We start from the raw sequence: 72,089 nt of genomic DNA, 5'->3' as shown, positions 1-72,089 counted from the left end.
TAGTAGTATTAAAGTTCATCTCACCTAGAAACTGTGCAGTAAAGTGAAGGAGTCTGGTCCAAGTCTAAAGTGCCCATGGCTCTTATTTTCAAAGGTTTCTGTTTGTTCATATGCGTAGTTTAGCTATGACTTGTCCTGACAGTCACCTGATCTTGTGTTGGATACAGGTGCAGAGAGCTCCATCACACGAGGAGGTCAGGGTTCTAGTCAAGCTAGGATTCTTTTCTCCTGTGGAGGAACCCTGTGCCCATACTTCATTTGTGCGTGCATAGAGCCTCTGCTCATACATGCCAGGCAGAGAGGCACATTGGTGGTGGGGGTGAGGTACTGCAAGCCCCCCTCGTGCACTGGATGCATGGAGGGGTAATCCAGGGGCGGATTTGGGTCTTTCAAATTTCAGCGGCACTCTGCACAAGCCCAAAATTTGGCGCCTCCTGCCTCTCTCCTTCTGTTATGCTCAGGTCTCTATGTCATAGTTGTGATGCCCTGCAGTGCCCCCTAGGCTTGGCGCCCAGTGCAGCAGGACCAGTTGTGCTGTCCTAAACCTGCTTCTGGGTAATCTGAAAATTACAATACTACCTGGAGATGCTGGGGATTGAACCTGGGAACTTCAACATACACTCTGCCTGCCTCTGGTTTACAACATCTATGTTACTGAAGCTGCGTACACACTACACCTTTAAAACACATCCCAAGCACATTTTCCTCTGCAAAGAATTCTGGGTAATGTAGTTTACCCTTCACAGAGTTACAGATCACAGCAATCCTTAACAAACTACAGTGCCCAGAATTCTTTGAGGGAAAGAATGTTCTTCGAATGTGCTTTTAAATTACAATGCTTACATTGTTTCTGATTGATCTCGGATCTTAGGATAAGTTGAATCAAAAGAAAAGAAACAGAAACCGGAGTATCTGCAGAAGCCAAAGGCTATGTATTCCCCATGACATTTCAGCATAATGCCAAAAGCCTCCCACTATAAGCAGGAGATTTAAATGCCAGAAGCAAAGAAGCCAAAATACTCTCCTTCCTATGTCCAGTAATACTTCTGCAGCATCCTTGTGCATCAGTGCCACTGTTATATCAAAATGTTAATTGGTCAAGATTTCATCTTTGCTCATCAGTGATTGGATTAATTAATCCTTATCCAAGTTCCTCTGCCAAGTTGCATGGGCAGCCAGCCAGACTGTGCAAAGCAGAAGCATCATTATCAAGCATGCAATGGGTCAGAGACCGCAGGAATTTTGTGTCTATGGCCTACTTTTCACTGACAGACTTTAACATACATTAGGCCATGGAAGTGGTCCCACAAGATGGAGAGACAGCCACCCACTAGGATGGCTATAAAAGGGTTAGACAAATTCATGGAGCTATCAATGGCTACGAACCTTGATGTTATGTTCTACCTCCGCTGTCGGAGGCAGTGCGCTGTATTATGGAAGAACTGAGATTCTTGTGGGCCTTCCTCTGAAAACATGACTAAAAAGATGTCTGAGTTGTGTGGAATTATGGCATGAACTCCCAGTTTTGCCCATTCTGTGGCTAAAACATCTAGAGATTTAAGGACCCCAGTAGAGGAAGCCCTGCACAAGAACTTCCACTTGTACAACAGGGATTCCCCACTGCTTTTTCCCACTGTGCCCCCCACAAAATTGACTCTGGTGGGCGGGGGGTCAGGAGAATAGAGGGAGGAGAGGGGGGAATCATTCCATCTGGCAAGCTGAGCTCCTTGCACAGACAAAACATTCATAATAGCTGATGCCGAGCTCCCCCTGTATACTGCAATTTTTTGCAGGGACGTTATCCATAGGGCATTTTTCGTGCGGAAATAAGAGGTGGCAGGAAAGGATGGGAGAAGTAAAATGTCACATTTTACAAAGCAATCTTTTATGAGGATTGCTCACATGTTAGACTGAACACAGTCACAATCTGTAGCTGTCCAGGTGCAACATGTAGTGTAGTGGTTGAGAGCGGTAGACTTGTAATCTGGTGAACCGTGTTCGCATCTCCGCTCCTCCACATGCAGCTGCTGGGTGACCTTGGGCTAGTCACACTTCTCTGAAGTCTCTCAGCCCCACTCACCTCACAGAGTGTTTGTTGTGGGTGAGGAAGGGAAAGGAGAGTGTTAGCTGCTTTGAGACTCCTTTGAGTAGTGATAAAGCAGGATATCAAATCCAAACTCTTCTTCTTCACTTGTTGATCTGCACAGTTCAAATGGATGCGTACAGAAGTATACGTTATGCACATTGCATGAGACCTGTGAATAACGGGATGAGTGCACAGCTTAACTATTTGTGTGGACAGGTATGTTGATCAGTTTAATGTGACCTGTGAACACACACACACACCGTTCTCTGCATAAAGAGGAGAAAATGTTTGCTTAAAATGACAATGCCTTCTAAAGCTACACTTGCAGAGAAAGCAAATGACTAGTACAGGGCTGTCTTGTTAGGCGCTAGTAATCTCTTGTTCTCTCTTATTAAGCATCTTTAGTAAATAAGAAGCTCTTTGCCAGACTTGAACATTTTGTTCTGTTCTGGGCACAGTAAATGTGACAGATATAAGATGTGGCTCCCATTTTGCAAATGTTCTCCAAGGGGTGGGAAAGAAGGCCTGTTGGGATGACCTTGGCATTCTTTTTAATAAATATTCTTTGCTAAGGGCCTTGAAATCAAGTTGAGAAAAAGCAACAAAAAACAAACAAATAACAACGGAGAAGGGCTTTAAAAAAATGTGCCAGGTGAATCCTCTCAAGGTGTCTATATCACTCAATTTCCAATCTGTATGTTGTTTTGGAATCACTACGCAGAATATGCTTGTGCATCGTTGTATAAAGGCACACATATTGAGGATTGCTACAAATAAAACCAGAATGTTTGGTTGCGAAAGAGTTTTCTCTTTTTCTTTTTAAAGGCCGATAGGTAGACTTAAAGGATGGGCTTTGCTCAAGTTGGAGATCCGATTGATTGCCAACTTAGGGTCCAGAGAAAGATTTATTTTAGCTCTGGGTGGCTTGTGATTGTGGGTTATGGCTTGGCTTTGTAGATCTTCTGAGATCTGGGGGGTTTCAAAGCAGGACTCCCAGGGACTAGGCTCTAGCACATGTGTAGGCAAACTGAGGCCCAGGGGCCGGATCCAGCCCAATCACCTTCTAAATCTGGCCTGTGAATGGTCCAGGAATCAGCGTGTTTTTACATGAATAGAATGTGTCCTTTTATTTAAAATGCCTCTCTGGGTTATTTGTGGGGCATAGGAATTCATTCATTTTTTATTAAAATATAGTCCAGCCCCCCACAAGTTCTGAGTGACAGTGGACTGGCCCCCTGCTGAAAAGGTTTGCACATGTCTCCTGCACCACCACGTCTGCTAAAGGGATCACAAGCTAACTTGGATTACCCAGAGGTATCACTTAGTCTGCATTTTTGTTTTTAAGTTGTAATCATTCAATTTGTTTTTATTATTGCATGTAAGCTGCTCTGAGCCCGGCCTTGGCTGGGGAGGGCGGGGTATAAATAAAAATTATTATTATTATTATTATTATTATTATTATTATTATTATTATTATTACAAGTATGGCTCACAAGCTGACTTAGTTATACTTCTAGCCTGTTGCTATTTTGGGGGTGGGGTTCAGCCACATGCTGGTACATCCCAATTGTGAAATTTCAGTTGATTGGGAGGTCAAACCAGCAATGGACCTGCTTCTCCCAAAAGATCAAACATTTTGTGATAAAGAGAGTGGTGAGAAAATGCACTCGACAGTGTTATAATACAAATCTGCTTGACAATTTCCCTTGTTCATTTAGGCTCTAAAACATGCCTGCCTGCCTTCCATAGCATCTTTTAGGTCAACTGCTTTGCCAACCTTGTGTCCTCTAGATACTTTCGATTTTGAAGTCCAAAACATCTGGATGGCATCACTTGTGCTGTTTTAGATATTTGAAAACTGCTGTCACCTCCTTGTCTGCATCATATTTTCTCTCTGCTGTGCACACTTCTTAATTCTAGGATTTCCTTTCATGTGTACACCCTAGGGGTTCAAAACCTGGCATTATCTTTGGGCCTTCCGTCTGAATTCTTTCAGTTTATCTATATTGTTCCTAAAACATGGTGATCAAAACTGGACACAGCATCCCCACAGACTGTTTTCTTCTGAAGCAGATACTCTGGTTTTGTGAAAGTTCTGAGGCCTCATAAAACGATGTTCCGAAGGCAGGCGGGAGTCGGGAAGGGAATCCATTTTGAAAGAACTGAGAATCGCTGGCCACTTTCATCCTTTAATGAATGAAAGCAGTGGAAAAACAGACAGGATTCAGTTTGGCCCTTATAATGGAAGCTGGATGTATGGCCTGTGATCAGATGCCTACCAGCACTGCAGGTGGAGGGCACAGAGATGAGTGATTAAAAATTATATCCATTTCAAAGGGTCGAAAACCCTGGTGATGATATTGAAAGAAGCAAAGCCAAAAGGAGAAAGAATCTTACATCAACCAGTTAAGGGGAAGGAGCTGAGGGACCTTTTCTGCTGAAGATCAGGGTAGAATCAGAGAATCATAGGACTGTAGGGGACCTTGAGGGTCATCAAGCCCAACCCCTGAAATGCAGGAATCTTTTGGCCAATGCAGGGTCTGAACCTGAGATTAAGGGCCTCATGCTCTAGCGACTGAGCTATAAATAATGCTTTAAATGAATAAATAAAAATGGTGCCACAGGAGAACAGGATATTGTAGCAAATGCAGGATCAGGTGCAGGAAGAACAATGGAAAAGGCATAATGGGGGGGGGGGGGAGAAGCTACTTTTCGTTCCCTAGCAATATGCTAAGCATTTAACTTTCTCTTGGGTCAGCTGCTAGATCACAGGTTATAGAGACATGCCTGCTGTGTATGAATGAATACCAGGGATGGCAAATGCCTGCTGGTTTTCTTAAGGAACCATTTACAGTGGTACTGTAGAATAGAGTCTGAGGATTAGCAGTCTCCACTTAGCAATTTTAAAGGATTAGTATGAGGCACCTGTAACTACAGAAGGAGGCAGTCATAAGTCCCCTATGATGACACAGTTAAACTCAGCAGTTCTCCATTTGCAAATAATAATAACCTTTTGCCATAGCTCCCTTTTCTGTGGAGGACACAATTTAGCTAAAATTGTAGGGAGTAAATTCTGAGTCCAGTTTCACCCCCTCCCCACAACTCAGCCACAAAAAGATGGCACAGATTTGCATAAAATTTGCATATGCTTTGTGTCACATGCAAATTTGTGTCCCCTTTTGCAAGTGGAAAGCCATACACATAGTAAAATGCCTGATAGACAGAGAGTGAACAGGAAAAACCTTTGCCATATGTATGTTAGAATTCCTGCTCCGTGATTGCAGTCATGGAATTGTTGTCTTTCACATGACATGGTATGTTTTGACTCCACAGAGTGGGAAGGGATGGAGACAGGATGTTTGTGTTACTGTGTTCCATGAAGTGGGACTCTTGTCCTTTGTTCTTTCTCTTTGCTGTCTGATGCTAGAGAGAGAGGGAGCCATGTTGTAGTGCTCCATGTGTGCTTTTCTTCTTGCGAAGCAAGCCCATAGGGAAATTCGTCTTGCGAAGCAACTCGCAAACGGAAAACCCTTTCGTCTTGCAGGTTTTCCGTCTTGCGAGGCATTCGTCTTGCGGGGCACCACTAGAAAAGGGGGATGTATGGTGTGTTAGGGGAGGGGAGTATCTCTGGTGAGGGACACATTGTGCTCCTTTTGAAGTAGTTTGCCCATCTTTCATCCTCACTTGAGCAGACAAATCCAGTAGTGGGTCCACCAGTCAAGAAGGTGTTTTCTGCACATGCTGTAGAGGGAAATGAGGGGTGGATGGGGCTCATCAACCTGGGAAGATAGCCCATCCAGGACAAGGAAAATCTGATACTAAACTTCTGCTGTCTTGTGGGATATCTTTGGGAAAAGAAAAGGTTAAGGAGTAAACCCTACACAAATCCAGAGTGGAGTCCCTAGGATGGATGTACACCAACAACTTTTGCAGCCAAGCTGGTGCCAGACATGCTGCTCTGCTTTCCTTCGGACTACATCATTGAGGCCAAGAATGGGGGTCTTATTCTTTGGGCAGCCCAGGACCTCCATGCACACTGCCCGGGATTACACCCCGGGGAAGTCACTTCGGTTTCACTTCTCCCCGGGCAGTGCACTCCATTGTCTCTTGAGAGAGACAGATGCCAATTAGAAAAGGCTTAACCTGTCTAATTTCTGCCTGCCACATAGCTGTATGAGAATGGTTGGTTTCTCCAATGGCTCCTAAAGGAATAATCAGTAAATTCCAGAAAAGGAAGTGCTGTATCCGTTTGGTAAAGGTAAAGGTAAAGGTACCCCTGCCCGTACGGGCCAGTCTTGACAGACTCTGGGGTTGTGCGCCCATCTCACTCAAGAGGCCAGGGGCCAGCGCTGTCCGCAGACACTTCCGGGTCACGTGGCCAGCGTGACAAAGCTGCATCTGGCGAGCCAGAGCCGCACACGGAAACGCCGTTTACCTTCCCGCTGGTAAGCGGTTCCTATTTATCTACTTGCACCCGGAGGTGCTTTCGAACTGCTAGGTTGGCAGGCGCTGGGACCGAGCAGCGGGAGTGCACCCCGCCGCAGGGATTCGAACCGCCGACCTTTCGATCGGCAAGTCCTAGGCGCTGAGGCTTTAACCCACAGCGCCACCTGCGTCCCATCCGTTTGGTACCTACACTTATTTTGCAGAAAATAACTTATAGGGAATACTTGATCTCAGATGAATGCCACCACAGGAAGGATGCATTGGGATCGTTAGGGGAAAAAGAAAAATGAGACAGAAACTGGGAAATGTGCACTAAGGGGAGGAGGAAACAGCAGCTCTTTATGACCCTAGACATTCCTATTGCCTTCTGTCCAAACAGCTCACGCATCAGTCAGAACTCTGACTTCATGCATTGGCAAAACACACCGAAAGAAAGGAGCAGCCAGGCTGGCTCACCACACAGAAATCACATAGAAGGTACCTGCACATTTTGCTTCCTAACTTTATTTCTAGGAGGGCTAGAGACTAACTTTTTAAAATATATATAAAAAGAAAACTCATAGGAAATCTATATCCACCTCTTGGGGTCCCTGATGTTTGACATGGCTGGAGGCTACTTGCAGTCTTCTGGCTTTCCATGTTGTTACAACAGACGTCACAAATAGCTGTAATTTTCTGCTCCTAGAACAAAAAATGATGTAACTGTATCCCAACAAGCAGCAGGACTGCATATAGAACAGGTTGTGTGTTTGTGGAATGGGTAACAATGTATAATCAAGACCTGCCTCTATAATGGTTATGAACCCGCTGATAATTATAAGGAGGCTTATATATGGAAAATCTTATTTTACATACCTCTAATCATTTAAAAGTATGCTTAGATTTTTATTTTTGTTTAAAAAAGAACGGATCTAATTTCAGTGTTTTCAGTCAGGTTACAATTGATATGTCACTACTTTTAACAATACAAGAGAACTGGTATGTGTGATGTGTTCTCTTGGAAATAAAACAGGTTTTATGTGTGACTGGAGAGGTTCTTTTTCTTTCTCATGTAAATGTGGTAGTGGAAAGGAGAAAGAGCTATATGAGCACCAAAGAAACAATATTTCCCTATTGAAAGCACTTTAATTTGTCAGCTAAGTTATGGTACGAATAGACTTCACAAAAGCTACAATAGCTTCTGTGCTATCATGATTCACAATTCTGTAATGGGTTAACATAATGCCTTCCCTGCTATATAAAGATCCAAGTGATGCATTTTCAGTGGGGGGTGAGGGGAATATTGTACCTGATACCAGTAGAAACATAAAAGATAAGACAAAACTTTGAAATCACAATTGCTGCCATGGGTAATAATCCACCTGCATTTTATGCATGCCTTCCCAGAGGTTATATTTTATCTCAGAAGGTCAGCTAGAGAGGGTCTAGCAAACAAGGATGAAGTACACTTGAGGTTTATGCTGAAACCTGTTGAGATGAGCAAGAGAATGTCACCGCCCAGCACTGCTGTGAGACTTCCTGATACAGTGGTACCTCGGCTTAAGAACTTAATTCGTTCCAGAGGTCTGTTCTTAACCTGAAACTGTTCTTAACCTGAAGCACCACAGCCTCCTGCTGCTGCTGTGCCACCAAAGCACAATTTCTGTTCTCATCCTGAAGCAGTTCTTAACCCGAGGTACTATTTCTGGGTTAGCGGAGTCTGTAACCTGAAGCGTTTGTAACCTGAAGGGTCTGTAACCCGAGGTACCACTGCATAGTTAATGCCCGATTTCCCCTCAAGTTCTTTTTTTTAAAAAAAATTATTTATCAAATTTTTCAAAAATAACAATAAAGGAAAAACATTCCATCCAAAATTTACATCCAGTTCTAGTCTTTATACTTTTAGACTTCCCTCAGCCTGTCTGGAAATTTTCCATATTATCACAATTATTCACATTTCTTCCATCTATATTGTTTTTTTAACCATATTAGTCTTAACAAATATTATAAAACAATATTTCTCTCCATTATTATCGCAGAGCTTCTTGAAAACCTACAAACATTAATTGTCCTTCACATATATTTTTAATATACTCTGTAAATTTATTCCAGTCCTCGGTATATCTTTGGTCTCGTCGGTTCCGAATTCTCCCCGTTAATTTATCTAATTCTGCGTATTCCATCAGCTTCATTCTCCATTCTTCTTTCGTCGGGATTTCTTCCTGTTTCCATTTTTGTGCCACCAAAATTCTTGCCGCTGTTACTGCATATAAAAACAACTTCTCATCCTTCTTTTTTATATCATTTCTTAATATTCCTAACAGAAAAGCTTCTGGCTTCTTAACAAAAGTATATTTCAACATTTTTTTCAACTCATTGTAAATCATTTCCCAGAAACCTTTCATTTTTTTACATTCCCACCACATGTGATAAAATGTTCCTTCTTTCTCCTGACATTTCCAACATTTATTACTAACTTTATACATCTTTCCAAGTTTTACTGGTGTTACATACCATCTATATAACATTTTCATAACATTTTCTTTTAATGTAGTACATGCAGTAAATTTCATTCCTTCTTTCCATAGCCTTATCCAATCATCAAATTGAATATTATAACCAAAATCTTTGGCCCACTGAATCATTGCAACTTTAACCTCTTCATCCTTTGTATGCCACTCAAGTAATAATTTATACATTTTAGATAAAATTATAACATCATTATTCAAAATTTCTTTTTGAAATCTAGATTTTTCTTCTTGAAAACCTCTTTCCAGCATCTCTTTTTTAAACATCGCATTCAATTGGAAGTAATGTAGCCAATTATTCACATATGCTTTAACTTCTTCATATGATTTCCCCTCAAGTTCTGATCTTATCAAAGCAACACTGTTGGGGCATTCTGCTCGCATGTAATAATAATAATAATAAATAAAATAAAATAATTTTTTTAAAAAATATTTATATCCTGCCCTCCCCAGCCAAAGCAGGGCTCAGAGTGGCTAACAACCATAAAAATAGCACAGTTTACATAAAATCACAGTCAATTAATTTAAATACATTCTAAAATCAACTCAGAATCAAATTAATGACAACCATTGGGCTAGCATTCTATGAGGATTACAGAAGGAGAGGGCCCTAGTCTCTTGTGACAGAGCATTCCACCAGATTGGGGCCACAGCTGAAAAAGCCCTGGCTCTGGTTGAGGCTAGCCTAACCACCCTGTGGTCCAGGATTTCCAAAATGTTTTTATTTGAAGACCGTAAGGTCCTCCGTGGGACATACCGGCACAAGCAGGGAGAGCAAGGGCCATGTTCTCTGGCCTCAAGCTCCTGTCTGGCTCAGAGGAAGACTTAGAATCATAGAATCATAGAATCATAGAGTTGGAAGAGACCACAAGGGCCATCGAGTCCAACCCCCTGCCAAGCAGGAAACACCATCAGAGCACTCCTGACATATGGTTGTCAAGCCTCTGCTTAAAGACCTCCAAAGAAGGAGACTCCACCACACTCCTTGGCAGCAAATTCCACTGTCGAACAGCTCTTGCTGTCAGGAAGTTCTTCCTAATGTTTAGGTGACTTGGAGGAGGAGGAGTAATCGTTCCCCCCTCCAGGATCTCCAGCCTAGAGGACATGGCTTTACCCAACTCCTTCGGTTCAGAACGCCCCCACCCCCACCCACTTTGGCTGCTGCCGCCCCCACAGTCTTCACCACTCCCCTGTGCTGAAGGAGGCAGTGGCTGCAGAATCAGACAGTGGCCCTTTAAGAAACACAGATAGCTCCTAAAAGGGAGTGGGATTAACAGCCAGTTCAAAAGGCCACAGCATGCTCCAGAGACAATGTTCAAGTTCCAGTTAGCTGCTGCCACAGTGATCTGTCCGTGGTCCTGAAAGGCGGTGCTGTGCCTGTAATCCCTCCTGCATAGTTTACCTTGACTTTGCTTTGCCATCGATTCTGCTTTGTTGGACTTTTCTTTGGGTGGCCTTCTGGATGTGTTCCTGCCTTTTCAGTATGTGGCTGTGCTTCAATTTAGCTTCCCCAGTTTGGTGGGAACCTTGAGCTGAGCTAGGACAGGATAGAAGGGGTGAATGTGCTAGGCTCCGCTCCTCCACATGCAGCTGCTGGGTGACCTTGGGCTAGTCACACTTCTCTGAAGTCTCTCAGCCCCACTCACCTCACAGAGCGTTTGTTGTGGGGGAGGAAGGGAAAGGAGATTGTTAGCCACTTTGAGACTCCTTCGGGTAGTGATAAAGTGGGATATCAAATCCAAACTCCTCTTCTTCTTCTTCTTCTTCTTCTTCTTCTTCTTCTTCTTCTTCTTCTTCTGTATACAGGTTTGTCACTGTATAAATTGCTTAACAAGGTCTTGATAGAGGACTAAAATGATGGAGTAGGATAATTTTGGAAGTTACCTGCATTTTAATGTGGAAAAAATCCTGGGAGTAATCAGTAACCATGTCCCAAAGCTGCTGTACTATTCCAGCCAAAGATGAACGTATGAACCAAACTATGCCTCTTCCAAACTATACTGACTATAGTTGGTCATTCTGGGTGTTCTTTCTGTTTCAAAGGCATTTTTCAAGCTTGTTAATGTTGTCAACTTTCTCCAACTCTAACAGAAGTCCTTTGCAGATTCTTCTGAGCATCTGTCCTGGAACAATATGCCAGATTAATATATATCTGAATTATAAAAAACCTCTTTATTCTTTACACATAAGAATGTTTTTAACATGTTTACTACTACTTGAAACAGCTCAACAGGCAGATTGTGGAGCTGCATGAGGCTAGAAGGTGATGCCAAGGAGCTACTGTACTTATGCAAATATTTAAAAATAACTTGTATTTTGTCCAACATTCAGGGATGGGGCACTTGTGGCCTTGCAGATGTTGTTGATACAATGTCCCTCATCCCTGACAATTGGGATGGGACTGATGTTGTTGAGTCCAACAACATCTGCCCCATCTTTGTTGCATGGCATAAGCAGTGTACCACTAGAGGTTCAATGACACATCCAAAAGCTATAGTACTAGACACACTAATCTGGAAGCAAGTCCCATTGAATGTAATGGAATGCACATCGAAGTAGAAATACGTGAGAGTGCATTGTATGTCTCAGGTGTGAAAATGCCTTGAGAAACAAATGCTTGCAGGTTGCATTTAAATCCAGGTCTTTCTTGCACAGTGTACACATTATCAACTACATTAGTGGTTTTTCTCCAGATGCAGGAACCACATTTAACAAATATATTTAAAATATTAGAAATTTAGATTTCTTGAGTGAATATGATCTGCAAAAATCCAAATCATATAAACAGGATGAGGTAGGGCTATATATAAATTGCTTAGGTTAAGAAGCTTGCTGAAGAATTAATGCTTTGTCATTTGAGCTACATAAACTATAACCAATTGCAGTTTATGCCCTCACCTATTCTGTGTTAGTGACCTAAAATGGTAGAGAATGTGGAATGCATGATTTCATAATGTCAGAATACACATTTTACCATGGTGGGGGAATCCTCAACATATAAGAATGCCATTTTTGCTTTCAGCCCCATGTTTCTTGCAATGTAGTATTTGCTCCTATAAACCAATAAAGTATATAACTATGCTACATCCCTGTAGCTTGATCCTATGGAGGTAAGGATTACAGACTCAGACTGGTGCTTGTTCTGGTGAAAAATTATTGAAATTAGGCCATAGGAGGGGGAAGCAGTTGGCAATTTCTAAACCTGTAAAAGAGTGAAGAAATACTCAGAGGAAATTAAAATCACCAGGAGGAAATCTGCAGATATTTCCAAGGCCTACATATATGACCTGCAAAACGAATGAGACAATTAATTGTGGAATAGATGCATCCCAAAGGATGCAAGGTAATTCTCAAGAGTAATAGAAATTTCATGAAAACTAATTTTCCTGGCTCTAAGGGTAGGAAGCAAAAATAAGTCAGGATGAAATGCCACTAGCAATTACAGAAGCTGTTCATCCTGAAGAAGAAAGTGGAAGAGTGTGTCAGTAAACATTTTGGGATACAAATTGGCAACAGGAGAACATAATTAATACTTCCACATAAAGAGGAACTCCTGACAGGGGAGGTGCTTGAGGACACTTGATAGAATTGGTTTTCCTGGCTTCCTTTTAAAACCTTTTTTAATCTACAGTATGGAAAAAATACTTTGTTTAAAATGAGTTGCATATAGCTTGAAGCCCCATTTGTCAGTTTTCATTTACAGTGAAAAGTAATGAAGGCATTTTACCTTTTGGTCATTGGTGAGACATTTAGTTGTGAAACTTGGAAGTTGGGAAGTGTGATTGCAGATGGGAGCAAAAACACAGAATGTGTTAGTAGCAGAGGAATTGTCTGCCTCCTTTTGAGATTAGATGTCCCTGAGTTCTGGGGTACGCAGCAGCTCATCAGCTCCCTCCACTGAATCCTCACTAATCAGTCAAGCAAGCAATCTCTTTTCTGAGGTTCACTGCTGCACCTTCGTTCCCTGGCTTTCCTAAGTAATTCACTCCAAGGAGAAAGATTCTACATAGAGCTGATGGGAGCAAAAGTGCTAGTGGGAAAGGGGGGGGGGAATGTTAAGTGGAAAAAATGCTTCCCGGTCCCAAAGAGCCAGGGCTTTTTCAGCCAGAACTCACAGGAACTGAGTTCCAGCACCCCTTAGGTAGACACCACTGCCATTATAAGAGAACAAGGAAGGCATTCATGGTGAGTTCTGGCACCTCTTTTTCTAGAAAAATAGCACTGGAAGCATCCAATTCCAAATCACAGCATATTTATTATAAGTCTATCTATTTCTAGACCTTCTCATGTAGAACATTATTAAAGCCTTTGCTCTCCTCTCCCCCCCGCTTTAAGGTGCAAAAATGCGAGGCCAAAAACAAACCAGTTATATATTTAGCTCCAAGAGGACTACACTAAAAGTCTACCACACTGACACAATGTTTCATTAAGAGAAAGCACCTGCAGCTTTTAGATTAGAGGTAAGGCCTTTACTGGGTTGTGAATGAGATCACCCACCATTTTGATCCAATCAAGCCACAGGGAGAAAATGGGTGGGGTCTTCTCCCTGACTTCCTGCCACAGAGCTTTCTGTTTCCTTTCTAAGCCCCAAGTCTATCCACCTTTGGAGAGGGAGGAAGTAAGGCTTATTTCCTGTTTTCCCTGCCCTCTCCTCTTTGAACTATGTAACTAACCTAGATGCATGAGGTTGGGGCTCCATGTCCATACTCCATGTTTGAAGATACTTTTTGTTTTTTGTACTCAATAATACCTTACCTGTTTCTGCTGCAGTACTGAACAATGCATGAGTGAGACCTCTGATTACTGTAAGTAAAGCATTTAAACTTACTTAAGGTCGTAGTCTATTCACTCTGAGAGGGGCAGAGACGGGGGAGCACATTGTGAGCACTTAATACTAGGCTATTTAAAGGTCTAACAACCTATATTTTCCATGCTTTGCAAATGCTGAATAGGTTTCTGTTGCTGGGGGCTCTTTTGGCTAGAGAGTGAGTCAAGCCACTCGTTTTTGAATTCAGGCAGCCAGCCATTTTTCTTTTGTGGGGCTTCATGGGACATCAGGATTAATTGGTATTCACCAGTTATTTCCCAACATATTTGGAGCCACAGCCTAACAGGCACCACCACCTTTGCAGAGGTGCAGTAATTTATAACTAAATACACCCCACCCTTCACAGTATGCTAAAAGCACATTTTAACCTCTCTCACATGCTGCTTGTGACATATATAAATGTTCATGTGGGATGAATTTTAAAATTAAATATCCATTTCTAGCCGATTTTAGCTTCTGCATTGCAGGCTGATTTAAGCTAATGTGTGAAAATGTTCTAATGCTCACTTCCCCTTCCTAGCTTCTCCAGATCTGGCTTGAAAGCAAAAACATCACTGACTTTTCTATTTCCTGTTCCAGTTTGATAGAGGACTCAAGTTTCCTCTTTGGTTTAACTACCAGGCAGCTGGCACCAGAACATCCGTACATAAATTACCTTCGTAATGGTTTTCAATTGACGTGAACTTGTACAAAAATGGAGTGAAGCACATGTTCTTCAGTTTCAAGGCTTTCTTAAGTGGGTGCCAAATAAAATGCAGCTTTTCATCTTGTCTGGATTGTCTTTGCTTTTACAATAGAAAAACGATAATTTATAACTATAGTTGTGTGCATTCTGCATTATAAAAAGGCCCCCAACGGGAGAACTCACAAGATCCATCTGACTTCTTGCAGTATGCATTTTTTGAGCCACCACGAATGAAGCCACCAACTCACTGTCTTCAAATTGGTTCAGTGCATTTTCCTTTGAGCTGGAGGTCAGTTGGACAACCTTTTATGTCCTCCAGGTTTTCAATGCCATAGGATGCCTTCTTCAAGGGGCAGTAAAGGATGTTGTAGAACATACCTACAGGAGGAATAAGATTTTCCCAGAAACTAAGTACAGTCAAACATTGGTTCCCGAGTGGTTTAGTTGATGAACAAATCGGCTCCTGATTGCTGCAAACCCGGAAGTGTTCTGGTTTGCAAACGTTTTCCGGAAGCTGAAGTCCAACACAGCTTCTGCTTGAGTGCAGGAATCTCCTGCGGCCAATCAGAAATCGCGCCTTGGTTTTCAAACAGTTTCGGGAGTCGAACAGACTCACGGGACAAATTAAGTTCGAGAACCAAGGTACCACTGTATTTACAGCGTATTTTGGTGTATTGGGAAAATGGTATAGCTCAGCAATGAAAATGGATACAGAAACCTGGATCCCCTATTAAAATCAAGAGCAAGGGTGCATTTCATGTGCTAAAAGCCAAACAACAAAACTTAAAACCCATTGCCTTTGGAAATCTGTTTTGTTTAAAAAATACCCAAAAGGAAAAGGGAAAATACTCAGGCCCAAACTAAATGCTGTGGCATCAGATCTGTCCCAATGAAATACAAAGTGGAGGTGCAGTGGATGTCTCCCAAGTTTCATAGCTCAATTTTACTGCCATGAAAGTGTGAAGGCATCTTTGGCCAATTTTAAGGACAGGCAGGCAAAGTGAATATCATTTTCAAGTGGGAGAACTTACCTTTCAATACAACATAGCACAGGCAACTTATTTCACTTTTTTTGTTTGTTTGTTTAAATTTTTGCCAATGTGACAAGCAGTGGCAGTGTTCCTAGATGGCTCTGGGGCCATTTCTCTCCACAATGTGTCATTGCAAACAGCAATCTGCCACCTTCCCCAACAATGCCAACTTGAAGGATATAACATTGTAGCATCCTTCTGTAAAGGTATTGTGGAAAGTGGGGGGGGGGGGGTTTGTCATGGATTGGGCTGGGAGTGCTACTGGGGCTTGTTACAGTATCAAAAGGAAAAGGAAAGAAATCAACTTTATCTTCTCTGAAAATAAAGTTGATTTTCACCAGCTAAATGAAGGCTGTTGCTATTTCATTCCCCCTGCTTTTCATTCCCCCATCCAGTTCAATGGAAATGGTTAAAAAGCCAATGGCAGTGGCAAGCCAAGGCACTTGGCTGCTAGAGACAAAGGACCAGTTCCTGGTTCTAACCTCTATACAGGCAAAAGGACAGTGCCCTCTGGCGCATTTGGAGAGCAGGCTATATGTCTGTCCACCTCTCCCTCCTCACAAATTCTGCTGCCTGAGGCAGCTGTATCATTCTGCCAAATGGTGGGGCCAACCCTGACAAAATGTTTGCTCCAGTGCCACAAGCAGATGGGAGCTGACCCTCCTGTAAATACAGTGGTACCTCAGGCTACAGACGCTTCAGGTTACAGACTCTGCTAACCCAGAAATAGTACCTTGGGTTAAGAACTTTGCTTCGGGATGAGAACAGAAATCGTGGGGCGGTGGCGGGAGGCCCCATTAGCTAAAGTGGTGTCTCAGGTTAAGAACAGTTTCAGGTTAAGTACGGACCTCTGGAACGAATTAAGTTCTTAACCAGAGGTACCACTGTAAACCTATAGAAGTGGTGAGACCTTGCCCAATGCAGCATAGCTCCCCTCCCCTTTCAAGAGTTCTTAAAGGAACAGAGGCCTTGTATCAGATGGAATATGACAATCTTAGTGGTCTCATTTTATTTATGGACAAGTTATTTGAACCTGTGCTGGCTTCTCCACAGTGATGAAATGCAGAGCCTTCTCCTCAACTAAGAACATCCATTTCTCGAAGGGCAAAACAGAAGTCCCTAATTTTAGTTTCTCTCCAGGGCAACTACATTTGTTACTCACAGCTGATGCTGTAATGGCTATGTTACTATATATATCTATAAGATTGCCTTGCTCCCATGTGAACAAAAATAATTAACTTACTGCAGTAAAAGCAATCTAAAGTTATGGAAATTAGATCACTCATGTAAACAAAGACTGAAAAATACTAGCAATGGGGTGACTCCGATATTCAAACGAAGGTGGGATATTATGGGATATGTAGCCCCCTAAGGGTTGCTCAGCAAATATGCCACTTACTGGTCCCACCCCCCCTTAATAGCATTCCTAATTTGTTATGTGCTGTATTTTGGTCTATTTTGGTCTTTCTCAACTATGTAAATCTGCCTTGGAAAGAATTAAAGATCTTTGTATGATATGTATGCCTTAAGAGGGCTTGCACTTTTTGCGCTCTACTTGCGCTATGCAGTTGTTGCTATTTTGATTTGTATCTAGCACTCCCTACATTCCTGAGCAATAAGAAATTCAGAAGGATTTCCAGTGATTAGTTTCCCTTAGAAAACAGAGAACTGAATACTTATGGGATGATGTTCAACTATGGCTTCCCATCAGTGCAAGGATTTCCACTTGCACAATGAGACTGTACCCCCTACTCACCCCTGCATGGACCCCCATGTCCTCCCCAAATCAATTTTAGAGGGCTGGGGAAACCTCTAGAACAGATTTTTTTCTTCTTGCACAAGAAGAAATCCTTGCACTGACAAAAGGAGACACTTAGCATTATGTTGGATTCCACCCATGGGGCCTTTAGCATGCCTATTTATTTACAACCAGAGGTTATTAGGAACAAATGAGCTCCTAAAAAGCAGGCAGATGAGATTTCAATTCTGCATCAAGTTCCCAAAAAGAGTCCTTGCATCCCATAGATGCCTGTTTTAGCCTGCTCCAACTAAAAATTATCTGCCTCTTATCCCTGCTCTCAACTGAAGATGTAAACTGCCATCTTTTCTAGAAGAAGTAATTTCATACTTAACCCTACAGGTAAGTTGTCCATTCCTAGAAAACAGCTTGACAAATTATCTCCTATTGGGGGAATGCTGACCAGTTTGCAAGCAACTGGCTTAACAGAGGATGGGTGCTTACCTTGTGCCTTTAACAAAAAGGAAGGCACTTCACTTCTTAGATTTGGATTAGCTGTTATTTGCATTTCCTTGCAGCTCTTATTTTGGGAAATGCTTTTACCTTAAGCTTTGCATTTAATGAATGTAATTTATTTGGTTTGCTTGCAGTTTAAAATCATATCTGTGCAGCAAGCAGTCTTGCTTTGGTTTGGTGCAGTGATAACTGTGCTGTCCCAAAGGACATTTAGTTGCAATGTTCAGTTTCTATCATCTTTGAAGGTTTCCTTCTTCCTGGAAATCACTAGGGGCCGTATACTTACCATTTCTCAGATTCTAGAGGTCAGCACCTTACCTCCTGTGCCATCAAGGCAGAATTTACAAGGTGAACCAAGTTACTGTGTGGGCAACATAACATTGCAAGCCGAAACAGCTTACTCAGTATGTGATCAGATCTTCTGGGGAACCAGTGCAGCTTCACTAGGCTCTGCCAAGTCTCATCTTATTGCTATCTCATCTTCCTTTGTGATGTTGCCACTCTCATACTTAGAGAAACCTAGAGTTTTCTTGAAGCCCAGAAAACTCTAACATCTCTTGAATTATAATGAAAATAAAGCCAGTTGCAAGACAAACCAAGGCCTTTACTATACTGACACACACTCCCGAGACCTAATATTTGTAAATGGCATAAGCCCCATTGAACACAGTTGAGTTTACTTTTGAATAAACATGCCCAGGATTGCACAGCACATGTGACAATTATACGAGCCTGGATCGGGCTAGTTTATTAAAAGGCAGGGAGCTCTATAGTAATACAATATGATTTATTAAAATAGCCAATAATATGGAATTCCAGCTGTCATTTACTTCTGGGGTGGACAAAATTTTATTTAATAAAAATAAAAAGGTAGCTCTCTAGATAATTTGCAGGAGACTGGCAAGGCTTTCTGACTCCCTTTTGTTTAAAAATGACAACAAAAGGCTTCATTCAACCCCTCCAAATTGGTCTGCTGAAATGAAAAAAAAAACAGGGATAGGATGGGACCAGGAGTAGATTTTGGAGCAAAATAATTGTAAATCCAGTTTATGATACTAAAAACTAATTCCTGAGCATGTGCTCAGAGACAATGTATATCTTTTGCACCAGGCTTCTATTAAAAAAAACCAAAGTAGATCCCAGAATCCTAAAGTCTGTCTAGGCCTGTTTTACTTTCTACATATTGAAAATGCAACCGATCATATTGAATGGACTTTTAAAAATAGCATGTCCTAATGAATTATCACATTATATAAATATCAATCTGCTGGAATATTAATAAACAGTTGTCAGAATCATTTAGATTGCCTTATGGGGTCCAGGAGCCTATACATTTTAATCACTGTTATTTGTTGTCGTGACTGAACCCTTGGCAATTGTGATAAAAACACTTTTCTTCTGTCATGACAGGTTCAGGAAGGGACAGAAGAAGTAAAATTAACGGTGCTTGTGGATTACATCACAGTTTCCACCCAGAATCCTCTAATTTCAAAACTAATTCCATATCATTCAACTGTTCAGACACATTTCTACTACAAATCAGAACTGCTTAGAGGGAAAGTCCATTTTTATAATTGCATGCTCTGATATAGAGAAAAATCTAGTTCCATATGTATTTTTATGTATTTATTTTACAAAATAAGTAATACTGCTTACTTGATAGAAGACCTCTAAGCAGCTGATAAAAAATCCTAAAAATAAATTAGTCACAAGACTTGGCTGAATTACACATTAATTATAAACTAGTTCTCTAAAAATTCAATTCTAATTCAAGCTAAGACATGATTAGCCATTTTTCAGTCTAATTTATTTCAGTGAGAGACTTAAGTATGCACTCTCCCTTCAATCAATGGGACCTAAAATGGGTTAATTTTGGATGGATCATGTACAAAGTCTGCTGTGGTTTGATAGAACATCTGCAATTCTGTCACCAAGTCTTTTAAAAAAAATTCACAATGTTGCTATTTACAGTTTTTAAGCCAATATTTTAACAGCTGTAAGAATATTATTATAAAATGTAATCAGAGCAGGAAAAGGGATATTTATGTGGGGGTGGCTAATATATCTAATTTGACCCTGAATATCAGGGCTTACCCTATGAATGCACATTAAGACAAAATGTGCACCACAGACACTGTTTAGAGTTGGTTCACACACTGTCTGGAATGAAGAAGCTAGACATGGTGAGGGACAGAAGCAAGACTCAGTCTTGTGCATGCCTCATGCAGTAATGACATTGTTGTGAGACTGGGCATAAAACCGAATGATATACAGTAGTTAATATAGCTTTAATTTATTTATAAGATTTATATACCATCTTTTGTTTGAATGACCCTCAAAGTGGCTCACAATAAATTGTAATAACACAGACACACAAACACACACAGAACCCCCCCCCCAACTCAGCAGTGAAGTGATGGACCCAGTGTGTACTTCCCTTCAACTCTACAGTCCCAGGGCAACCATCAGTTGAAGGTAAGTTCCGTTATGGTTAGGGCAGGAGAAGAAAGCTCCCATCTGCCCTGCCAGCAGGGCCAAAGGTCAAGGTTGATGAGAGTCCAACAACAACTGGAGGGTGCAATTTTGGCTATCCCCAGACCAGAGTATGTTTCACTTTTGCTCCGCATTTGTAGAGCAATAATCTATTATCTGTATACTCTTCCCATCCTAGAAGAAATGGATGGAAGGGTTGTCTGGACAGAATTTAGGTTGACATGGATATACTCAAACATATGCCTGCTGGCTAGAATAACACTCTGTAATGCCATGTGGTAGCAGGGCGGGCACAGTCTTTAGGCAGGGTGAGGCCGCTGACTCAAGCAGTGCCCCTATGGGCACCCCAGCACCACTGCTGTTGGTGGAGAAGCAATGCCAGCATCAACACCTATTTCTGGTGAGATCACACCAATTTCCAGCAAGATCTCACTGAAATTGATGTGATGTTGGGGAGGGCATGAGATATCACCAGAAATTGACATGATCTCACCCCAAATCAGCACTGATGCTGGTGCCACTTCTCCCGCGGTGGTGAAGGCAGGTGGCAAGGCAGGGCAAAGAAGGATGTGCAGCTACTGTGTGGTAGGAAAGACAGGCACAAGCCTAAGACTTGTTCCTGCACCGCATGGCGTGTAGATTGTGTACAGCGCTAACAAAATCCCTGTGACTTTAGCATATCAAAAATTAACTTGAGCACAAAGCCTCTAATTTCTGTAAAATTGTTCCCATCATCACACTCTTTTGTAAATTAATCTTTTAAATTGGTTAAATGGATTCACAGCAGATGATTTAAGTCAAAACTGCCTTGAGTTGAATGGAGGGCCTGAATTCATTTTGCACTGTTTGCTACCAGAGAGGTTCAAAATTTGTGTCATGTCTACACAATTATTCATGTTTGTGATTAATGCTTGTAATAATTCCTTTGATTTTTGTTTTAGAAGTTCAGCCACATCTTCTGCCACCAACATTGTTACCATTTCAAATAACATACACTTTTGTCTTCTATTAACATTCTAGAAAGCAGGCAGTGTAGTGAATTATAATTATCCATCAAGTGGGAGGATTCATTTTATATCTCATGACACCAATAGGTGTGCCTAGTGTCCATAGATGTTGGGGAAAGCAGCAAAAGCACATTTGGTAAGCTGAAGGGGAGTGCTTCATCAGGTTTAAGTCCATACATCAAAGCCTCTATTCCCAAAGAGGGGCTGCTTTCATGCATTGCAATCACTTTTCACGTACAAAAACAATGAAATCACATAAAATACCTTCCTATATTTTCCTGCTTCCTCTCCCCAAGTGTAAACTTTGCATAAAACATTATTCAGTGTCTTAAAAGTGTCACTATTATAATGTACTCACTTATTGCAATGGCAATAAACAATTTAATGAAAAATTCCGTACTCAATAATGTTCCTGTGGCCAGACACACAAGGAGTGGGGAGGAGAGAGGGATTGGGAGAAACAATTTAATTATTGTTTCTTTGTATACACAATACTCTTTAAAATTAACCAACAAATACATTAAAATAAAGGGAATTCATAGTCCTGCTCTATTCTGCCTTGGTGAGACCACACCTGGAGTACTGTGTCCAGTTCTGAGCACCACAAGGGTCTGGAAACCGAGCCTTATGATGAATCGTTGAGGGAGCTGGGTATGTTTTGCCTGGATGAGAGGAAACTGAGAGGAGATATGATAGCCATCTTCACATATCTAAAGGGTTGTCACATGGAAGATGGAACAGGCTTATTTTCTCCTGCTCTGGAGGGTAGGACTCGAAGCAATAGATTCAATTTACAGGAAAGGAGATTCAGACTAAACACCAGGAAGTACCATATTTTCTGCTCTATAGGACGCACCCGACCATAGGATGCACCTTGTTTTAGAGGAGGAGAACACGAAAAAGAATTCTCCTCCTCTCTGCTCAGCGACCCTTCAGAGAGAGAGCTGCGCAGTGCCCCTTCAGTCGGGTGTGTCCTATAGAGCGAAAAATATGGTACTTCCTGATGTTTAGTCTCAATCTCCTTTCCTGTAAATTGAATCTATTGATTTGAGTCCTACCCTCTTGCTCTCCCGGCTTCAGCAAAAGGAACCCAAAGCCTTCGGAGCGCAGCGTGAGTTTTCGCTGCACTCCAAAGGCTTCAGCTGGCTATCCCTGAAGCCTGGAGAGCGAAAGGGGTCGGTGCGCACCAACCCCTCTTGGTGGAGCCTCCGGAGGCTTCACATTGCTATCGCTGAAGCCAAGGAGCCTGCATTCGCTCCATAGGACGCACACACATTCCCCCTTAATTTTTGGAGGGGAAAAAGTGTGTCCTACAGAGCAAAAAATACGGTACTTTCTGACAGTAAAAGCTGTTTGACAGTGGAACAGACTCCCTAGGACTTCGTTGGAGGTTTTTAAGCAGAGGTTGGATGGCCAACAGACATGGATGCTTTTCTTAGGATTCTTGCATTTGCATAGGGTGGGACTAGATGACCCTCAGAGTCCTTTCCAAATCTACAATTCTATGATTCTAAACATCCTCTATTTGAAGAGCTGTTAGCTCCAAGTCCAGTTTAACCGTAAAAAAAATTAAGAAGGGAGAGCAGAGGCGTTAAAATTGCTCATCAGCTGTTGGAAACACAACAACAGACTGAGCAGGCACAAAGATCACCTGGTGACAGTCTTCCTTACTGTGATGAGAGCTATTGTTTTTCTATTTACATTACAGTAGTTATTTCTGAATCTGCACCTATAGATATACCTTTAGCACATACACATTTCATGCAAATCTGTGTCCAAAGAGGAAATAAAGAATTGCATTTCCTTTCTTTTTCTACAGTGCTTAAATGGCCACCTTACCACTCCGGGAAGCCACCAGTGCCTCTGCTAAACCTGACACAGACTCTTCTATGAAGCTAGAGTGAGGTGCAAAGGACTGCATAATTTGTGCCTACTCTTAAGGTTGGAAAAGATGAGTTTTCAACAATCTGTGCAGAGGACTCTCTTTTTGCAACAGGGAGCCAAAGGTTACAGTTGCATGGAAAGAGCTCTGTGTGTACAGTGGTACCTCGGGTTACATACGCTTCAGGTTACAGACGCTTCAGGTTACAGACTCCGCTAACCCAGAAATAGTACCTCAGGTTAAGAACTTTCCTCCAACATGAGAATAGAAATCATGCTCCGGCGGCATGGCAGCAGCAGGAGGCCCCATTAGCTAAAGTGATGCTTCAGGTTAAGAACAGTTTCAGGTTAAGAACAGACCTCCGGAACGAATTAAGTACTTAACCTGAGGTACCACTGAATGCAAGCTCTACTTCAGACCAACACCTTAAAATTGAGGTCTGAGGCTGTCAAGTTTAGACTCTTTATTGTTTTAAGATATAGTGGTACCCTGGGCTTCGGGCAGATATCCACAAGCCTCTGGAGCCCGCGGGAGTTCCCTGCTGGGCTCCCAAGGCTTGCGGATAGCAGCCTGTTCTGGGGGCTGGGGTTGGGGGAAGCCCAGGCTTCCCCCACCCCAGCCCTGCGTCTGGGGGGGGGGAATAATTTTTTTCTCCCCCCCAAAAAAACTAGGTGCGCCCTATGGGTCGGTGCGCCCTATAGGGCAAAAAATACGGTATATATATTAAAAAGATGAACATATGAAAGTTTGGCATATGTACAGTGCATGTGATCCCACTCCACCTTCATGCACATATACAATATCTGAAAATGGCTCAAAGGATTTAATAATACTGGTTAGCTAGCCCCTGCTCTGAGTATGGGCGCAAGGATGTGCTTGCCAAACAGCCCTTTCCCCCAAATGCATGTTCTGCTGAGCCTAAATAGAGGAATCAAATTTTGTTTACATCTTGCATTACATCATTGGTTCCTTCGGGACCAGTGGAAAGCCAGTTTTGCAGTGGGTTCCTGTAGGAAGCATGTGCTCACATTGAAGTAGACATATGTGCACTCATCACACATGGCTGCACACATATGAGGTAACAATAATTTTTATGCAAATATGAGATTTATATAGGAAACCCACCTTGTGTGAAACAGCCTTGAGAGAGCCCTTGTGGGTGTATATGTGCATTGAGATGAACGGCTGTGTGGGAGAAACCAAGAAAATTCATGTGCAAAAGTGTAGGTGGGCCACGCTTGTGTTCTAGTATGTGCCAGGGAAAAAAGCATGTGCGCGACTCCAGAGCAAATAGTATATTCTGGGACATCTTAGCTAACATATTAAATCCTTTGATGAACTTCAATTCCTTTTTACTCACGCCATGCAATGTGATGGCAACAGCCATTATCTTATGTTGCTATAAGGAACACAACATTGCTCTGTGACTAAAAAGCTGCCTACAACACCATAATGACAAAGACACCTCTAAGGTGCTTGCATAAAGGTAAAGGTAAAGGTACCCCTGCCCGTACGGGCCAGTCTTGACAGACTCTGGGGTTGTGCGCCCATCTCACTTAAGAGGCCAGGGGCCAGCGCTGTCCGGAGACACTTCCGGGTCACGTGGCCAGCGTGACATCGCTGCTCTGGCGAGCCAGAGCCGCACACGGAAACGCCGTTTACCTTCCCGCTAGTAAGCGGTCCCTATTTATCTACTTGCACCGGGATGTGCTTTCGAACTGCTAGGTTGGCAGGCGCTGGGACCGAGCAGCGGGAGCGCACCCCGCCGCAGGGATTCGAACCGCCGACCTTTCGATCGGCAAGTCCTAGGCGCTGAGGCTTTAACCCACAGCGCCACCTGCGTCCCTATAAGGTGCTTGCATATCCAGGCTCAAATTCTTTCTCTCCACCCTAGTTCAGAATACATGCACATGCTGACCCATTACCAGCTTACAAAGGACTGCTACTTTCAGTAATTTGCAGCACAATCAAAAGCTTGTTTACTCAGATGTCAATCCGATCCCTAGGATATCTGTTTTACTGTGGCAATTTTGATAGCTGTCCACATTTTGCTGCACCTTAAGGTGTGTTCCCATTTGTTGCTTCAGACTGCAGCTTTCATTTACCTTGTGGCATAGCCATACCCTACTTTTTATTTTGCACATTGCCATACTAGCAATGGGACGGTGTCTTCCAGCACACCCAAGGGAAGCAGTCTAGCTTAGGAGGTACAGAAAAGGCTGTGTGGCACACATGGCTCTGTCCTGCAACAGAGAGGGGCGGGTGGCAGTTCGAATCCACATGACAGGGTGAGCTCCCATTGCTCTGTCCCAGCTTCTGCCAACCTAGCAGTTTGAAAGCACACTAGTGCGAGTAGATAAATAGGTACCACTGTGGCAGGAAGGTAAATGACATTTCCATGTGCTCTTGCTTCTGTTATGATGCGCCAGAAGCAGTTTAGTCCTGCTGGCCACATGACCCGGAACGCCAGCTCCCTCAGCCTGAAGCGAGATGAGCGCCACATCCCATAGATGCCTTTGACTGGACTTAACCATCCAGTGGTCCTTTATCTCTGCTTGAGACAGTCACCTTACTCTGGTCAATGGTTGGGCCAGCCCTGTTACTACTGTCCTGCTTTGCTCCAACAAACCCATGCAAGGAAGTAGAAGCTGCTTAAAATACCTGCTGCCACATGGAGACTGCCCTGCAGCAAGCTCTATGTTTCCTATACGCCACTGCTGCAAAGTTCGTCACATTATCTATATGTACATTTAGCTATTAATACCTATACAAATTTTGTGTATATCTGAGCCGTCCTCCTGGTGATGGATTTATGAAATCCATAAACCCTCCCCTTCTTTTTTTAAACAACTCATGGCTCCCCTGTGGCTTTTTAAAAAACGGTAGCGGGTGGGTATCGCAAGATGTTTTCTATTATTTGAGCGCTGGATTGAAGGAAGGGGGGGGGGGAGAGCGCGCGCGCTAGTCAGTTTCTGTGCGGTGAGGCGCCTGAGGACTTGGCGGGAGGGAACCGGCGGGCGAGGCCGGCACCGCACGCTTTTCGCCGGGAAGGCCAAGCGCGTGCGCGGTGGCGCCGGCCAGACCCCTCGGCGTGCTCGAGGCGGCGTGTGTGAGAAGGGGGAGCGCAAAGTGCGTGAGCGAGGGAGACGGGGAGCGCGCTCGCGCAGTCTCTTTAAGCCGCTCACTCGGGAGCCTGGGCGCGTGTTGAGCGCGGCGCCTCGCCTGGCGCGCCGCTCCGCTCTCGCTTCACTAGCGTAGGGGCGCTTCCTCAGGCAGCTCCGGCTCCTTGCTCCGGCAGAGACCCTTCGCGGGGCGCGGCTCTCTAGCCTCTCCCTGCCCCCTCCCTCCCTCCCTCGCTTCAACAGGCGTCATGGACCACGGCCCCAAAGAAGGGGACTCGGCCGGGGCAGCTGCCGGCGACGCCGCTCGAGGGGCTGCCGCCGCCGCTGCCTCCTCCTCCGGCGGCGTGGTGGTGCAAGTGCGGGAGAAGAAAGGACCCCTTCGCGCCGCCATCCCTTACATGCCTTTCCCGGTGGCCGTCATCTGCTTGTTCCTCAACACCTTCGTGCCAGGGCTAGGTAAGCAGCCCCTGCGCGGGGCGCCTCAGCCTTAGCCTGGGGGGGCGGGTGTGCGCCCTGGGCGGGAAATGGGACGCGCCCAAGGCGTGGGAGGGTTCCTGTGGCTCGGGGGAGATCCCTGTCCGGGCGAGCGCCATGTGCCAAGGGCCTGCCCTTGAAGGGCGTCGGGGTGGCTGCTTGCCTCACAGCGCCTCGGGAGAGCGGAGCCTGGGAGTAGGCACCCGCCTTCGCGCCCTCGCGGCTACTTTTATTGACGAGCAGCGGCCAATTAATTCCCTGCAACCTGCTGCTCTCGGTTACTTGGGAGATGTGAAAGTGGGTCGCGGGTGTGAGATCGCAAACAAGTTGTTCGAGCGGCGGGCAGAGGGAGACGCAAGTAAGCTGGCGGGAAGAAAAGTACTTAATATGAGCAAATGAACCCACATAGGGATAGGTTAGCCTCCTTGGACAACGTTGCCTTTTCGCAGCTTGGGATCGGGGACAGGGTGGGCTTCTTTGCCCCTTCTTCAGCCTAAGATGAACCCTGCTGGATCGAACTCAAAGTCCAAGTCTAGCATCCTGTTTTCCCAAAGTGACCCAGCGGATGCCTTCTGGAAGCCCACGATCTCATTTTGTACAATCTCATTTTGTTGCTCTTTGCCACCTTTTACACGCACGCACACTCACTCGCGCGCGCATTACTCGGAGGTACATTGTCTCTGGACACGGAAGCTTTCCTATAGCCATCCTGACTACTAGCCATGGATAACGCTTGCCCTCCATATTAGGAATAGGTCTTAAAATTCTGTCAAAGGCATCGAAACTGGTGGCCTTCGCTGCAACTTGTGGCGCTGAATTCCACAAGTTAATGACGCGAGCGTGTGTGAAGAAGTGCTTTCTTTTGTCTAGCCTGAAGCTGCCGCCGATCGGTTTCTTCTTATGCCTGCAACCATGGTAATGATCATCAATACAGTATTGGTGTTTTGAGTGTGAAGCTCAGGGCTGCAGTCTGCATTACAGGACGTAATCCTGAAACCGCAAGGATAACATTACTGATTCTGCATCCCCCATGTCTGCCAATCTTGTTGGGACATTTACAGATAAAGGGAGGCGGAAGCAACTTTGGGTTAGCATATCTCCTACCTGCAGGACAAACTGCTCACTGTCGGCTTCCCGGCTTGTTTTGTTCGCTGAATTCTCATGCAGGAAGGGGCCGCTCTTCCAATGATAGCCTGCAAGGTTTTATGTATGCAGGGAGGAAGAGGTAGAACTTTTTCAAGGGATGAAACATACCGGTATTCCTCTTGAGTGGGAAAAGGAGCCGTATAGCTTCTTTGATCAGCTCTGAACAGAAAAAGGAGGGCTGAGGGAAGAGCAAAACTGAAGAATCTTCAGAATGTCTCATGGGTGAGGCTACTGAAAGGAGATACTTGTACAAGCTTTTATAGCTGCACAGGAGCAAATATTCAGTGAAAACTAGCTTTCCTGATATGGAGCTGCAGAAAGGGGATTTCTATCCATGCAGTAAACTGCATTTCTACCTGTGGTTGGAACAAAAGTGACCATCTGACAACAGGATGAACTGTTTTCTTCCCCCAAACACCTGTAGGCATGCAGTTTCATACAGGTGAAACTCGGAAAATTAGAATATCGTGAAAAAGTTCATTTATTTCAGTAATTCAACTTAAAAGGTGAAACTAATATATGAGATAGACATGCAAAGTGAGATATGTCAAGCCTTTATATGTAATGATTGTGATGATCATGGCGTAAATGAACTTTTCCACGATATTCTAATTTTCTGAGTTTCACCTGTATGTATTTTCTCTCAGCTGGGATGCCTTGACTTGTAAACCCACTTGTATATACTTTTGGGGAGAATATATGGTGGGGAATTAAACAGTACACTGAAAAGGATGCTGCATAGTGGGGCAGGGTCATGGTGGCTCAGCGGCAGAGCACATGCTTGGCATGTAGAAGATTCTAGGTTCAAGCCCCAGCATCTCCAGGTAGAGCGGGGGAGACCCTGGTCAGAAACCCTGGAGAGCTGCTTCCAGTCAGTGTAGACAATGCTGATCTAGATTGACTCCGAATAAGTGAATAATAAATTATAGTGATAGTCAAAAAGATGACTGAATGCATAAATGATAAATAACCCCTTCTAAACTGAGAGCTGGCAGAGCCCCTTCTGATTGCGAGGTGACCAGCTGTCATTCAGTTGTAGAGTGTTGAGCGAAACGAGGTGTTAACAGATGTTGGCGTTGTTAAAATTGCATTATATATATTTTGTGTGTGTGTGTGGTGTGTTGCCACCTTGTAAATTGCTTTGTAGCCAGAGGATGTTGCTGCAGAATAGGCTCTGTGAGTTCTCTTGAGCTGTGGGTGGATTTTGGAGGACTCTGGACCTACCGAGATATCAAATACGTTCTCCTAGCTAACTTTACTGGTCTCTGAATGGTGAACTGAGAGAAAAAAAGAAACTCTCACTTATCCAGTTTGTATTCTACAGAAGCAATACATGTAGCGGTAATTGGTTCTCCACAGCACACTATCAGCAATAATATTAGCAGCCCTGTATCGGGAAGCTTTTAATGTGTGATGTTGTGTAGTGTTTTGTATATTCTGTTGGATGTCATCCAGAGTGGCTGGGGCAACACAGACAGATGGGTGGGGTACAAATTATTATTATTATTAAATTGCTGGTAGTAGCAGCATTAAAGGATCTCTACCATTAGGTCTTTAGCTTGGGATGCACCTATCAATGCAAGTGGCTAAGTCCCTATATAGGTCTTAGTTTGTTTTTCTTTAATCCATTGTGCACTAGCACCCATTATCCTTTTTGTCCCACACCACCCCCTTTATTCTCACAATCACCCTGTGATGTAGACTAAGCTTGAGACAAATTCCATTATCAAGACCTGGAGATGCTCCCTAGAGAGCCAGTGTGGTGTAGTGGTTAAGAGCGGTAGACTCGTGATCTGGTGAACTGGGTTCATGTCTCCGCTCCTCCACATGCAGCTGCTGGGTGACCTTGGGCCAGTCACACTTCTTTGAAGTCTCTCAGCCTCACTCACCTCACAGAGTGTTTGTTGTGGGGGAGGAAGGGAAAGGAGAATGTTAGCTGCTTTGAGACCCCTTCCGGTAGTGATAAAGTGGGATATCAAATCCAAACCCTTCTTCTTCTATTTATTTGTTTGTCCTACTTGAAGGGTCAAAACAGTTTCATTTTTCCATTACAGTCTAAAATCTGTTTCTGTATGCTTTTTTTAAAGGTTAATTTTCAGGGATATTTAAAGGTTTATATTCTTTTGAGGGGGCATGCAGCCTCATCCTGTGCATGGTGGTTTAGAAGTAATCTCCATTGTGTTCATTGAAAACTCACTCCTAAGAGACTAGGCATAGGATTGCCACCTTAAAGTAGTGTTAGAAACTCAGATGTATTAGCTAGGCACCAAATGGTTCCTGTAAGCAAAGTTACAGTCGCCAAAACAGAATGTCTAGTTGCCATTTGGGGATAAGACAGCTCTAAAATCTTATTTTTAAAATGATGGACTGACTGTGACTGATTATCGATTAAACATCTGGCTAGTTCAGATGACTACCTGATCCAAGGACAGTCCATATATATACTGTGAGCAGGGGAGTGGGTTGGGGTAAGCGAAGACAAGCTGTAACAATTAACTATAACATTGTTCACTGCTCCTACTCAGGCTGCACAGAAAAAGCATTTAGGTTCCTGAAATTCATTCCAATTGTGCAGATAAAATATAACTGATAGAATTCTCCAGGATGTGGTATTAGCATGTGAAAACTGCCAAGATCCAATGATCCCCAGGCATACACCTCCAGATGGTGGAGATATCAGGCACTATCCTGATACCCAGGCATCTTCACTTGGTCGCAAATGGTTGATAGCCAGGTGCAAAATGCACCTGACACCTGGCTGATTTCAAACACTGCCTTAAAGCCTTACCTTCTTCAACACGACTCACCTTTTGTTTGATCTGGTGTTTTTCTTAATTCTGTTACAAAATGAAACGCTGTTGCTATTTTGTATGTTTACAAAGGTGTCCTTAAAACACACACACACACACACACACACACACACACACTGCACCATACAGACTGAATCAGCAATACTTGTTTGCTTTTCTGTCATTTTTCACCTCTGAGCACAGTCACAGGGAAGGAAGCAACAGAATGTCACTTTAGTTGCATCAAAATTTTCCGCCTCTTGGAGTAAAAGCACATTTATGCTCCATATGCTGAAACAGGAATTAATAGCTTGTACTTTTCTCAATGTCTTTCACTTGTTTTTAAAAGTAATGATGGAAATGCCACAATGTGAATATTTAAAGCGTCTGGGAAATGAAGCCAAAGCTCTTGTCATATCTAGCTACCTCTCTTGTGCATTTGTACCAATACAAGAACCCAATTGTGGAAGCTGTAGTCATTTAAAACAACCTTTGTGTACTAGCAGTATGTTTTTGTACTATTTTAGCTGATTTTATCATATATTTGTAAATCACCTCCAGATGCATGTTAGAGGTGATTCAATAATAATAATAATGTTGCTGTTGTTTAGTTGTGTCTGACTCTTCGTGACCCCATGGACCAGAACACGCCAGGCACTCCTGTCTTCCACTGCCACCCAGAGTTTGGTCAAACTCATGCTGGTAGCTTCGAGAACACTGTCCAGCCATCTCATCCTCTGTTGACAATAATAATAATAATGATAATAATAATAATAATAATACAGTAATAATAATTTAGAAAGTATATAGGAATTCTCACATTTTCTTTTCAGTGTACTCTAGCGTCAAACCTGTACTAGAGGTTTGGCTAAAATAGAATCATAGAACTGTAAAGTTGGTAGGGTTCTCAACGGTCATCTAGTCTAACCCCCTACAATACAGGAATTGTTTGCCCAATGTGGGGCTTGAACCCACAACCCTGACATTAAGAGTCTCATGCTGCACCAACTGAGCTATCCCGAGGAGTGGATTGTTCGTTTCAGTTTTTCATTTGTGCTATCTCTGCTAAGCCACTGAAGCCAACCTTTTACAAAATGGTAATCTGTTAAAGTATGGTGCGTTTTTTAAAATATGCACTGTGTTCTCTGCATTTTGAAACAAGAAATCTATGAGAATCTGATCGCACATACTTTGGATATTAAAATTGAGGTGACAAGTCGTTTCTGAGAAAGTTAGCTATTGCACATTTGCAAAGAATGGCTGATAGAGGAAGTGACTTTTCTTCTTGTGCTTATTGTATAATGGACAAAATAGGGACATGTGACTTCCCAATCTAAGAGGAAATCTCCTCTGCAATGCAGGAGGGAGGGAGGAGGCAGATGAAGAAATCATCAGGTGTTTGTTTGAAGTGTGTGGCTTCTAATGTATTCAGCTCCATTTTATTAATGTTGTGAGCTGCTTTGAGGATTTCAGATGAAAAGTGAAAGTAGAATCTAATGAATAAACCCACTTCACCCCCAAGGGTAGAAGTACACATAGTCTACATAGCTCCCAATTGGGAGGTGGTGATCTACAGACTTGCTGCCCAGGGCTAAGAATGTTAAGTTGCTATTTCTTTGGAACTAGGAAGGCTATCTGAACACTTGAGTAATAATCCCTTTCAGGGGTGCCAACTTGAATAAAATAGCGGGGGGGGGGGGAGGTAAGCTCCGCCCTGCACAATCGATCACATGATGTGGCACATGCACACCATTTGAATGGCAATGCTCAACAACTTTGAGGGCCCCGGCCCCCTAAAATATTTTATTGTGGGGGCAGAAGGGACCTTGGCCCCTGGGAGTTGGCTCCTATCCCTTTTAAAGAGGTGTGTATCGCAGTCTTAATATACCATATACCTCCAGGGTGTAATCTTTTATATGCTTACTTGGTGGAGAGGGTTGTGGTGGGGGAGCTGCATGTATTCTTGGATGACATGGATTAGTTAGATCAATTCTTCGCAAAGAGTGGAATGTTGACATGTGTTTTAATCTGGTTTTTAGATTACTGCTGATTTTAATTTTTTTAAAAAAACATTGTAAATAGTTTATGTTTTTATTACACTCATGAAGTGAATAAATCTTGTGAAATAAAGAGATAAATACACACTCACATCATAATTTGTTCTGGCAATGATTTTAACACCAAAGCTCTTGTCTTTATGAAAGTAAAAGCAGCCACCCATGAATTTACATAAAATTATGTATGTACATATAATATGACTTGAGTGTCTTCTGATGAAAGATGCTCAGCAGTGTGTAGTTATGACAGAATGTAATGTTAATTAAAATTATTTCAATAAAAAATGTCAACTCCAGGGATGAGAGCTTTATTTTATTCTACCTCTAATGGCATAGTGGTGTGAATTTAAATGACTCAGTGGTGTGACCTTCTCCTCAGTTAGTTTAATTACTTCTGTTTTAAACAGAGCCCTTCTTAAAGTTTTTTCTGGCCCCTGGCTAAATTTGAAATCTCTTCCATTATGTTGAACACATCATTCTACGTTTGGGGCAAGGGAAAGAATCCTGACCTAGGAGAAAATGTAGGACACGCAACATACCCTATATATGTTCTTACTATGCTATATACTATGTAGAATTGTGCTAGTTATACAATTGGCATATTTTATCATCACTGCACATTGAGCTGACATTTTTACTGTCCACCATGGATTGAAGGTCTCTTGCCTGATTGAGGTTGCAATCTTACACCTACCTACTTTGAAATAAAGCCCAGAACTCAGAGGAACTTACTTCTGAGTAGTCATGTAGGGATTGCACTGTAAGCCACTGCCAGCCCTGGACCCCATCCATTCATATGTGAAATGAGTTTTAGTTTGTACCCAGCTAGGAACTGAGAAGAAGACTTGACTGTGCCCAATAGAGATGCTTTGTGCCAGTCATTGTGGGAAGCACATTTGGCACCCTAGTATGCTTCTGAGCCCATACATTACATTTTTGCCTCCTATCCCACCCTCCTGTTCCTTGAAGTATGTTCACCCATGGACACATTGCAGACAATGCCTTTCAAAAATATTGTAACTAAGCGGCAACTTACTTTGCAGCATAGAAGTTCTCTTTGGCTAGGGGTGGCAATTGGTGTACCCCTCCTCAGTTTTTAAACATGGAACTGAATTAGACCATCGTCATGAGGTAACAAGCCCTCCTCCCCTGTGGTATTACAATCACCTTCAGCAGGAAAAGCTTTGATCCATTTGACTCTAATCAAGTATGTAAGGGTTTAACTTCACTTATTGACCTACATGTATAAAAGGGCTTTCTCGTTGTCTTCAGTGAAGAATACCCTGTTCAGCTATGAGTCTTTCTAGGTAGGCATGAGGGAGTCATAATAACTCAGGCTAATCTTCCTTGGGCAATGTTATGAGAATAAAATTACAACAACAACAACAATTTTATTATTTATACCCTGCCCATCTGGCTGGGTTTCCCCAGCCACTCTGAGTGGCTCCCAACAGAATACTAAAAACAGAATAAAACTTCAAACATTAAAAACTTCCCTAAACTGGACTGCTTTCAGGTGTCTTCTAAAAGTCAGATAGTTGTTTATTTCCTTGACATCTGATGGGAGGGCGTTCCACAGGGTGGGCGCCACTACCAAGAAGGCCCTCTGCCTGGTTCCCTGTAACTTTGCTTCTTGCAGTGAGGGAACTGCCAGAAGGCCCTCAGCGCTGGACCTCAGTGTCCAAATATTGCACCCTTAACTGTAGATAGGCAAGAACCAAACTTTGAGTTTCAGATAACCAAGTTCCTGCTTTATGATGCTGTAAAACCTATGATATTTACTTGCTTGTTACTTTCCAGGCTGAGTTTGTAGAATGACTTTTTAAAAGATCAGTTCCATGCCATGTTTTTGCATAACCTGAGTATTGTAGTTGTTTCGCTGCACATTGTGCAGAGATTGTAACTATAACAACTTTAAATATCTGGAAATAAAATATTAAATTGTGAATTTTAATGAATGGAGTGCTGTTGATGTGGATTAGAGAATGAACACACGTGGGAAAAGACACTGCTGGGTATCTGTTAATCTAATTCATCCTTTAATTTAATTGAGCCAGATGCATTACAAAGATTAAAGTGAAGGTGAAAGAGGATGAATAGTAGGGAAAGGGAGGATTGTTTTATTAAAGTTTGGTTTTGAAAAATGTTCACACATCTGCCATGGCCCAGTGGTGCTCATATACTCTAAACTAAGAAATGGGGTTCACTTCAAACACAGCTAGCCTGGAAGCTGAGTAGGCTTGTGAAGGAGGAATGGAGAATTCTGTCCTTCTGCTAGCCTTCTTGCTTGTCTTCGTGGACTTCCTGGTTGCCTGCGGCTACCAGGCAAGCTGTTAAAAATAAAACTACTATAGCAATCTAGGAATCTAGTTACTAGATTCTAGTACCAGGGATGTTCTGCAATGAGAGCCACATTTGGAGTACATTATGAGCATGGTGCCTGCTCTGTTTTGCAAATCTGTTTGTATAAATTTGCTGGCTATTTTCATAAGTATGGCAGATTGCAACTACAAGTCCTCGATATGTTGCAATTATTACTAGAACTAGGAACAGTATCTTGACAAGTTCTTGAGGATGGTAAAAGTCAGCATGCATTTGTAACAGTCACAAACTCTTAGCTGCAGGATTATAAAGCCACTGGCTAACTTTAGGATGAGCCAGTCTTCCAGTTTGAATTATCTCATGAATCTAAGTATATTTTAAAAAACAAAGAATTATAAGAACATTCTAGCCTAACCTATGTATGTTGACTCAAAAATAATATGTATTCGGAAGGGCTTATTGCAACATAAGCATGGATAGGATTATTGGACCTTCTCCAAGAACTGGACTGGGTTTGTTAACTGTTTTCAATAACAAAAAAGGCTGCTAAGCAGAAAAGTGTATCCCACTGCAGATTTATAGGACTGTTGAAAGACACAAAAACCTGGGGTTTAATGGAAATTCCCACATAAAATTTCAGGACTAATCAATGTGAATCACTATGCTAGACTAGGCTAAAAGTTAGAATAGTTGTAGTTTTGCGAACTATTTTACATAATGGTGTGATGCAATGTCTTTTCTAAAATTTACTAACAGCTTAAAATGATCTCAGCCAGAGATTTCATAAACTGTCAATCAAACCCAGATTTGTGTTTTTCTGCATGCAGGGGGGCAGGCAAGTGTTTAAGTGTATTCATAAAAGAATGGATTTCGGATTTCATAAATGGGTCTTGTTAATTTGCTATTTTTAAAATACTTGTGAGACCTTTCCTGTTGCCATGACAATTTCCTCTCCATAAACATGATTCTGTGTATCTCTTTGTGCACCTATCTTACATTCCTTGATGAGAATACAGGCACCCTACTGAATCAGACCAAAGGCTCACCTGGACTAGCATCATCTTCTCACAGTGGCAACCAGATGCCTATAGGAAGCCCACAAACGGGACCTGAGTGCAACAGCACTCTCTTTATCATGCTCCCTAGCAACTGGTTTTCAGAGGCATACCATCTGCAGTACTGGAGGTAGCAGGCTGACATCATAACTAGTGGCCATTTGATAGGCTTATTCATGAATTTGTCCAATCCCCCTTTAAAGCCATTAAAAAATGTTGCCTTCACTATATCTTCTGGGAATGAGTTCCATAGTTCATGTATGCACCATTTGAAGAGATCATTCCCTTTTGTCTGTCCTGAATCTTCCACTGGATGTTTCCAAGTCCTAGTATTTCTTCATAAAGTTAGGCATTCAATTTACCTCCACCACCATCCCACAAAAAAACCAAAAAACAGGTCTGGGGGAACTTTTTGGTCCAGTGGACCAGATCTTTATGTCCCCATCCTGTGGGCCAACTTTGACAGCATGTGTCAGCGAGTTCCTAGTGGGGAACTTGTTCCAGCATCCAAATGAAGATAACTCCTCTCTCATCAGTTCCAGCTGCAGGAACCTGCTGTGTCTCCATTTCTCCCACAGCTGACATCACATGTTATGTCAAGGGTGGGGCAGGTATGTGGGGTTTGGGGGAAAGCCCTTATGGGCTAAATTTGGCACACGGGGCCAGAGGTTCCCCACCTGTTCTAAACAAAAAAGGCCAAGATGTTACAACCATTCCTCATAGCGGAGTTGCTCCAGCTCCTTGGAGAGCAGCAATCATAGCTGTGCCCAGTATTCCATGTGTGGTTGCACCATAGATTTGTATGATGGCGTTGTGGCATAAGCAGTTTTATTTTCATTCTCTTTCCTAATGGTCACTCGCATGAAATCCACCATTTTCACAGCATTTTTGTCAAGTTACCAATTATGACTTCAGGACCTGCCATCTGTCCAGTTACTGCCAGTTGAGTATATGTGAAGGTAGGATTTTATTTGCCCCAGTATGTGTCACTTGGTGTTTATTAAACTGCTCTTGCTATTTAGCTGCCCATTTACCCTTGCAATTCTGTTTTTATTCTTGCCACAAGTCAATAAAATTGGCTGCCTCATTTCTCTCCTATATCTTTCAAGTGATATATAGGAAAGAAGCATTACATAGTTCAGTGGGTGTGGGGCATGAGTCCATTAATCTTTCAGAGATTAGTTAGAGTACCTTATATGCCTAGGCTTGGTAGTAGCTCTTTGCATCTGGATTGTAATATTGTTGAGTATGAGTGGTTAATGTATGAGTGGTTGATAGAGACAATGTTTGAGGTAGTGAATGTTTGTAGTGGCTGTGTGAAGTAGATTGTGATGAGTTTGGGATTGTATCTCCCTCTCAGCCTCTAGGTTCTCACCCAGTAACTCCAAACAAGCTCTCAGCTCATCCACAAAAGTCTCACAGCAAGGAGAGTTCCCAGAAATGGCAGACATCACCCTAGTCTCCCTAGACATCAGCCTAGACTTGCTTTTTGTGGAGAGGCCCAAGGTGGATGGCACTTCCTCAGGCTGTGTCCTATTCAGCTGCACTCTCCACACCCAGAGTCTGGAGGGCTGCATGAAATTAGGCTGCTGTGGGTTCCCTGCCACTGTTCAAATTGTTTACAATTCTAGATGTTCTGATGAGAACATTTCAGGCGAAGTATTCAGAAATGGCCTATAATAAGCAGTGATGTGAACAAAGTTGCATATGAGTAATATTAATATCTCAAAACTGTTTCATAAGGATACCCCAGGCAACAATCCATCAAATTCCATCATTGCTACCACCTCCTCATATACTTAATACCTGTCTTGGATTTGATTTACTGTGTCACTCATGTAAGCATTGAGGCAGCTGGAAAAGTCCACCCTTCTATTTTCATAGCAGAACAGTTTAAGTGTATAGACTCAGGGCAGGGAACCACAGGTCGGGGGGGGCACTGCCTCTCTGTCAGGTCCCTCTCCACAGGCCTCAACTCTCACCAGTTCTGCCCTGCACCCTTCTCAAGTACTTTTACTGATTTGGAATGTGATAATGGAGATATGTGTATCTGTAGAAACCCCATGGCTGGAATGCAGCCTGGGCAAAGAGTTGCATTTGTTTTGTATGCCTATCCAAACCCATTTTTGCCACTGTCCCTGACCCCCACTAGCATGCCCCCCCCAGCATGTAGTTCATGAGGGAATGTTGCCCTTGGTTTCCCTACTGCTGCTGTAAAGAGAAAGCTAAGCCTTGTTAAATGTGACGAGGTGCAATGCTCAAAAACCAGAGACACTCCCGTCTCCATGAATTAGCAGAGGACTGAAAGCTTAGCCGACGCATGGAGAGCTTTTACCATGCAAAGACCACACAGAAACAAAAGGCTTTCTTCAGCACAGTTTACTGAGGTTTAAAACGTACAGTTCATGCTGAAATACAGCAAGGTCCAAAACGTAGCTCTTTAAAGCCCCTTGCCCACACACAACTACATTTGAAATAATAGCCCTTTTAAATATGGTGGGACATCTTTACCAAGGGTGTCAACTTGAATAAAATATTGGAGGAGCCCAGGTAAGCCCTGCCCCACATAATTGATCACAAAACGGGGCACACACACCATTTGAATGGCTATGTCCATGAACTGGGGGGGAGGGCTCACCCCCTCAAATATTTTATTGGGGGGCAAAGGGACCTTGGACCCTAGGAGGTGGTTCCTATGATTCTTAACATAATCTGTTTACCATGGTGATCTCCCCCTCAGGTCCCTCTCTGGAGTGTAAGTACTAAACAAGGGATGGGAAAAATTCCCTTGCAGACAGACATCGTCCTTTTTTCATTTGTAAGTTTTTAACAGCTGTCTTATCTTAATAACAGTGAAAGCCAGAAACTTGTGGTTAGCATAAACCAGACTTCCTTGTGTATGCATTTGTAAAGAAAACAAAAGTGTACCAAGATTGGAGGAATGGAATCTAAAATATTGCAAAAATGGAAAACGGCTGAGCAAACTCCATCTGGAGCTGAGGCAAATTTACCACTTCATGAATTGATGATGACCATAAAAGGGCGATGGGAAAACCCTATTCTAGAGAGCCATCTGTTCTGGACATGAATATGACCCCAACACAGGAGGAAATAGTACTTGGGTCTTGAGAAATATGGAATGGAATGAAAGAGAGGGGGAAAGCTCTGATACAATAGTTTGTTAAGTGGTCAGTCCCCCAGAGCCACCGTTTGCTAAATGATGAAGATGCCTCTCTTAAGACAAACATAATGTGAAACTGTAGTTTCTCACAATAGAATAGTTTAGTGATAGAGCACATACTCAAGTCCCAGTTTCAGTCCCTGAATCTCCTAAGTTATAAGAATCATGTAACTGGTGATGGAGAAAGTGTATTTCCGGCAGAAATCCTGGAGAGCCCCTGCCAATCAGGCAGTGGCGTAGCGTGGGTTGTCAGCACCCGGGGCAAGGCAAGTAATTTACGCCCCCTAACCCGTGGATTTGCACCCCCTAACCCTAACCCCCAGATGTTGCGCCCGGTGCGGCCACCCCCCTGCACCCCCCACGCTACGCCACTGCAATCAGGACAGACATAATGGGAGTGAGGTGGTCGGTTTTGCTAACACCTTTGTACCAGTTGCAATAGTTTCCTGTGGTTTTCTGAGCACAATTTAAAATGCTCAATTTCAGCTTTTAGCACCTTAAACAGTTTGGGCTCAAGCTATTTGTTGAATCACTTGCACATGTACCAGGTTTCTTGCACATAGAGGCCTAAAATGGAGGCCCTTCTTGTATATCTGTGAGGTTGGTAGCCACAAGGAAGCAGAATTTCTTTGCCTCACATCTTTGGCACTCCCTGCCAGTGCATCTACCATAGGCTGCCATTCTTCAAGGATTTTGGACTAGCTGGCTGAACTATGGTCACTATTGCTGTGGGGGAGTGTTGGTTGACTGTATTGGCTTTCACTTTGAGAGGTTTTGATGCTTTTCGTATTTTCATGGTTGTGAGCCACCTTGGATTTGCATTGTCCCGAAAGGCAGCCTAGAAATATTTTAGAATAAATTAAACTGAATTAAAATTAAATTAACATTGGGCTCAAATTGAGCTGAAGGAATTAAAAAAGAATATACTGTATGCTGCTACTTCTTAACAGAGAACCTGATTGTGAGTTGTGTTTTCCAAGCGAGCAAGTAACCAAGCTTGGAAATCCAAAAATAAGGTACTGCAAAATTTACTCTAATTCTTCACCTAACAAGAAGAGCTTAATTTTTATTATTTTAGGTACCTTGCATTGAACTGTTCTGTAGAATAATTTGTGTAAAGGAGGTTGGGTGGGGGAATAGAATCCTAGCAACATTAGGCTTCTACCAGTGATTGACAGGAGGTTTGCTAGGTAGTGGGTAGAAACTGCCAGTTGCAAGTCGTGAGTTACAAAGAAGGTGGATTAGTAGGCTTCTACTATTGATAATTAATCTATATACTGTAGTAGCATATGACGGTCCCAAGTAAGTGCAGATACCTGCAGTGCTTAAAATTAAAATAGATGGGGGCTGGAATTCTAGACACATTTATCAGGGAGTAAGCCCCACTGAGCATGCTGAAATTTACTCTGAGTAAATTTTGTGCTATGGGGATTGGTAATGGAGAGACAAATGAGGTAGATATTCTGCATAGAACGCAGTGTCCTGAGAAGCTTAAGTTTTGGAACCCTTAGGGCTGCAAATTGGCAATAAGTAATATGAAATCCAAATATGGAATAGATGGGAGGTTGGGTCTTTAGTGTTAAGACCAATTTATGTTTTATTGATTGTTAAGAAAATTATGTGTCTATGGTTATTCCTGTGTGTAATTTGGTATCTGTGTTTTTTCTTTCTTTCTTTTCTTGCTGTATCAGTAATAAAAAAAAAGACAGAAATAAAGACAGGGCTGCAAATAAAGGCTTGGAAAATGGTGGTATCTAGTTAGAAACTCAAAATCTAGATAAGTCATTTATTTGCTGGCTACATCTACTCCTAACTTCCATGCTTACTAGAAACTGCCATTTTGTGGAAGCTGTTTCTGATAAACACCCGCATCTAATTTTGTTCCTTTAGGGCAAACCCGAGGCATTACTTTTCGTACTCAGGAAACGAAACCAAGATTCTTCTACGCCTGTATGTATTGTGAAAATCATATAGCACATGTTAGGTATTTCTAATACATATAAATAAATGGGTTGCGGGGGGGGGGGGGGAGTTAGCATGAGATGCTAGGCTGATTAGTGTGAGTGGTCATTATTCGGGGCTGAGTTCTCTCCTCAAGGTCCCCAGAACTTAAAAATTTATGCAGCGAAAAAGTGGGGTCCATCTTGTTTTTAGGTCATGAGCATATAAATGCATGCAGATAAACTTGTATGTCACCATGCAGTACACAACATGCCATTTCATACTCTCTAGCTGCTGGGACATAATCTTGCCTTTTAAATTGGTTGGAGACAGGCTTTTGCAGAATAAATGAATAAAGTAGGCAGGGTAGAGCCTTCAGCCGTGTATAATAATGAGTCTTGGGAAGCTATATTTACAAAAACGGAGTTTCAAACTTGTACATATTTTTATCTAAGAAATGTAGGAGAGTAGTGGTCAGGATGTTAGAGTTCAGTGCTATGCCTTAGGCCTTTGCCCATCTCTTTTATAGCAAAAGCAAAATAAATTCTGCAAAATAAGCAATTATTTTCTCAGTTTCTTGCCTCGGGTTTTTTGTTTTAATGCAAAAGGTACCTACTCCAGAGTTTTGACTCCGTGGGTAGCAGCTACACCAACTACTTTTGCTTTCTGCTTGCTCAGGTAGAATGGAGCATAGACACCAGAGCCAAGAGATGCAAAGCACACATGCTTTGCTCGAAATCCCCAAAGGCTTAATCTGCAGACTATTGCAGACCTTATCAAGGTGCGTAGAATGGCAGTGTGCCCAAGCTCCAGTTTGTTCATGAGATCTGTTCACCAGGGGTATGATGGCAGAAGTGGGTCCCCTAAGGCGGGCAGTGCTGACCGCAGTCGCTCTTTTAAAATGGTTCTGGTTTAAGGAGTTGCTTACGCCTACTCTGCTTACCAGAGGCCTCATGTTCTTCTTGCCTTTCCCCACCACACTTCTGAAATACTGGGAGTGGCCTAGGATGGGCAACCATTAGGAGCAATGTGCTACATTCCACACTAGCTGTCCATGCTCTCCTGCACTGTCTCCTTTCAAGGCTCTGACAGAGCCCATTGACAGTGTTATGAACTGAGGTTATCACCCTGGGCCAGCAGGGGGATACTGTAGATAGTTTTCACTCAGGTTCACATATGCAAATAAGGGATTGAAAGTGATGTTCAGTGATTGGATAGTTACAGAAAGTTGTTACAGTTGCGTGGTACTGGAGCTCTATATAAGCAGGCTGGCTGAACGCTTCAGTTCTGTTCTGTTCTGGCCTGTGAATAAACAAGAGCTGTTTGAAGAATTGCTGTGTCGTCTGATATGTTCACCTACAACTTAACAGACAGCACTGATAATGTGTCCATATTTGTAATGGCTTTAAATGAAAAAAGCCTGTTTTGGGCTTTAATTGACAGTAACCCATAAGCAAATAGGGAAAGGGGAGCCTTGCTTGACTCCTTCCATCCCTGCCCTGCTTGTTTATGAGCGTGGCCCCAGTTTCTAGGCTGTCAGGTCAAAAGCCCTGGTAGATTTATTTTTTATTTATTGTCTTTGAATCCCACCTTTCCTCCAGGGAGCTCAAAAGTGTGCACAAGCTTTATCTTTCTCCCCATTTTATCTTCACAACAACCCTGCAAGGAGGGTAGGTTAGGCTGGGAGCGAGAGACTGGCCCAAGGTCACCCTGTGAGCTTCATGGCTGAGTGGAGATTTGAATCCTGGTCTACCAGGTCTTAGTCCAACACTCCAACCCCACTGGCTCTCTAGATCTGCTTCCTATTGTCATAACAGTTTAGCCCTGGAAGAGGATCAAAGAATATCATGCTTTTGCAAAAAGAAAGGGGAAGATTGGGATAAAAAAAGAAGAAATAAGCTCTCAAGATAATCTTTATTCTCCTTAACCTGTACAAGAGTCCTACTGAATAGGCAAATGGAACATTATGGGGTTGGGGTAATATTTTCCCCCTCCCTAATTATAATTCTGGTGGCTGTTCCTGTGCTGTGTGTGACATTGGTGTGCACAGCAACACGCAGATAGCCCAAATAATAGCTGGCCCTTCTCTAGAAGGCTGCAAAGTCAATGCAACCTTCAGCCTGTCTAGTGAGAATAAAAATGAAGCTTAGATAAATGTGCACACACAAAGCATTTTACTGGAGGGAAAAAAAGTAATAATTTTAAACGCAATGTTTAAAATTTGAGTTTTAAAGGCACAGTTGGGACTCGTTCCCTAGCAACGGTTCGCATCTAATCCTTGTGAATGATGCCAACGTTGTAAAAAAGCTGCCCTGAAGAATAAAGCGAAGGGAAGGAGGCTAGGAAAAAAGCTGGTAGGGTACAAGTAATTGTGAGAATCTCTCAGAGTTTGACAGGCTCTGCCAATGCAGAGAGGACAGGAGTATTACTTGTTAATAGGCAGCTGAAAGCCAATTCACACAACCATTATGGCTACTAGCCATAAGGCTATGTTATATACCTCCATTGCCAAAGGCCATATGCCTCTGAACATCAGTTGCTGGGAAACCCATGGGGGGAGAGTGCTGCATTCAGGTTCTGCTTGTGGGCTTCCCATAGGCATCTGGTTGGCCATTGTAAAAACTGGAAGCTGTGCTAGATGTGTATTTGGCCCGATCACACAGGGCTTTTCTTACGTTCTGCATTGAACTGCCCCAGTTGGCGCCTGCTTCATATTTGTTGGCTGCAGGCCGTGCGACTCCTTCTCCATGAACAGCAACTTCCATGCTGCTGCTCACCTCACACCGAAGTTGGCTTGCAGTGGTGCAAAGAGCCTACAGCTTCTGTTTGTGGTGCCTCAAGACTGGAACTGCCACTGGCGAATATTCTTTTTGATGCATTCATTTATCTGTGAACCAAGTGCACCACTTTGAGCTCCTTGGAGAAAAGACGGAAATTGGGGAAAAATAAACGTATATAGCACTGTTCTGCCAATGTGTTCAAGGCGGTTTATAAGCTAAAATAACAGCATGCAAACTGACAGACACAATGCAAAATGGGAAGCTACCAGACAACTCACAAACAACAGAAGGCTGTGTGTTTATTTCAGTTAATACATATATAATCACAATTACAGGGTGTAGGTATTAGGGGTTTGCGTTATGGCTTCATGGAAGGCATAAGCTTTGAGAAGGGAGTTAAAAGAAGCAAGAGGAGGCCTCACGTAATTTTTCCAAATGAAAGTGTGGAGTCATTTGAGAACAAGGAGAGCTTCAGACAGCTGAGGGTGGTGGGGTCTGAAGAGAGAAGGCCACGAGCAGAGATAGATATTGATACAGTGGTACCTCGCAAGACAAATGCCTCGGAAGACAAAAAACTCGGAAGACGAAAGAGTTTTTCGTTTTTTGAGTTGCTTCGCAAGACGAATTTCCCTATGGGCTTGCTTCGCAAGACGAAAACATCTTGTAAGTTTGTTTCCTTTTTCTTAAAAATGCATTCCTATGGGAATCCGTGCTTCGCAAGACGAAAAATTCGCAAGACGAAAAAACTCGCAGAACGAATTAATTTTGTCTTGCGAGGTACCACTGTACAAAAGTAGAGAACAGTGCTGTGAAGATCTTACAGCTCAGGTGTTGCACAACTATTATATTATCACCTGTGTTAATGGTTATAGTTGCATAACAGTGATTTAAGAAGCCCAGCTATCAAAGGGCAAGGGTTAGGACTGATTTGTGAAAACCAAGTAGAGAGCTCCTCGTTTGCAGCGCTGTTCACGTTTCACTGCAGCTATTGCAAGTGTACGGTGAAGGGGTGTACAAAATGTGAATTGAGTTGTAAACTCCGGGGGAGGTAGGGATGTGGGAGAAATTCAATTCAGCTCATATTTAAAGGCGAATCTCTCAAATCTGAACTTTCCAAAACAACGTGAGAGCTGAAATGCAACCATCCTTCCAAATTCACGCTTACTCGAATTTTGTGGTGCAGTTCTCCGACCGACCATTGTTCAGAAAAATGCATATATCCATGATCAAAAAAACGAACCTATTGGTGGAAAATAGCATACAAATGCATTATATTAGAGGGAAATGCTTGCAGAAATGTACACATTTGTCAAAATTGCATGCAAAAATATATTTGTGGGCTGGGAGTAGAAGAAACTGACAGAAGGCCCCCCAACTTAGCTGATATAAAAGGTTTACAATCCACTTGCCTTGTAGACACTGATACAAGTTTCTAGCCAGGTTACAGTTCTTCTTTTAGGCTGCAAAGGAGGTCACAAACTACCTTCATCTGGCTCATCAGGGGAAAATACATTGCTACAGAGGTTTCTGAATTTAGATACAGAAAAGTCCAAACATTATAAATAGCTGTGTACACTGGTTGCTAATAATCCACAGCATTTGGCAAGCAAAACTTTATCTTTTTTTTGAAGGGAATTAAGGACTTTGAAGGGTGGGGGACAAATCTTTAAAATGTTACAATATTATTTGGGTCATAATTATCATTCAAACTGCTCCTACCTGAGACTGTTGAAGCGGTAGATAATGGACACAACCTTTACTATTTAAAACTGTAGATTCTCATGTAACACTAAACCCTAGTTCAGTGCTATGTGTTCAAACTGCAACTATTTTGAGTGAAGCACTGGGTTTGTGCACTCCCATCTCATCTTCGGTCTGAGTATACCTGAAGGAGCGTCTCCACCCACATCGTTCTGCCCGGACACTGAGGTCCAGTGCCGAGGGCCTTCTGGCAGTTCCCTCGCTGTGAGAAGCCAAGTTACAGGGAACCAGGCAGAGGGCCTTCTCAGTAGTGGCACCCACCTTGTGGAACACCCTCCCACCAGATGTCAAAGAAAAACAACTACCAGGCTTTTAGAAGACATCTGAAGGCAGCCCTGTTTAGGGAAGCTTTCAATGTTTAATAGACTATTGTATTTTAATTCTGTTGGAAGCTGCCCAGAGTGGCTGGGGAAACCCAGCCAGATGGGCGGGCAATAAATAATAAATTATTATTATATTTTTATTATTCCTGTGTGGCCAGGAGAAGCACTTTGCTAGCATTTAGATTTTTTCCTGGCTTCCTACATACAAATCAGAGATTGACCCGATTTTGTAATAAACCGCCGTTTTTAAACAAGACAACTTCAAAACATGGCTTCTAAATCTGGCTTATTTAACTTTGATAAAGCATGTTCTCTGGTAACAACTATTTGGGATTCTTTGAAAGTGAAACCAATCACTAGCAAAGTCCTTGAGGCTGAGGCATTGTTCCAGCTTGTGCCTGAAGCACTAAACCAGAGATACCCAGGTTGGTGCCCTCCAGATGTTGTGAACTACAGCTCCTGTCAGCTCCAGCTAGAATGACATGGTCAGGTATGACAGAAGTTGTGCGTTGGTTTAGTGATGTATAATTTCATGGTTCTTCCTAATTGGTTGCTCTGCACACCAACTGTTCTCTGGTGTATGCTATGCATTCAGAAGGAAAGGAATTAAGAAGTGGGTGTTGAGCTATTGGTAAGTGCCTCTTTTAGTGGACTAGCCCTTGAGTGCTGTTCTTTGTCATCTGTGTCTCAGAAGCCCCACTGACATCAACTATAATTTAGTGTCTTCAGTCCCATGCTGTCAAACATTCTTCCAGCAGAGGTTAGGCAGGCATCTTTGATGCTAATCTGATCTGACATTTGATCCAATTAAGCTTTAAAAATTGGGTTTGTGGGGAAAGATTGGGGTGGGGGACCACATGCTTGGACATGGAGCATTAAGATGCAGACCTCTGCATGGAAAGAGCAGAGGACAGGTAAGTGTGGATAAACCCCAAGGAAAGTTGCAAGGGGGTGGCTCATGATTAATTCTTAGTTCTTTTGTGGTACACTTTGAGCGTTTGGCCCTTCCCCCTGTGTTTGGAAATGTTTTTTTTTTTTTTTTAAGCTTTGTTTAAAAGGCTGGGTGTACTGGAAAACACAAAACTGCTGAGACCATGGCAGCCCGCAATCTTTATTTCCTAGAGGTATCTATACATATAAATTAGCACATACAAATTCTATGAAACTTTGTGTTATTGGCCTATGACCCTGACTCCTTAAGTACCCAGCAACACCCTAGGCAAGCTGTAACACAATTTTCCATTTTAGCCCTTGAAAGTATGAAATCTGAGTGTGTTCTAGTCTGTACCAAAGCCAAGACACTTTTATTGGTGAAATTGTCCTAGTAGCCCTCGTGTATCTATGAACTTTACTTGGAACAGGCACATTTTTCTGTAGAACATAATGTGCATTAAAATGAAGGTAACATTTCAGAGCTACATTTAGGGATTATTTTTTTTAAAAAAAATTCTTTTGAATGACAGCTTTTGCTATCCGATCAATCTCTGTAGCAGATATGGCTAAAAATACTTGTCAGCATGTGTGTAGAATTTTACAATGCAGGGATACAATGCTGCATCTAATATAACAAGTAGAAGTCTACTTGGTGTGTTTGTGTTTGTGTGTGTGTGGTTGTGGTAGTCAGATGGGAAGAAAATACCCCATTCTGTTCACAGAACAAGAAAGAAAACACTGTTGAATTAACTTCAGCGCCATGGTTATTTGATATTTACATTCAGCCCTAGAGTAACTGCAGAACAATTCCAACCCCCTCACCCACCCTGGGACCTTAGAGTGAAGAGCAGGTAATAAATTAATCATCATCATCAGTGCTTTTTTTCTTTAAAAAATGTTTAGGGATACTCTCATTTTCCTACTCACATTTATATACTCCCCCTCATTGAGGCCAAACTTAGATTCACAAATGTTTAGGGGTATGCGTACCCCTGCATACCATCAGAAAAAGGACTAATAAGAATAATAATAAATATTCAGGTTGTAAAATATGTAGGAAAATAGCCAGATTCACATGTTACCCTTGGTATTTGTAGCCACATCCTTTCTGATGCTGCCTTACCTTTGACATCTATGTGTGTAGATCTGAGCCAAAATGGGAGTGCATGCCACGCCTTTTTTTCAGTCTCCCTGTGAAATGTGTCCCCTTTTATGGTGACTTCACAAGTTTATTTTGGAAAGGGTGCAAAACAATTTGTGAAGAGGCAGGTGTCTAAGGGTAGAGAAGGTGGAATGTGTCCGCATTGTTGATGCAACTAAGCTGATTCTCCTTCACCTTATTTAGTTGTATTTAGTTGACTAGCTGAATCAAAATGATAAGGGGATATACATCTGAAAGTTGGTCATTTGCACTGCGTTTCTTTCAATGGGATGTGCATCCTCATTTCATTCAACTTGTCACTGGTTGATAACTATGTGTGACTAGAGTAGGCAGTGAAACTGCCTCCTATAATCTAGCATGGCAGGGACTCTGTGACTCACAAAGCCTGCTCCCTTTTAAGGTGGAACGGAAATATCCTAACAGAAACAGCCCAGTTTCTTGGGCTTTGGGAATGCCTTCCTTCTGCTCTTCCTCCCATACTTGGACATGAGGGACTGTGGGAGGGTTATTAGTCTACATAACTTTTAGAAGACATTTGAAGGCAGCCCTGTATTGGGAAGTTTTTAAAATGTTTGATATTTTACTATGTTTTAAATATGCTGCAAGCCACCCAGCCAGATGGGTGGGGTATAATGATGATGATGATGATGATGATGATGATGATGATGATGATAATAATAATAATAATAATAATAATAATAATAATAATAATAATTTGTCCTCAGTGACATCATTGTATAGCTGCCAAGCACTATGGGCAGTCTGGCCAATTGGATTTACTTTTGCTAACTTTGATGTAAGTCTAATTGTCCTATTTTAGATAACGAAGAGGTTAATGAATGAGAAGTGATATCAAATATTAAAACACATTTGCCCTGGATTATGCAAAAACAAAACAAAAAACCAGGCATATACCATTCAAATGAAAGGAAGGTAAACCAGGTACATGAAAGTTGTATATCTGTATTTCAGTCTGCATCCTGCAAGATGGATTTCTATTCCAGACATTTGTTTTTACCGCTAAACAGTTGTATACTGTTAAATGTTCATACAAATGGAACATTCCTATAGCTGCAATTCTTTCTTTCTTTTTAGCATGCCCAACAATGGACCCCGAAGCATATCTTAATTTTTTCATTAATCAGTTTCCATTCAGTGTTGAAATTCTTCCAGGAAGTCAAGCCAGATATATTTATGAATATGTACAGTTTGTCTGGTGCTGCTGATAAAGGTCAGGCTTATAATGACCTCTGGCTTTAAACAAAGAAAACAACTGATAAATATCTGCCCCCTCTATTTTGCTTGACTTTCCTTAACCCTAATAGGAAATCTTCATTTCAGGACAATCCACTAGAATGGGTTGTCCTTTTTTTGTTTGTTTATATTGGAATATGTTGCATGGATTAGTTCTAGACTGGGCTGCCTAACAAGGAAGCATATACTTTCCCCATGTGTGTGGGTGCATTTTTGTACATTAATATTCTTTTCTTAGTCTCATGTTTTACTATCTGCCTTGCCTTTCAAGTGGCCTGGGCAGGATCCTAAAGCTGTAAAGCTTCTAGTACGTTTTAGGCACGATATAAAAAACAAAGCATATATGGATTTTTCTAAGATAATGTTTGTGTAGGTTCCATAATTTCTGAGCTTCCAGTGTAGTGTGTCCTCAGGGGGAATGGGGTACACACTGGAATAGCCAGCAGAAAAAGGGTTCTCAGTGCACAGGATAGAACTCCTACAAAGATTGCATATATAGGTTTTTGGTTTGGGGGTGGAGGAGAAGCTTTGTAGGCAAGATGGAATCTTTGAGTATCCTATAGGGTATTTCACAGTCAGTAATTAATTCAGGCAACCTTAAAGCAGATCCTTCATAGGAATTACAACCTTATTTTTTGTGTTGCTGATTCTTGAGGCTGGGGGTTATTTGCAGGAAAGACTTCCTGGTGTAGAAACGATTAAGCATCTTCTCTTGCAAGCCCCCATCCCCAGTTCACATGACATTTCTGCAAACACAGCATGTGTTTGCCAAGATATAAAGTTCTGCCCTTGAGCAATTTCTTAAATCTACACTTTAATGTTGATCCTGTATCCTTTTCTAAGAATGCCCTTTTCCAGTGCCCTTTTACCTTAGAAATTAACTTTCACTTTTTAAAAAGTACTTGAATAAAATAAAAGCTTTTATAAGATCAGTGGAACTCCAGTACTAATAACATAAATGAATGCTTTACAGTTCTGAAGGACTGGACTACAGTTCTAGTATCTTGCAGAATCAAACTGATGTGACCCAGATAATGCATTGAGATTTTCATCTCTAAAAGTTGATCTCCTAGGCTTAGTTACTAAGTCTGAGGCTGTTCACATCCAAGTCTTTCTGATCTTATGGGCCATCAGGGTTGCCATACATCTGGAATTTTCTGGACATACCCAGAATACTGCAGTTGGAAGCATTGTCTGGGCAAAAAGTGACAAAAATGTCCGGGGAAAATCCAGACATATGGCAACCCATGTCGGCAGTGTTCGTTTTTGCAGATTTTCATTTAAAATAGCTCTAAAAGTCAGTTTTGTTTGCGATTTTGCAAAAAAACCCAACAACTTTTGCGTTCAGATTTTCACTTTGTGAAATAGAGTACCCTAAAATAACGCATCTACTCGTACTTCTTAGGAATCAAAAGTCCAGAGGTGAGTTGTTCAAGAGCAGAATGCATCTGCCCGCCTTTCTTTTCTGACTCTTCCCTGTAAAAGATGAAAACCAATATTGGGGACAGAGAATCTAAGATATAAAAAGATCGAGAAGTTTCATGGGGGTTGTAGAAGGTCTTGGAAGGTCCACACAAAAGTAGATTGCTGTACAAATTAAAAGTAAACGTAAGCTAGCACAGTGGAAGTATAGGTCACACCCTGTGTTTGAATCTAAAGTGTGTATTAATATTCTTTATATTAGTGAGTTGACTTTTCCCCAACCAGGGTGGGTTAGGACATTACACTGGTTGTCCAATGCATTGAAAAAGCCTCATTTAAAGTGCTTATCTATAAAGTATTTCTAGGACTGCCTTTACCCGCATGAACCTAGATGCAAAGATCTTCATTGGAAGCCTTGAGTCTTCCCATCTTCTGACATTAGACAGGGCAGCACTGGGGAGACGGCCTTTTCAATTGCGGTGCTCTGAATGCAAAATGCCTCCCTAGGGAGGCTTGACTGGTGCCAAACTTGATGTTCCTACAGTGCCAGGTGAATGCTTTTTGATTTCCCCAGCCCTTCCAGCATGCCATCCAGTTATACCTTGAGACAGTTCAGTTCTGAAAGGCGGCCTGTAAACATTTCAAATAATAAATTCAATATTAATGTTGCTGGCAATTTTTTTTTACTGGCTCTGCTTTTTTTGTTAACATTTTTGGAAGGGTTTTTTTTTAAATGGCTCTTACATTATTTTTGGAAGCAGCTTTGAGCATTATTAAATGGAAGGGGGCATGTAAGTGTGGTTGTTTTTAAAGCAAGTAGGCTATTAGAGCAACACTGTAAAACAGTGTGCTCATAATCAGAGCAGTGGGATGTCTGTCAGTAGAAAACGATTGAGGTCTGTGGGCTATAAAAAGGGAGAAAATAGAAACAAGCTCCTTTATCAGCAGTGAATTGTAATAGGACAGACATTTTGGGATCTGATGGCTGTGATGGGCTATAAGCCATAGAATGTCATCTGGGCTGTTAGTTTCATGAAACAGAGACATTTAGATGGCTGATAATAACCACAAAGAGGCTGCAGGGAAGGCATTTCTCTCATGCAGAAAAGCAGATACAGGAACTATCCTTTAGATTACATGCTCCGGAAATGGATCTCCTATCATTAATTCTTCTGTGTTTCATTGTTGCTGCCAGCTGGGCTATTGACTTTTGGGAGAAGAAGCTTTGCTTTAACAACAAACTGATGCAGGTTCTGTAAAAGTCCATGGCCGTGCCTGATACCAACATCTTTGTTGTTTTCCTTTTAACCCATGTTTTTCCTTGTTAACGTAGAAGAAAGGAAGAGTCACCAGGTGGCATATTTTGGCTGGAAGTTCTTGGTTGTACTTGTTTTTGGACTTGGAATTCTCCCACCACATGGATTTGGGATTTATCTCAAGTGAAGAAACTCAGAACATAGTAAAGTTTTAAGATCAAGAATTGCATCTAGAAACCACTGCCATGGGGGTGAGGTACCTCAAGGCTGGGGGCTGAATGTGGCCCTCCAGACTTTTCTATCTGGCCCTTGGGACTCTGTCCCAGCAGCAGCCCTCCTCTGGGGCAGCCCACATTGGCCCTGCCCCACACCTTGCTCAAATGCTTTTTCCTGTCATTATGTGCCCTTGCACTGCCACAATGTATTTTACTTACCCGGCTCTGTGTGTGTGTGTATATAAACCTCTGATTTGTATTTGGGTTTTTTGCATGGCTGGACTGTAGCCTCCTGAACAAAAGTACAGTGGTACCTTGGAAGTCGAATGGAATCCGTTCTGGAAGTCCATTTGACTTCCAAAACATTTGGAAACCGACGTTGGACGTTGGGGTTCCAAAGAATGTTTGCAAACTGGAACACTCACTTCCGGGTTTGCAGCATTCGGGAGCCAAAACGTTCGAGTCGCAAGGCATTCGTCAACCAAGATACAACTGTATGTGTCACTTTGGCCTTCGGTCACAGCTACCCCCGGCATGTGATCACCATGTGGTCCTGGAGCTGAAAAAGGTACTCCATCCTACACTATGGGGTTAAATGTATTTGTCGGTAGCCAACTCAAATAAAAAAAAATTGTGGCACTTATGGAAGAGAAGAGACTTGACTTCAGAGGGAATCTGGTCACAGCATCTGTGCCCTCTCCATTCTCAGTCACCATTCAACAGAGGTAATCAGTCAGCCGCACATTAGCAGTGACCAAGTCTGCCGGACAACACAACATGCTACTTTTTCATATAGTACCAACATTTTATTTTAAATAATGTGGTATTCTGTTGGCATTTAAAAATGAATATTGTAGCATTGTGGGGCTATGCTCAAGGCTGCCCCGGAAGCTGCAGTTAGAACAAAATTTGGCAGCTCAACTGCTCACTGGGGAAGAAAAGGCTAAGGAGCAAAGCCTACACAAATCCGGAGTGGAGACCCTAAGATGGCTGGATGGCACCTTATATGCCTCCTTCCAGCAACTCCTGGAGCCAAGCTGGAGTATCACTCTGCTTTCCTTTGGACCACATCAGCAAGGCCCAGAGCGGGGTGTTGTTGTTTGGGCTGCCCAGGACCTCCATACACACTGCCTAGGCTTGTGCCCCGAGGAGGTCACTTCAGTGCTGTTAGTACAGCCGTTTGACTTCACCCCCGGAGGTGCATTCCATTGTCGCTCGAGACAGATGGATCGCCACCACAGCAACAGCAAAGAACTATCTCTCTTCGTGCCATTTTCTTTCAGGGATGGATAATTTGCTGACTCCAGGAATATTTAGATCCTCATTCTTTTCCTGCTATCCTACTCTCTCTCGCTCCTTACAACTCTCTCTTCAACTAGAGTTGAAGCTCTGGGGCAGACTGGAAGCCGGAGGTCATGCTGAAAAGCAACGGCTGCTGCTGCTGCTGCGCTATCCTGTGCATCAGCTGCTGAGCAGGGAGGCTGAGCAGCCTAAACAAAGCCCCGCTGTGCCTTTGGTGTCTTTGAGGCTTCCTCTGCTCTCACTGAAATCCTCTTGGGGCTCTGTGGAAGGTCTCCTCGTGAGCCACAAGGACTCTCCAGCACTCTCCTGCTATTTCCTGGTTTGGATTTATTCATTCATTCATTCATTCATTCATTCATTCCCCAGTGCCACACATGAACATAATCATTGTGCAAGTCAATCGCACATAAGTGGGGGGGGGGATACCTGTATTCATTATGATCAGTTCTGACATTTAGTGTAAAGGCTTCTGCTATACAGCTTATATTAATAGGGAATTCAAAATAACTCAATATCAATATTTGCTTTTTGAAGGGACATAGGAATGAAGCCAGCAGAAGCATAAATTCTGAAATCTTCATTCAAACTTTGGATTATTTATTTTAATTCTTTCTAGCATTTCTCTTTCACCTTTACATTACATATTTATTTTAAAAAGTGCTCAAGGCTGCTTGTGTGTGAGGAGACAATGAGGCACAGGGTACGGCTCCATTCAAAAAAAAAACAAAAAAACCCCCACTGTGCTCTGTTTACTTTTGACTGATCTTGTTTTAAGAAAGACACCTAGATTTATATCAAACAAACCCCCGGAAAGAGGTTTTAGTATCAACACCTGGAATCCATCAAATCTTTTCAGGTACTTTTTTCTTCTTGGGTTCCTCCCCACTTTCCACTTCACTTAATAATTTATTTTTATCTGCATTTCTTATGGCACTGACTCTTAGAGATAATAGAATCATAGAATTGTAGAGTTAGTTAGAGGGGACCACCATGGTCATTATTCCAACCCCCTGCAATGCGGGAATCTTTTGCCCAACGTGGGGCTTGAACCCATGAAATTAAGAGTCGCATGCTCTGCTGACTGAGCTATTAATGTTTTAACTCAGTTTGTGATGTGCTTTCCTTATGCACATCCCTGTGCCATTTATGAAGGCCTCCTAAGTGATTTGATAGCAATCACTGAAAAGAGCAAACTCCAATCAAGCCCTTGACTGATAGTTTGGAGTACAAACCTTGGACCAATCAATAATAATAATAATAATAATAATAATAATAATAATAATAATTTATTTATTTATATCCCGCCCTCCCCAGCCGAAGCCGGGCTCAGAGCGGCTAACAACAGTAAAATGATGCAACATTCTAAAATCATTTCATTATAAAATTAATTCAAATCAGATTAATGGCAACCATTGGGCTAGAGTTCTGTGAGGATTGCCAAAGGAGGCGGTCAGGCTGTGCCCTGGCCAAAGGCCTGGTGGAGCAGCTCTGTCTTGCAGGCCCTGCGGAAAGATGTCAAGTCCCGCAGGGTTAACTCAAGAGGAGTTAACTGTTGCAAATAACCTTCAGCCACCAGATAGACTACTTTTAGTCAAGAGCATGGTCAGTTTTGGAGTGACTCTGTCAGTGCCTCACAGTATGTGGAACCTTGGGTTACGTACCACTCTCCTTACAAACGCTTTGGGTAACGAGCTCCGCTAACCCGGAAGAAGGTGCTCCTGGAAGCAAACTTTGCCCTGGGATGCAAGTGGAAGTTGTGTGGCGGTGGTGTGGCAGCAGCAGGAGGCCCCATTAGCGAAAGTGCACCTCAGGTATGGGACGCGGGTGGCGCTGTATGGGATGCGGGTGGCGCTGTGGGTAAAACCTCAATGCCTAGGACTTGCCGATCATATGGTCGGCAGTTCGAATCCCTGCGGCGGGGTGAGCTCCCGTCTTTCGGTCCCAGCTCCTGCCCACCTAGCAGTTCGAAAGCACCCCTAAGTGCAAGTAGATAAATAGGTACTGCAGGAAGGTAAACGGCGTTTCCGTGTGCTGTGCTGGTGCTGGCTCGCCAGAGCAGCTTCGTCACACTGGCCACGTGACCCAGAAGTGTCTTCAGACAGCGCTGGCCCCCGGCCTCTTAAGTGAGATGGGCGCACAACCCTAGAGTCGGACACGACTGGCCTGTACGGGCAGGGGTACCTTTACCTTTACCTTTACCTCAGGTTAAGAATGGTTTCGGGTTAAGAACAGACCTCCAGAACAAATTAAGTTCGTAACCGGAGGTACCACTTAATCATCAGTGCAGTGATAGTTATTAGAACATTCTTTTTCAGCCATAAGTAGCCAGGAAACAGCAAATATAGGGGACGTTCCTATATGGTAAGTTAATAAAAACAATAATAATACTGAGGCAATTCAGGACAGACAAAAGTAAGTGTGGCTTCACACTGCGCATACATCTTGCTACCACAAGATGTAGAGGATTAGCCAAATTGATAGGTAGAAATAAGGCTACCAGTGACTGCTAGTCATGACAGCCATGTTGCCTCCAGAATCAGAGACAATATGTACTATATCTGCGGAAGGCAATATGGCTACTCTGACTAGTGTGTCTCTGAGTACCACTTGCTGGGGGATTGCAATCATGTCTGGCTCTTGGAAATGTTAGGTTAGCCACTCTGGGAACAGAATTCTGGATATGATGGGGAAATAATCAGTCGATGGAAAGCCAAACAACCCCCGTGTACACAAATCTGGATGAATGCTCCCTGTTGTATAACCTCCCTGAAAACAAATAGGAACAGGTGCTCAGAGAATGTGCATTGTATATAACCTCACAAGCTTTCTGCAAGCAAATAGGGATGAATGTTCAATAAACAGGTCATCTTAAGGGGCCCTTACCATATCATCACAGCTGATAGTTGAAAGAATCTTTCCTGAGGTGGGCTCATCTGTGATCAGGTAGTTCCTAGAAGTTATTTTTTTGCACAATATTACACATTAAACGTGGGTGAGTCCAACCTTTTGAAAGATTACTTCTTCAGAGGCTAAGTATAGCTCATCTGTACCACACAATATGTGTGTGTATGCTTATGAAGCTACGTTTTTTTAGTGCTAAAACATTTGCAGGTCTACTCTTCAGCGTTATGTGGGAATGAGAGAATGCCCTGCTTGGCTCTGGATCAGCTAACGTTAGTATACCGATAAGAATAACATTTGAAGTGCTGGTGTCTGAAAAGTTCATTAGAGCTGGAGCCAGCATACCCAAGAAAATAACTCCTCTTGGGAGGGCGTCTGCTTACATGAGCTGCGTAAGGGTGACACTCGTGGAAGATCACTTTTCCTTCTCTGTGATTTGTGGAGGTTAGGGGAACAAACATTTATTTATATGAGTGAAGCCTTTCAGAAGAGTCTGCACCAGCTCTTGTCATTCTAGCTTGCTGTGACCGTGTGGGGAAGTAAGAACACGAACATTTAGAATGGCAGTATAACCAAACATGGTATCAAGTAGAAACTGCAGCACTGGGTCAAAGAACCAGGGAGTTGGCTCACTGCCAGTGGCTGAGTCATTCAGTAACACCTACCACTACGTTAGCAATTAGGTGTTGCATTTTGCATCTCATTTACCTCTTTTTCCAAAGGTATAACCTCTCAATTTGTGAAGTAGTATGTTGCCTAACTGGAACCAAACAAGAACAAGATTCTTTTTAAACTTCCCCATGACTTTTTTCCCCTTCCCCCACTCCAAGGTATAAACAGATGTTTGTTTATGAGGTTGGTAATAATGGGACACATTTTTTAAGACTGAATTTCTATACAGGGATCAACAATATTTTTGGGCCAGTAGGTACGGTATATCTCAAATTTTGATTTGAGTGCTGTGGGCATCAGTCACAAAATGGCTGCTGTGGGGGGCATGAGATAAACTATGAACCATGCCTTCTGCAATATAAAACCAGCAACTCTTCTGGTTTATCCACAGCAGGAGACACATGGCTAAGCCTCCTTGCAAAGTTTTCACATTTTGCTTTTGGTGGTGGTGGTGGTGGTGGGGATTCTTTAACCCACCCATACTTACTGTTGTGTAGTATTGTGCAAAAAAATAACTTCTAGGAACTACCTGGTCACAGATGAGCCCACCACAGGAAAGATGCATCCTTGTCGATAGAGGAAAAGGAGCAAGCTATGGAGATTTCAAGGACTTGAAAATAAAATGAAAGCAGGGAAAGTGCACTAAAGCGCAAAGGGGGGTACCTCTTTAGGACCCCTGTGTTTCCTATTGCCTGATGTCCAAAAGATTCACTTACCAAGCCCAGCTGTGATTTCACTCACTGATATCTGAATTTCAAGTATTGTTGTTGTTGTTGTTAATAATTTATACGCTGCCCATCTGAGTGGGTTGCCCCAGCCACTCTGGGCGGCTCCCAACAAAAAGTAGTAAAAACACAATATGACATCACACAATATGACATCATAAACTCCCAGCCTGCACACATAGTCATTTAGGGGCACAATTTAAAGCAGCTTGGTCATCTTGAATTCCTGATTCTGCCTTTAAAAATTCTGCTTTTTGTTGTTGTTTTTCTCATGAAAATTCACCTGCATTTTAGTGCACATTTCCCCTTATATACATGTTTGTGTGCAATTTTGCCTAATTTTGCAAAACGATTTTGACAGTTAACACATTCATATGTATATTCTGCTAAAACACACATTTTTATGCACACTTTACCCTAGTATGTGCATTTCTTTGTACACATTATGTGTATGGAGAACTGCACTGCAAAATTGGGAGATGGGTGGAATTCAAAGAACGGCTGTGTTTTGATTTGCTTATTGTTTCGGCAAGTGCGAATTAAGTAAATTCATATTTAAATATTAAGTGAATTGAATTTCTTCCTCCCCCCCCACCTCCCCACCCCGCCTACAAGCAGGCACTGCTTATAAAATGCATCATCTCACCCTTGGGCTTCTACAGCTGTTCAGTCTTGTGAAAATGAAGCCCTCAAGGATATTGTCTCATTAAAAGAAGAGTCTCCCCATCTTTTCTTCCCACTACCACCTTCCAGCTTCAATATAGAGTTGCTTTCTTCGACCTCAGCGGCTCCCACCCACTCTTTTTCTCTGCAGTGCTTCTAAACTAGCTTGAGGAGAGTTTGGAGAAAGTGGGAGTTGGAAATAAAGGCAACAGCAGGAAAAGAGGGGGGGAGTGTCTTGAGATATTATACAATAGAAGAAAGCAACTTAATTTGAGTTTGCAAAAGGTTTGAGGTTTTTTAAATGGGCAGGGATGGCACAATTTCCCCCCTCTCACTGGTGGGAGTTCTTAGGTAGGTTGTCTTTCTCAAGAGGCCTGGGAGACGAGCACCCACCTCCCCCAAAACTAAAGTGCTTGAAGCTTCACATCCAACACTGCTTTCACCTCTGCCTGATCACCCACCTGCCTCTCTGCTATATTAGGAAATGAGCACTAGAAGATTGAAGCCGCCTCTGATACTATTTTTCCAGGACAGTTGAATTAAAACAACAATAACCGAAAGTCATAGCAGCAATAAAGAACCTAAAGCGCTAGATTAGTCCATGTTTTCACCCTAATGTTGTGTATGTTCCTTGGATGCTTAGATATTCATGATATCAGTAGACTGTGAATTTGATGGGTTTGCCATGGCTGAAATTTATGGAGGCAGGGGTGTCCCTTCCAGTCCATTGATTCTGCTTTTCCATTTCCTTTCCCCAGAAGTTTAAGGTGTCCCAACAATTCCTTCAGGGTTGTTTTTTTCTATTAAAAAAAACTATTGTATGTTTTGTACCACTTGTATCAAATGCACCATATAAAAAACATGTTCCTGTAAAATGTATCTTCTACGGGCAGAGTATTAACCTTTGTGAAGGAACAAAAAAAAAAAAAAAAAAAATCCTTCCAGTAGCACCTTAGAGACCAACTAAGTTTGTTACTGGTATGAGCTTTTGTGTGCATGCACACTTCTTCAGATACTTCTTCAGATAAGTGTGCATGCACATGAAAGCTCATACCAATAACAAACTTAGTTGGTCTCTAAGGTGCTACTGGAATGAATTTTTTTGTTTCAACTACGGCAGACCAACATGGCTACCTACCTGTAAAATTAAAATGGATTGTGACCAAGTGACAAAGAGTTCTTCATATAACCCAGCTACAGAGCTCTGTGTTTTATTAACATGATCAAACACATTTGGGGATTCAGCTTTACCTGCAAAAGAGTTTTCCATTCCCTGTACCCGCCAGCCTTCCCTGGTAGAGGAGGATAGCCAAGCTGATCAGGGGTCTGGAAACCAAGTCTTATGGGGAACAGTTAAGGGAGTTAGTTAGGTTTAGCCTGGAAAAGAGGGGATAGGGTAGCCATCTTCAAATGTCTAAAGGGCTGTCACATGGAAGATGGAGCAAGCTTGCTTTCTCCTGCTCTGGAGGGCAGGACCCAAAACAATGGCTTCAAGTTACAAGAAAGGAGATTCCGACTAAACATCAGGAAGAACTTTCTGACAGTAAGAGCTGCCTGACAGTGGAATGGACTCCCTCAGGAGGTTGCAGAATCTCCTTCCTTGGAGGTTTATAAGCAGAGGCTAGATGGCCATCTGTCATGTAATGATCTGGTTAAGATCCCTGCAGTTCAGAGGGTTGGACTAAATAACCCTTGGGGATCCCTTCCAACTCTACAATTCTATATAGTTTTTATGGTATGATTTTATTACACACACTTGATCTTAGCCAAAAGGCCGAGAAGCGATTTTATGTACCACTGTTGTAAACTGTGGTGGGTTTTTAAAAAATAAAATAAACTAGCAGTATGTAAATGAAATAATGAAATGAAATGATGTTGGTTTGATATGTTCTCGTTTTGTTTGGCATGCATGTGACCCTCTTCTGCTTCCTTCCACATCCTCACTGATGCTCTTTCTTTCCACAGGGACGTTTGTGTCTGCCTTCACGGTGTTGTGTGGAGCTCGGACCGACCTCCCCGACAGGCACATCTGCTGTGTGTTCTGGTTGAACATTGCAGCAGCTCTGATTCAGATCCTCACAGCGATTGTGATGGTTGGCTGGATCATGAGTATATTTTGGGGAATGGACATGGTCATTCTTGCCAGTGAGTACAGTTGCAATAGCCTCTTTTTTCATTCTTTTTATGGGCATCCACTTGTGGAAGTTAACCGCTTTGCCATCTGGCAACAACAAGCTAAGGCTATTATCTTGTGGTTTGCCCTGTTGGTGGGATCTGATTGCAAGGGCTAAATATAGGGTTTGCATCCTTGCCCCATCCACTCTTCCTTCTCCTTGATAAAAGGCGCACGGTTTGACCTACTCTGCTCTCCCAATCGGGTGCAACATCAGGATTAACAGAACTGCTTTTGAGAGGGACATACCCCACCTCAAAGTGGGGCCAACGGGTGGCAGACTCCTGATTTAAAGGACTTGTTAGGAACTGTGATGGCTATGCCTGCATTAGGGAGTAGTAATTAGAGGTTAATTTGCAATCTTGCAGTCCACTTTTCAGCCCTAGAGTAATCGTAGGTCTCTGAACCTGAGAGCTATTACAGGGCTGCTATATTTTTATGACTGTACGGAGCTTCAAAAAGCCCATGCCCACGTTTGTTCTTCCAGAGAGCCACGGCAACACAGGTCTGCCACCCTTTAATGTGTGAAGGTGGGTGGACAGCAACTTTTGATAAGAGACACACAATGAATTAATAGAACCAATTATCTGTCTAAAACTGTGCCTGACTAAGCCTTCTGTATGCAAGCAGCTCGTGTATCTTTCTTTTTCTCTTTTTAAGAAAAATGTTCATTTTGTATCACTCGTATATGTCAGCTGGAAAGAAACAGATCAGAAAACAAATTTGGCCTATTAGTGAACCCAGTTTCTGCCTTCTTTCTAAGTATTTTGATCATTTCATTGGACAGGAGGTGGAAGGCCTCTAGAGGGCATGCAAATGAAGGGCTTTGCTATGCCTCTGTGCATTCAAGCATTCATTGTTTCTATTAACAATAATGAAAAAATAAGAATAAAGGACTTCTTACTCACTCTATACAATAAGGTCTCCATGGTGGAGAACAGCAATATAAATATACAACATTCAAATCTTGTTAAAGTAATTTACAATCAGAGAAAACAAAGTGGGTCCTAAAAATGTGTATTTCATGTGTCAAGGGGCAGAATAAAGAGATATGATGAAAGCTATACAGTGAAGGCAGCAGATGCATGCACCTTCAGGAAGGGAATTCCACAGTTTAGGAACTGCCACAGAAAATGCCTTCAATGGCATCCACTATGAGGGGGCATGCAATGTGGATCTATGTGCTGATGTCCATGTGTGGAAGCACCACACATGGTTACACTACCATTTCAGAAGGAGAATATCACGTTTCAATGACTTTTTAATTTTTCATCTGCCCCTTGAAAGCTAGCAAGAAAGATGACCTTACTTTTTTTGCGCATTCTAGCTTTCTACTGGCAGGAAGTTTCTGAAATGAAGGAGCATTGAAGCTTGCTACCTACCTCACACCAACTTTCTGAGGATGCACAGACCCAGAAATGATGCATTGTGTGAATTTCCAGCCACATGCATTTGTTTTCACTTTCTGTCTGAGAGGTAGACCTAATGTTAAGAGAATGTGCCTATTTAAGAGCTGGGGAAAGGCAGCTCTGCATTGGGGCTTAAAGTTCAGCCTGATGAGACACCTGCCATTTAAGGCGCCCTCTCTTCCCAAGGCGTTCTGTGATTTCAACTCAAACCGTGTTGGATACTGTGACATACAACCCTCCACTTCTCAGTTATTTGCCCTTTTCCCCTAGTGGTGTTGCTGTCATTGTTCTCTGTTTACAAATGGGAAGAAGAATCACACTGAAGTTTGCAGTTTCTGTAGAGAGGGCAAGTCAACACGACATACCTCCAATATTTCTTGAAAAATTTTTGGGGCGCCCCATAGCCACCCCAGATGGTGCCCCTGCTGCCAGCTCAGATACCATCACTGTACATGTGAAGTTGTGTTTCTTTGCCCTAATGTGTATCACTTTGCCCTTGCTTCCAATCAGGTGTGCATAGGCTCAAGGTCTTAAAAGTGAGCTTTGTGTAGTGCTCTTCTGTACCTTCTGTTTTATGTCCACTTCTCTTAACTAAAATGCATGCATGACATAGTTGTGCTGCTAAGTAAGTTGTGCTCCATGCGCCAAGTCTTATTGTCTTAGCTTGAAGTAGGCACAAGATTTTAAATTTATAATTTTGTCGTGGTTACTTCATTCATAAAAACCAAATGTAAGTTCTTGCAATTTATGGAGCTGGGGGGAAATCCTCTATTAGTTTTGCAAGCCCATTCCTAATAGTAGTAAATTTCTGTTTAATTGCTTATCACTTTACTTGCTTGTGTTTTTCCGTTATTGATGTGCTTTGAATATTCCTGATAGTTACGTCTTTCCTTTTCTCTCTTTTTATGTTTCTTTCACGTTCTCTAAATGAACAACAAAAGTTTCACAAGGTATGTTTCTCCCACACACCTCTTTTTCTTATTTTTACTGTACACTAATAACTTAGTAATGTGTTTTCTAAGGTAAAATCCATCAGAAATCTAGAGTATAAGATGGGCTCCTGTTCCCAATTTATAACTGGGATGTGCATGTTCTACATGCTCAATTTCTGACCCTGTGAAGTAATTTTGCTTTCCTTCACTTGGTTATATTTTACTCCCTGGTAGTAATGCATACATTTTTGTGGGATAACGTAAAAGCTATTCTAATATGTTCAAGTGTTATACGACCAAAGATTTTCTCAGGTTTCAAATGTTCTTGTTGCAGACTAGTTTTTGTTTTGTTAGGAAATCATTTGAAGTGCACTGAAAGACTCTTATCATGTAACATTTGGCTGACTTGGAATGTATTCCTAAGTGATCCAGTAACTACATGTGCATGAAAGAATTAGGCTGGAAATAGTAGAAGTAGTAGTAGTCATGTTTTGCTCATTTAGCCTTATGTAAATTTTATCTGTTTAGTCTTAATACAAAACTTTGTAAAGAAACAAAACCATGCAGATAAAAGCAAAAAATTTGTGCACTCATTGCAGTCACAGAACTACGCAATGCACACCGTCTTGCACAATGATCCCTCTGAAGATGCCTTCCGCTTCCTCTGCTTGATTTATACCTTCACACCAGCTCCATGCAATCCCACAGGGGGCTGGTCCCTTGGAGTCTTATGGCTCAAAGGGACCACAAGAGTATTACTGGTATTATTTTGCATGATGGCTTTCACTTGAGTTTCAACTACAAAATAACCTGTGGGAACATTCTTCTTCTGCCTCTCACAGGGTACAACGAACATAGGATCCCTCAGCACTTGTGATGCGGTTTGGCACCAACGAAGCACAAAGATAACTTCGTTTTTGTCCTTCTTTTTCCTCTGTCCAGCGGAGCGGAGGTGCAGAGCGGCAGAGAGTGACCTTCACTGATCACTTTGACAGCCAACTCCACTGTGAAGGCGCTGCCCTGTGGATTTTCGGACTAGCACAGCCAATGCTCCGGCGTGACAGGCAAGCCATTCCAAAAGCGGGAGGGGAGCCATTGGCTAGGCTGAGATGTCACCGAGGAGGATGGCAATGGAGCAAAACATCAAAGGAAAGAGACCTGCTAGCTAGAGATGTTACCATTCTCTCCATCTGCAGGTGGGGAACACTTGGAAGCATTTCGCCTCCTTTGTGACTTGCTGAGGAAATGGCAAATGAAGCAAATGAAATATTTATAGATACATTTATAGATGTAAAAGCAAAAGTTGGATGGGACAACCTGTTTCCCAAGAGACACCCCTTGACTATTTCTTGGGTGCAGGAGGGTTCAAGCTGAGACCTTTCTTGCTCTCTTGAGTGTGTGTGTATGTAGTTTTTAATGGTGCTCGTTGACAATCAGTTTTCCTCAGCCATCCTGAGATTTTGCTTGCTGCTTTTGTACGTTCTATGTCATTGTTAAGGTGATTCAGGCTCAGCTGTTTATGCATCCTGCCATCTTCTGCCCGCTGAATGCTGAAAACAAGTTTGGATCTGTTGTCAGCCAGGACGGGAGAAGCTGGCTCTTGCCAAGATCCATCACCACTCCTTGGTTTTATGAGGGTGCTTTGTTCTGGGGTGGGAGTGGGAGGCACAGTTTCTCAGATATTCTAATAACAAATCTTTCAGTCTTGTTGTATAGTAAGTGGAGAAAGAGCGAGTCTCCCCCTACCAGCTCCCTGAGAAGACACTGCCACTAAATGTTACTGTACTCTGGAAACATGTATATACAACAGATTGCATTCTGTAGCCCGTGTGCAGTAGAGCTGTGGCTTCTGTCTGTTTCCTAGCTTATGTGCCCAACACTCCTAGGGTGCACACAGATAGTCTTACATATATTCTAAGCATTAATTGGGAGAAAGGAATCAACCCTGCACCTCAACATTCCAAGATGAGAAAAGGAAGAAGAGGAGTTTGGATTTGATATCCCGCTTTATCACTACCCGAAGGAGTCTCAAAGTGGCTAACATTCTCCTTTCCCTTCCTCCCCCACAACAAACACTCTGTGAGGTGAGTGGGGCTGAGAGACTTCAGGGAAGTGTGACTGACCCAAGGTCACCCAGCAGCTGCATGTGGAGGAGCGGAGACGCAAACCCAGTTCCCCAGATTACGAGTCTACCGCTCTTAACCACTACACCACGCTGGCTCTCAAAAGGAAGTTAAATTTACTGTCCTCAAATCTGTGAACCAATGCCATCACTGTTTAGAGCTTCTTGGGCATTGTTTGCCCTCAGTCACCTCTAGCCAGGGCTGATCAAAACCCCTGATCTCAGGTTCAGGCTCATAAGGTGTAGATTGCACTGGGGAGACCTGGGTTCAAATCTTTGCTTAGCCATGAAGCCCATTGGGTGAATTTGGGCCAGTTAAACTTTCTGCAGTCCAGTCTTTGTCACAGGGTTGTTGTGAACACAAGATAGAGGCAAGGGCAGTGTATGTGTGTGCAAACCATGAGTGCCACCTGAGATTTTGGAGGAAGGACAAGAAAAGCATGTGATTTGTTAAATGGCTCCATGTTTTTTCCTACGTGTTTTTCCATTATGAAAATGATTAAATGAAAGGATGTTCATTTATATGGTGTTAACTTTCCTGCTGGTGGGGAAACATACTTTTTGCTTTCAGCAACTGGAAATCATTAATGACTCTAAGCGGAAATGTAGCCAGAGTTCTGTGGGGGTTCTTTGACCGCTCAGCAATGACACTTCTGGTTCGCCCACAAGCCAGCTAACATGACCTACTGTGGTGCAATGGGTCAGTGCATCTGGCTATTAACCAGAAGGTTGGTGATTCAAGCCCACCCAGGAATGGCTGTGGCCACGATTCCTGAATTGCAGGAGGTTGGACTAGACAGCACTCAGGTTCTCTTCCAACTCTACAATTCTATGATTCTATACTTCTAATTGTAGTTCAGCAACATCTGGAGGACCAAAGGTTCCCCACAATCTAAATTCTAGTCAGCCGCCATTATTATTATTATTATTATTATTATTATTATTATTATTATCCATACCCCGCCCATCTGGCTGGGTTTCCCCAGCCACTCTGGGCAGCTTCCAACAAAATATTAAAAATACAGTAAAACATCAGACGTTAAAAGCTTCCCTAAACAGGTCTGCCTTCAGATGGGAACAGGTACAAAACAGACCAGTTTCTCTGACTGATTCAAGCAAGTAAATCTAATCCACAGAATGCTGGGAGGAGGAGTGTGTGTGTGTGTGTGTGTGTGTGTGTGTGTGTGTGTGTGTGATGTCAGTAGCCAGTCAAAGGGGAAACTGCCCCCTGCCCCGAAATGCAGTTATTACTTGGTCCCCGATTATGAACCAAAGGATAGTCAAAGCATTTTAAAGGATGTCATATGCATCCTATGTTAGGGTTGCATTCATAGGCATGCACAACACGTCATTAGAGCGTGCACCCAGGTCACATTTTCAAGGCAACCTCTGCTGCTCCCTTTCAGGTCCAGTAGGTAAGATCATCAGCACCAGTGCCATTACAAATAATTACTGAAGGTAATCTGTTTCAAAAGGCGTAGAATATATCATTTATATTTATTTAAAATATTTTTAGCCAGCTTTTAAAGCAACATCTAGAATTGAAATGTAAACCTTGCAGAGTATATGTAAACTTTGCCAAGTATCTGTTTCACAGGGAAGAGTTTGCCAGCTGGGATTCATTAGACACTGGGCAATACTCTTTTTCCCCCAAGGCTTGGTTTCCCTCTGCCAGGTTTAGGACAGCTCATCTGGCAGCAGCCCCACTCCTGAATGGAGTTTGGCTCTGGTGTGCTTTACTCCACCTTAAGTTAAGCCTGGGTAATTTAGGCTGGTTTCCCATACAGTCATACCTTGGTTGTCAAATGCCTTGGTACTTGTCCGTTTTGGCTCCTGAACGCCGCAATCCTGGAAGTGAGTGTTGCGGTTTGTGAACGTTCTTTGGAAGCTGAACATCCGATGGGGCTTCCAGGGCTTCCGACTGGCTGCAGGAGCTTCCTGCAGCCAATTGGAAGCCGCGCCTTGGTTTCTGAACGTTTGGAAAGTCAAACAGACTTCCGGAACGGATTCCGTTCGACTTCCGAGGTACCACTCTACTTAGGTTGATCCCTAAGAAGGGATATAGGACAACTTGCAAACAATGGTTGGTTTGGGGCTACTGTAGACAGAATGGGCTATCAAAAGCCATCAACCAGCATGTTTACTACGGATGGGAAAATATTTTATATTCCTAGAGGGCAGCCCTGCACTTCTGAAGCAGGAATCTGAATTCCAAGTTAGCAGAAGAATCCAGCCTCTACCTTGTGTTCTGAAGTGCAGTGGGTTATTGTCACTGTTATTCTCTTTTTCAACATGATCCCCTACAATGAATTAATGTATCACAACCAGTTATTGTTTGGTATATGTGAGATATATGAAGCACTGCTTCATTAAAAGAAAAAAAATGAATGTTGATTTCCATACAGTTTTAATGCAATTAACAATAGGTTGGGCAACAGCACAAAATTAGACAGAGGGGGGAGAGAAGGAAGGAGAAAGGGGGACGCCTTAGAAAAGAGGGGATGTAGGGAGTCATTGCTGATATAATCAGCTTCAGTAAGGATGGAGATACCTTGACTTCCTCTTCAGTCCATCTCCTCCACCACCACCACCTTGGCTACTGCTGTACATGTCTGCTGGTGACATCAAACCCAGGCATCTACTGCAAAGGCAGAGTTTGCAGAAGCTGGCCAAATTCTCTTGGCATGCTGGGTGCTGCTTTGAGGCTGCCTGTTGGCAACCCCTGCCTTGGATGCATTTGCCAATTCATGTGGCCACAGCCCAAAGGCAGGTTGCATTAGAGCATGAGAGGGAGTAGGTTAAAGGCTAAAAGGACTGTCAGCACAGTAAGCAGGAGGCTCACAAAATGTAACTGGGCAGGTCTACGCTGCTTAACAAGGCCACGATGCATAGTGTTGGGCATTCCAGGTTTTCTGATGTAAAGATAACTGTGGAGAGAAGATACTTGAAACAGTGGCAGAATATGTGGGTGTCGTTTTCCCTTGAAAAAAAACAACAACCTTCTCTGTCTGTCTGACATGACAATTGCTCGTGGAAAAGCTGGGAAGGCTGATGTCTAAGTCTTTCCAATGTGTTTTGAGGATAACCATTTGTCAACGAATATGAACATATACCTAGATTCTCTGAATGGATGTTTGGGGCCTGGCTGGAGTGCAATCACCAGAAGACAAGGGTGGTCACTGGTGCTCCTCTGTATTCATCAACCATGCAAAGATGAACACTAAAATGTAGAAGTTCTAGCTGGTTTGGTTTATTTCTAATTTGTACTCAGTGTTTTTCTATAGAGCCACCTTCTTGCATTTGATAGTTTTCTCATATGTTTAGTCCCTACTTTATTATTATTATTATTATTATTATTATTATTATTATTATTATTATTATTTCATTTCTATAGCACAAATTCATATTGAACTATATCTATGTGCAGAATCTCAATTAAAACCAAAACAATATAACAAATAAAATCAAAGCAGAATGCATTAAAGAAAGAGAATTCAAAAATGGGTCATCTGACAAGAAGCTTATGAAAACAACAAATCATTTTAATAAGAAGGCTGCCTCGCTCAAATACTTAATTCTTAGATTGGTGCCTGGATCTCATTATTTATTATACTGTCTTGATTTCGTTAGGTAGAGAGTTCCATAACCCCAGTGCCACCACACTTAACGGCACAATTTCTCGTGAAGGACAATGTCAGGCACTGGCAAAGATAGGGCAATATGGTGATCTCTTAATTACATTGGCTAACAGTGCTGTAAAGAGTGGAATATTTAGGTTCAGTTTTTTTAATTGTTAGAACAACTCTACAGTAGAAGAAGAAAAAATGAGTCTGGCGATATCCGACTTGGAGACTTTCAAAAGGGTTTTATCTACATTTAAATTTTATAGGCTGCTTTTTGAGCTCAAAAAGGCTTACAAAAAACATCATTAAAAAGTCATTAAAAACACAACACAAACTCATAAATGACCATTAGTTTATATTGTATTAGAACAGGAAGCAGCCCCAGTTCTCAGATGTTTCATGTAATTTTTTAAAATACAGAGTTGAAGTCATGCAGGCTTCGTGACTTTCTCCAGAGAGGGAATTCCACAATATAAGTGCTGCCACTGCTTTAGGAACTCGGTAATCTTGTCTTCTGCCAGTGAGCTGGCCTCAATCCATTGGTCCCTACCTCTACTCCTTTCGACCCCTCTCCTACAGCCAGTGGTACAATTCCCTTGTGCAGTATTATTTCTAATATTCGAATGTCAAGGTTTCAACATTCAGAATATCTATGGTGCTTTTTGCATCATGATCTTCAAATATTAAAAACTGGCTTTTTAAAAAAGAACCATTAAACACATTGTGTCATTCCCAAAGGCTATATCTGATAAAGGAGCTTTAGGGCTCACCTGCACCTTCCACTGTGCCAGTTTCCACTTGTCCTGTGCTTTTGAGGCATGGGACCGAGCCGTTTTGCCTTTGCTCTTCCGCTTTCCCATGGAAAACCCACTCTTTAGTGCTAAATTGGGGCGGGGGGAGCCCAGCAATCAGGAAACCCACTTGCCATTTGTTCTGATTCATCGCTGGTTTTCCCAATGGAAAGTGGTGGGGCAAACGGAAGTGTGACTGAGCCTTTACTCTTACAATTACTGAGCCCTTAAAGGTAAAGATAAAGGGACCCCTGATCATTAGGTCCAGTCACGAATTACTCTGGGGTTGCGGTGCTCATCTCACTTTACTGACATTTGCCCGCAGACAGTTTTTCCAGGTCATGTGGCCAGCAGGACTAAGCCGCTTCTGGCGAACCAGAGCAGCGCACGGAAACGCCGTTTACCTTCCCACTGGAGTGGTACCTATTTATCTACTTGCACTTTGACGTGCTTTCAAACTGCTAGGTTGGCAGGAGCAGGGACCGAGCAACGGGAGCTCACCCCGTCGCGGGGATTCGAACAGCCGACCTTCTGATTGGCAAGTCCTAGCCTCTGTGGTTTAACCCACAGCGCCACCTGCATCCCAACTGAGCCCTTACTTACTTTCAATTGGTTTCCTAAAAGGCATGAGATGGATCTACATAGGAAGAGCATTGCCGCATTGGGCCAAAGGCCCAACTAGGCTAGAATCCTGGATTAGATGCCTAGGGGAAACTTGCAACTGGGACTTGAGTGCAACAGTGCTCTCTCCCACATGTGATTCCCAGCAACTACTATGCAGAGAGAGGCGTGCTGCCTCTTGACAGTGGAGCTGGAACATAGCCATCACCCCCCCATACACCTGTGGAATTTCCTGGCAGTGTGGCGCTTGAGAGAGCTACCTCCTGAATGACCCAGGACAGCACAGGAGTACAGAGTTTGCCTGCCGTCAGAAGAATTGGGTGCTTTTTTTTTTGTCGTGATTTTGTATGTTCTAGCAAGCAGGATTAATCAGGGGACAGTTGCTATGGAAATTGCGATCTCTTAAGGGCTGGCTTGCATCTTCCACGAATGCATTCTTTTAATTATGCTTATGTGTTGGCTGCTTTTATTGCTTTTAACAATGTTGGCAAAGAGTGTGATGCATAGTACAAACTGGTACGGGGATGTATAATTTGTATGTAAACGCTATTGTTTTGGGGTTGTTGTGGGTTTGGTTTTTGAAGAACAAAGCCCAACTGTATTAATTCAGTGTCTCGACAGCTTGACTGAAACACAGAACGAACCAAAATTCTACGGAATAGTTTAGCCTAATGCATATTGGATTTTGCCTGTAGTTCTTGGGTGGGGGTGGGGGGAATTATCAGCCTGAATTTGAGTGTCCAGTCAAGTTAAATTAATGATGGCTGAATCTTTCCTCACGCTGTTAGCCATTTGAATAAGGCTCCACAGTTGCCAAAGGACAATAACAGAATTAGATTTTCCCCCCTTAGAGCTCCCACAATTAAGACATGTAAGTGGAGTTTGGGGAGGAGCGCAGAGAGAAAAAAGGCTGTGGTGCATCTGCAGCAGCACAGCCAGACGCCTTCATCTGCCCCAGCTGCAACAAAACATGTCTGCAGCCATAGCAGGCGCTCCAACCTTCCAACAGATTGACTTCACCCCCAAAGGCGCACTCCTCCATTGTCTCCTAAGACAGACGGATGTCAACAGATTCTATACCTCCATCAATAGAAAAGTCTTCATTCAAAACCAGAAGCACAGAAGGAATAATGCTGAGTCCAGTTTATTTATACAGTATACCACATTTCCCACAACTACATATGTGGCCAAAGTGACTTACAGAAAGCAAGAAAAATGCATCTGTACAAAATCCATAATGCACTAATTATTTATGTCCATTTGGGGTCTGCAATCCTATCCCACCCTCAACCTACCCAAGAAATCCCTCCAAACTTATTACAAATTAGCTTTATTTCCTTTAAATTATTTGAATTATTTTGCCTAAGCAGGAACCACCCAAATCCACCTTGGATTTTATTACAATTCCAGAAATATACCATATGCTTAAATGGGATTTGGAAATTCATGCCGATTCTTATTTTATTTTTACATTTGTTCCCTTTATGAATAATAAATTTTGTTGTGACCTTTCTGATGGTCTTTGGTCTTTGGTGGTTTGATGTTTTCTCAGGGGGGTTGTGATGTGGGTTTCTTTCAGATGGTTTCAGTCTCTTATTTTTTAATCTTATAGCTGTTGCACTTTTTAATATATATATATATATATTCGTTTCAATAGGTGGAATCACGCCAATTAAAAAAAATGTCTAGAAGTATTTGGTCCTGAACTTGTCATCAAGTGGATTCCTCATCTCAGTATGAAAT

General features: G+C 42.6%; 1 protein-coding gene across 6 annotated transcripts; it reads left to right on the top strand.

Moving 5' to 3' along the window:
- The first annotated feature begins 26,253 nt into the window (after positions 1-26,253).
- STUM (stum, mechanosensory transduction mediator homolog) lies at positions 26,254-71,859 on the top strand. Of its 6 annotated transcripts, XM_083732869.1 has the most exons (4): positions 26,256-26,797; positions 60,641-60,820; positions 63,199-63,207; positions 64,132-65,829. In XM_083732869.1, exons 1-4 carry the CDS (start codon positions 26,590-26,592, stop codon positions 64,170-64,172), a joined length of 438 nt encoding a protein of 145 aa, XP_083588995.1. In that variant the 5' UTR covers positions 26,256-26,589; the 3' UTR covers positions 64,173-65,829. The 6 variants fall into 6 exon arrangements, with proteins under 6 accessions (XP_083588998.1, XP_083588996.1, XP_083588995.1 ...); XM_083732872.1 differs by lacking the exons at positions 63,199-63,207; positions 64,132-65,829 and adding an exon at positions 62,176-62,231 and having other exon boundaries at positions 26,254-26,797; XM_083732870.1 differs by lacking the exon at positions 63,199-63,207 and having other exon boundaries at positions 26,255-26,797; positions 60,641-60,829; positions 64,032-65,829.
- The last annotated feature ends 230 nt before the right edge of the window (positions 71,860-72,089 follow it).

This window comes from Podarcis gaigeae, assembly GCF_964106915.1.
Source record: "Podarcis gaigeae genome assembly, chromosome: 3".
NCBI classification, from domain to species: domain Eukaryota; kingdom Metazoa; phylum Chordata; class Lepidosauria; order Squamata; family Lacertidae; genus Podarcis; species Podarcis gaigeae.
This window is presented reverse-complemented; position numbering and strand designations above follow the sequence as displayed.

Coding starts and splice junctions, on each gene's coding strand:
- STUM (XM_083732869.1), top strand. CDS start 26,590: ATGGACCACGGCCCCAAAGAAGGGGACTCGGCCGGGGCAGCTGCCGGC. Junction 26,798..60,640: donor CACCTTCGTGCCAGGGCTAG/GTAAGCAGCCCC, acceptor TTCTTTCCACAG/GGACGTTTGTGTCTGCCTTC.